General features: G+C 32.9%; 2 protein-coding genes across 2 annotated transcripts; one reads left to right on the forward strand and one right to left on the reverse strand.

Annotated features, from left to right (window-relative positions):
* Nucleotides 1–19925: 19925 nt before the first annotated feature.
* Nucleotides 19926–47689, reverse strand: LOC129224883 (glutamyl-tRNA(Gln) amidotransferase subunit B, mitochondrial-like). The gene is made up of 12 exons (XM_054859430.1): nucleotides 47524–47689; nucleotides 44147–44327; nucleotides 43059–43172; nucleotides 41574–41770; nucleotides 39254–39375; nucleotides 39021–39134; nucleotides 38852–38936; nucleotides 34340–34562; nucleotides 32523–32653; nucleotides 22400–22523; nucleotides 22211–22300; nucleotides 19926–20136 (listed from the first exon to the last, which is right to left on the reverse strand). The coding sequence occupies exons 1-12, from the start codon at nucleotides 47562–47564 to the stop codon at nucleotides 19978–19980; spliced, it is 1581 nt and encodes a 526-aa protein (XP_054715405.1). The 5' UTR covers nucleotides 47565–47689; the 3' UTR covers nucleotides 19926–19977.
* A 215-nt stretch (nucleotides 47690–47904) lies between these two features.
* Nucleotides 47905–60713, forward strand: LOC129218734 (mitochondrial ribosome-associated GTPase 1-like). Its single transcript, XM_054853060.1, has 10 exons — nucleotides 47905–48138; nucleotides 49960–50024; nucleotides 51111–51305; nucleotides 51735–51791; nucleotides 53940–54030; nucleotides 54140–54201; nucleotides 55616–55712; nucleotides 58969–59050; nucleotides 60244–60350; nucleotides 60694–60713. Exons 1-10 carry the CDS (start codon nucleotides 48033–48035, stop codon nucleotides 60711–60713), a joined length of 882 nt encoding a protein of 293 aa, XP_054709035.1. The 5' UTR covers nucleotides 47905–48032.
* Nucleotides 60714–67002: the final 6289 nt, after the last annotated feature.

Below are 67002 nucleotides of genomic sequence, written 5' to 3' on the forward strand. Positions count from 1 at the left end.
CAAGCTCGAAAATCAACTTTTTTTGCAAAAACATGAGCAGACTAAAGGCACGTTTCGAAATATACACTCTGTCGCAAAAAAATATATGCACGTAGAAGAATTAGAGCCACAATCATGAAACGCGGCACAACTGCAGTTTGGTAGCCGATATGCAAATGATTAAAATTTCAGCACCAATGAAACAAGGTTAAGCGCGCTATGAGTATGTGAGTTGCACTGGTGGGAAAGTTTAAAAACATGAGTACTTGTGCCGTAGGGCTATTCAATCAAATCTGTTGACTTCGGTAGACTGTATTGTGACTGAGATGACTCTAAGACGTAACCGGCGGCAGTACGAACAGCTGACGGAGTTTGATAGGGGCCGTATAATAGGCCTCAGAGAAGCAGGTTGGTCAAGCAGGAGTATCGGCCAACACCTCGGTCGGAGTGATATGGTAGTTGCTCGATGTTGGCAACAGTGGATCACGGAAGGGAGAGCCTACCGTCGCGGAGGGTCAGGGCGTCCCAGGAACACAAATGAACGCGAGGATCGTGCAATCAGAAGAGTGGCCGCGTCGGCACCGACAACGCCACTTACCTCCTTCCAGGCATCCGGTGGTATCAACGGAAACCATTAGGAGACGACTGGCCGAAGTTGGCTTAAGGGGCCGACATCCATTAAGAAGCTTGCCACTGACCCCACATCACAGGCACTGTCGACTGAATTTTTGCCGACCTCGGGCAGCTTGGAGCGTGACAAACTGGAGGCGTGATCTTCAGAGATGAATCCCGATTCAGTCTCAGTGCTGGTGATCACCGTACACATGTGTGGAGGCGCACCGGTCAGCGCTCCGATCCGGCATTTGTTGTCGAGCGGCATACAGCCATTTCACAAGGAGTGATAGTATGGGGAGCAAGTTCTTGGGACACACGATCACCTCTAGTTGTTCTCCAAGGCACTTTGACAGCTCGTAGATACGTGGACAGCATTTTAACGCCGATTGTTCTGCCCATGCTATCCAGTCGCCCAGGTGACATTTATCAGCAGGACAATGCTAGTCCACATATTGCGCGACTCTCTTAACATTGTCTTCAGGGATCTGACGTACTCCCATGGCCTGCCATGTCACCAGATCTTTCGCCAATAGAGCATGTCTGGTAAGTGCTGGGAAGGCAACTGCAGTCATCCCGAGATACAGGGGAATTAACGACGCAGTTGCAAAGATTATGACATGATATTCCGCAGGGGATCATAAGTGACCTAATTGATTCGATGCCACGTCGTGCTTCGGCTTGTATAGCTGCCAAAGGTGGCTTTACTAATTACTGATTTGTAACCTTTTGCATGCTGTAACTGCTTAGTAAAATTATCTTTTATTCTGAATTTTCAATCATCTTCTAATCTCCTTATACACAACATGCCTGCCAAGTTTCGTGAGTGTAGCTGAGTTTCTTCTGGGTGCATATATTTTTTTGCGACAGAGTGTATTTGAGAAACCACAGCAAGCACTTCGCAAAAAATAAATCAACAAAAAAAATATCAGACACACCAATTTGAATCATTGGAGCTTACACTTATATAAAATGATTTTTTTTAAACTAACCAAAAAAAAAATAACTCTTTAGTGTCGGCAAACGTGAAATGGTCCGTTTACTTAATGAATTAAGATAAAAGACTAAAATTTAATTGTTTGAAATGTCCCATTTGTATAAGGATAAATATACACTTCATCCTAAAACACATCTTGGCAAATAACACGATACGTGGAGCGGAGAAACAACCTTTCAAGATTTAATGCCTCCTGTCAGAAAATAATTTTTGCATATCAAAACTTGTTCCGCTCATATACTTAAGTCATTATATTCCCAGCATTTTCGCATTAATACCCACTGGAACCCCTCAAAGTTCCAATAATAGAAGAGACAAATGCATGACTTTGGCTCTCTTCCTACATGACATCATGGCGGAACAATAGAAATTGTTCTTCAATATAATATAATAAAACGCCTGCAGTAATTTGGAGGCGCACTTCAGAATACATTAAAATCTGTCAGTGTATAAGACGGTTTCAAAATTGTCTATTAATATGCATAGAGTTGGCGGTGTAGAGTTATACAAGAATATTGTCATGTTCCACAAAGGATTTTTCTTGTGGTAGCTACATTGACAGTTTATATTGAAATGCTTTTCTTTTCCCTCGATCAAATCGTACAAAATGTATAAATGGATTCACTGAAATATTTGCATTTTTGCCAAGGCCAATGAAATTTAAATTTTTTTCTTCGAATAACCTCGTATGGGAAATAACTTCTTTTGAAAAAAAATGTTTAACCACCCGGTAAAAAAAAAAAAAAAAAAAAAAACTGAAATTTTACAGTAAAAGTTAGGGGAGACCGGGACAGGTTTTCGCGCTTTTATTAAATTATTATTTTTATTTTTTATTTATTTACCTAAGTTTGAAAAAACTGTACTACACCATTCAGAGAATCCTTGGCTACAACGTGGAATTACTTACATCAATTAATTAAGCTTTGTTTTACACAAAAATATTTTTAAGTGTCGTTATGTCACGTGCGAAAATGTGCCCCGTGACCGGGGCAAGTCTTCACATACCTTATTAATAGACAAGAGCAAGACTTATATCAGTATAAATTAGGAAATGAAACAAAATATTTTTAAGGTTGGTTATTTATTGATTTTCAATAAATATACATTGAAAAAAACTCATCACCAACTTGGCTACTTAATTATTTTAATACATGTAGGACTGTTAAAAACACTCAACGTCATTGTCACTGTTACAATTAATGCATACAAAGAACATGAGGTTTTCTTCGATGCAAGACTAGTGGGCTCATCTTTTGCAACAAGTGCACTTTACCCATATCTGTTTAGCCTTAGATTTACTGTACAATTCTAAGCAGTAAATGCAGCACAGTCTTCTTCCTCTTCATCACTTGATTCTTCATTTTCTTCGGGCTTGTTAGATTTTCCAATTTGTCTCTTAAATAAACTCTTTTTTATATTTTTCTTATCTTTCTTTTCATTCTCATTTTTCATTTGTTTTGTCTGCTTAGCTTGTTGCTGCTCTAGTCTAAACTGCTCTTTGACCGGAGTGTCGGTCAAAATGGCCGACTTTCTCTTCTTTCTTCCTTTGCCGGTCTGTTTTCTTGGACCCGCTTTTTCCAGAGGTCTCACTTCTTCTACACTGCTACACTTTTCATACTTCTTCCTTCTTTTACTTTGTTGACAGCTTCTACCATAGTCTCTATGGTGTACTTGCCTCTTTCACACTTCTTTTTGTAATGTCGTACCATGACAAATCTGAAAACCCAACACACAGATCAATATCAAGTCATAATAATCAAGTCATTCTGTGAACATATCAGTTTAATGCTATTTTTATTAACACTTAGGCCTATTTTATTTTAACATGTATCTATCATGAATGATTGAGATTGTGATTTATTTTTTGTCTGTTTTTTGTTTAAAAATATAAGTTGTCAAATAAGAAGCTTACCTTTTCATGTCTATTTACTATTTATGCTTCATTTAAGAGTAAATAATATAATAAACATCGATAAATAGTAGCGGTCGAATGGGGCGGGCATATCTTCGATGCGATGGGGCACGTTTTCGATGCGAAAATTTGCCCCGCTTGGTGTTCGAAAACGTGCCCCGTCGCCATTTTTTTCCTTAAACTTCACGCAGACGGTCAAAAAAAGAATTTTATGGACAAACTATCACATCACAGGTAGCTCCTAAATGTGCTCTTTCGAAACATTACAACAGACAAAAACTTAAGAAGTATATGTTTGTTTTTAGTTTAAATGAGGTCATCAAAATTTACTTACCTGTATAAAAACAAGTAAAACTGACGTTACGCAGCGATGTGAACAGCCATCCAACTGAAACTCTCGTAGTTGTCGTCTAGTGGCGCTGCCTTTCAAATAGTCTGTTCGGTGCTTTGCTCTACCGGCTCGCTAACCGGCTAAAGTCAAATCGAAAACGTGCCGAGCGCGAAAATCTGCCCCGGTCTCCCCTACTGGCATCCATGTTGCCAGTAACTTTTACCGTAAAATCCTATTTTATTGTGAAATTTTACGGTTGAATAAACGAGAGTAAAAAATCACAAAAACATGCAACAGCAGATTCGATCTCAAGATCTTCGTATTGGCAGGCGGCTTTTCTGATCACCATACGAGCTGGGACACATCGCGTGAGGAGAAATACGGTTTTAAGTGCTTGCACTGTAAGTCACGTGGTGAATCAATTGACGCTGCAATTGTTTATTTTTTTCAGTACAATTTACTGTAATTTTTATCTGCATTGTAAACACTCCATTTTACAGTAGCTTAGAACAGTATCTACAGAAATGAGGTTTTGAGATATTCGAAGAAACTCGTTTTGCATTTCATACTAAGACAAGGGAAATGATCAAATTGGACTCTTTTTTTCGCGCTTTTTCAGGGGAAACTAAGCAAGTAATAAAGCTAAAGTACAATAAATGACAAAAATGCTAAAAAAAATGCAGATACTGTCCTTTACCTTCGCACAGCAGTGTAGTAGTGTGTGCATGCCAGTTTCACACTTTCAAATAAGTGGGTGGCTTTATATTTCTGTGCAATGAAAAATGGCGGCCTTAGGTACTACTGTCTCCAAGGCGAAGTTAAGTTATATCCAAAATCCAGGCACGTCACAAAACATTTAAAATAGCCACTTTTCAGCGACCACTATTCTGTCTCCGCGGGTTCATTATGACTGAGTTTTGCCCCTTTTTATTTTCTACTCAACAAGCGCTTTTAAAAAATCTTGCTTGATGAATACAGATTATTTAAACTAAAAAGGAATTAAATTTAGACTCGTTCCATGAATTTTATAAAGAAAATTAATTTTTTTGAGGATTTGTTGCAACATGGCTGTAAATCCTGATTGGACAATTTTAAAGTGCTTTCAAAGTAAAATGCTTTCGAAGTGATCAATTTTAAAATACTCAACTTTAAAGTGGCACTACAACTGTTTCATGAAGGTTTGAAAAACCATTAAGAAACAGGATTTTATCTACCTGAACGTTTATAGAGTATTTTTAAAACTAATTCAATATTTTATAGCTCAATATTTTTAAATCGTGAAAAATTATTTTTATACAATCGAGATCCTAAGAATATCTGGTTCTATAGAGACGTCAAAGAAAAAAGAGAAGTAAACACCATAAGAAAAAGATGAAAAAAAGAAAATAAGGAAAGAAAAGAAAAGCAACGTTAAGCATGCAATTACGGTTTTATGAAATTTTAGTTAATTCAGTAATTATGAAAACAGATGTATGATGCGTAGCGGCTGTGGAGTGAAAATGTTTTCTTTCCTATGAACGCCACACTGATTTTTCAATTAAAGCATGCTTGCGGTAAAGTAATTTCATTCTAAAAATTCAAAGGAAATAAGGAAATCGCTGATAGAAAAACCCAAATTTCAATGGAGTCGTTTCCAAAATTTTAAAAGTATTTTTTTTTTTTTTTTTTTTTTGAAAGAACATGCTTAAAGACATAGGATCTAACTATTTTTCAAATAATTTGTTTAAGTTTCATATTTTTTTAAAATTACTTAAATCGGTGCGCTTTCAATGTTTACATTTCTTGCCGATAACATCACAAATGATGAAATGCCATTCTGTGTTGCCATTCACAGAGCAAAATAATTGATTCGCATCTTTACTCACGAGTATTGGCAACAATATGGTTGAAAGCAAGCATAGAGTGCAATTTTAATTCGCTTCTTGATTATCATAGCAAAGCCGTGGTAGCCTGATCGGTAAGGCATTGGACTCGGGGCCGGAGGGTCTCGGGTTCGATCCTCGCTGGTCGAAGACCCACCGTCTTCATTAAAGGGGACTGGGCGACGTTAAATATGCTCGTGGTCTCAATGTCCTCCAAGTGAAACGATACCTCTGGGGGTGCTAGTACCAGGTAGCTATTAGCTCTTGGACTAGTTCTAAATTCTCATTAACTGTTCGATCCGGTGATGGTGCTGCCATCTATCGGTATATAAAATAATGGAGGCAAGGCACTTAGTATGCAGTCCTCGACATAAATACAGTTGTAGTCAGTTGTGACTCTGAATAGGAATAGGAATAGGATTATCATAGCGGGGAAACGCGACGAGGCGCCAAAGATTATAATTTGTGACTTCATCAAGACCACACCTTGTTTGAAAAATCGGAGAGTTTAAAAAATTAATTAAAAAATAACTGTTGGGAAAATGAAAGAATTTTCTGGATCTGTGTTTTTTTTCCCCCTTATTCCATCATTTTCAGTGACTAAAAGTACTACTTTTGACTGAAGGTAACAAGCCCCATTCTAGATGCAATTATAAATAACCGAAATTCATGCAGATATTTTTTAATAACATGAAATTTAAAACTTTGAAACTCCTATTAAAATTTAAAAATTTCTTAATCTTGCAATTAAAGACATAGCTTGCATTTAAGGATTTACTATCATCATATCAACAAAAACAAACGAAGTTAGGACAATGCTTTCGTCTTTTTATGTGTCGCTCTTTCGTGTAAATCATTATTTTATTTCATAAGATAAGGTTACGGTACTGCACTATAAAAACTTTCGGGATGTTGGTATTCCTTACTTTTAGAGAGCTTTAAAAACGATTTTTATACCTCTCTAATCATCATTCGACTTTCAAATAAGTTTTATGTCGGGCAGTTTTTTTTTTTTTTTTTTTTTTTTTCGCGCGTTAAATTAGCTCTAAAATGGAAGCGAAGCAAGAGTTAATTAGAATCCATATTAGTGCATTTTATAAGAATAGTATCAAGCGTAAATCAATTCCAGAGAAGATATTGAAAAATTCTTAAACGTTTACCGTAGGAAATGATTCAAATGAAAATAAAATTTCTAGTCTTGTATCACAGATTTTATACAAAAGTTCTGCAAAGGTACGTGATGAGAAAAAGTTGAAATATTTGTTTCGAAGTATTTAAAGGAAAACTAATAGCAGAGGTCATTTTGAAATTTGACTCGAGTGAGCAAAAAGTCATCTAGAAACAAAGCGAATTCAAAGTTTTAACTACAATAACTACACATATGAACCAATTTCATCACTTTCATTTCGAGTAAAATAAAAATTTCAACTGTAAAATCAACTTGCTGCGTATCTATAAAATCCTCCAATTTTTCAAACAGCAAATTTGGACATTTATAGTGGTACCCGCAAGGCTTTGCCCGTAATAGAAAATTAAAAGGTATTTTGGTTCGCCTGTATATTTACAAATAATGTATGGTGAATTTTCTCGCCAATTAGCTTGTGCCCGTGTTACGGTTCCACGTCATGATAATTTCGTCTTATGATAATTTTGCTCGGGAAAATGTTCTTAAAATTGGAATAGAAAAAGAACCACATCGAATTTTCGAAAAGTCGCTTCGAGGTGCACACCCCATGCTACAAACTAACTTAGTGCCAAATTTCATGAAAATCGGCCGAACGGTCTAAGCGCTATGCGCGTCACAAAGATCCTGACAGACAGAGAGAGATCCGGACAGAGAGACTTTCTGCTTTATTATTAGTAAAGTTAAATATGAAAGATGAATGGGCATTAAAATTACAAATAATGAGTGTCTTTTTTTTTTTTTTTTTTTTGAAATTCTAATTACATCAATTATTTACTTTGATCTCCTGGGTCGTCTGTAACAAAAGTTATTATTATCTTCCCTAAAACGTCTTGTTTGACCATTTCCATCTTATCATCTATACTTCCCATCCTTTTAAGAATTGATGTAAACCTCGTTGTTAGAGTGGATCTAATTCCACAATGAATCACTCTTGCAACTCGCCTGCCCTTTACCAGGAAGAAAGCATTACATCCATTAAACTTAGGTTAAGTGGCATAGTCAAGTGACATTAGCCTCGACTAAGTTCAAAATAGGTTTCGGGTCTTTGAATCCCAGCACATGATGGAGTAACCGAAGACGAATGAGTAAAATTCGCAAATAATTGAATTAATAAAAGTTTCGAATCACAACACATTGAAACTTTTCCACACGATGTATTATAGTTTATACAAGATCTGATGTAAGTGAAAGTAATTATTTTGGGATTTCACTGAGGAATTTTTAAAATGAATTCCTGTAAAACTCAAAATTTTGAAACTTCAGCTGGTTGATCACAAAATCTCTCACGCGAACAAACAGAAATTTTTCCTTCCGAAAAAAGAAACGCATATTCTATTTTGTACACGTTCTACTGATAATCCTCTTCTGTCTTAAAGGATGAAGCTCAATTTCCGAAACATTAAAAATGATGGAAAATATTTCTTTCGATGTTATTACAGCAAAAAAAAAGAATCTGCTTGTTTATTCTTTGTGGATGGCTCTGGTTCGTTCGAAAAAAGTTCGAAATAAATCGAAGACTCGGAAAGTCATCTTTTCACTTGAACTCTTTTAAACTTCCCGATCAAGATATCTTAAACCATTTCCCATTTGGATAGAAATATTTTATTTTCGAAACTTTTATTAAGGATAAAGTTTATTCACTCTTGAAATTTGTTTTCCGAGAAGTTTTTTTCACAGAAAGAAAAAGTAGCCAAAAAATTTTCAAAAATAAAAATTCTTTTTAAAAAAATGCTACAAATAAACTTTGCTTTTAAAGAGAAGTTGGTTGTAAAAATAACGCTCAAATGTTTTTTTCTTTTTTTTCAAAAGTTTCTTCTTAAAGAATCTAAAATTCTATTGGATAAAAAATTAGGGGCTTTTGTTTTTTATAAGAGAAAATAAATAGCTCATACTATATTTGAAATTAAGATTAGAAAAATATTCATTAGTAAATTATCAAATTCTTGGTGTCGCAATTGAGTTACTTTGAAAGCACATTGAGATTCCATTTTATTGTTTTAATGTCAAACATTTGAAATCACTTTCCAATTGAAAGCCATCCCTAGTATGGTCAGTAAACTAAGACACTGAAACTCGAATATATAACAAAGAATTCGAAACAAATGTGGTAGTATGGTAAGAAATTAAGAAAAGATAGTGAACATCTCCTGAAGGCATTGTCTGATGAATTTACAGATATTATAGAACAAAAGAAATGACAATTATATCAATAAAATTTACTTATCAGTTAGGTAAACAAATTAAATCTCACTTCAGTTACAATTTATCTCTACATAGTATAAAATGAAGTCTCCAAAAAGCGTCTGTGTGTGTTTGAACTCGTAAAACTCGAGAACTACCCGGCCGATTTCACTGAAATTTTCACAGTATCTTTCTTTTAGCACCGGAAGGATTTGCAGACCAGATCGAAAAAAATCCAATAAATAGTTTACTTTTTTATTCCAATTTAGGCCCATTTTTCACATAAGTTCCCAAATATAGAGGTGAAAAAATACTTACACATACCAATGTTATGTATCCGTGGAAAGGGTGGAATCAGCGATGTAGGATGTTGCGCGTTCTACGCAATTTGTTTCAATGCTCTAACTTAGTTATGGCGGGAGTTATTCGTGTTTTTAACACGAATTTTCTGAGGCTTGGCTGAAATTTAGGCACTAATTTCTTCATTAAATTTATCAATTAAAAGTGAAGGAATTATCCCAGTTTTTTTTTAACACCATTGGAAAGAGCTGCTTTTTTTACTCCAGATCTAACTCGACCTCCTGTCGAAAGTTTAACCCTCTCTCTCCATTAGAAAAAAAGTTACAAGCGAATTAAATGAAGTTCCAAAATCTGTTCTCTATTCAAGTTTTTAACCATTTTATTTTGAGTTTCCACGGTAACGCTTTTTGAATCCATCGTTTATTTCCGTCTTTCTCATTTTCAATTCTTAAACTTATTTTATTTTATGTTTCCATGGTTACGCTTTTTAAATCCATCTTTCTCATTTTATTTTAATTTCTTAAAAGTATTTTAATATCTGTCGTCATGGTTTGGAGGGGAAATTTTGCATGATATTTTTTTTTCTTTTATTTAAGCCTGAATGTTGAATATACGTCACTTGACACAATTTTTATTTTCAAAAAGATCGGGCAAAGCCGGGCAACGCAACTAGTTTAGTTTAATTTATTCGGAAATTTATTTACTTTTTATACATACTTCAATTGAATCAACTTAATATTATCACAATTTCTCCCGTGTAGATTTTATTTCTCTTGCTACTAAATAAGACAAATAAGTAATGCATAATTCATTTGAAATGTACATTACTATTCTGTCTAAAAATTGACCTTCACTGCAGTATAAATAGAGTTATTCTAACTTTTCTTCCTTTGCAGCAAAGTACAGAGGTATGCACTTGCTGTGAAGGAAGAAGGGTTACCGAAAATGTCTATTTTTCCACACACTCAGAGGAAAAATTTGGAGTCTCTAAGACGGAAATAATGAAATCAACACGGGGTAAGGATATATTTTGACTTTCAAATCAGAGAAAAGCTAACAAAGTTTCAGATCACAAGAGGGTAAATTATGATAACTAAATTTAGCTTGCTTCCAGGGGAATAAATTTTACTAACACTGAATACGAAAGTGCGGAAATGAATACAAAAAGAAAGAAGTGTAATAGTTTTCTTTATACAGCTCCTTTTTACTTCCTTTTACATAGTAAAAGAAGTATTGTATTCGCGAGAAAAATTTCCCTCAAATTTCGGCCAAAATTTCCATCTTACTCATCCCCAAATGAATGTTGAGGGGTATTTTAGCCCGATCGCACGTGCATATATGCCTAAGAACGTATGAACGCTCGAAGTATCCATTTTGACGATAGCAGAGTGAATTACCACGAGTTTTTTCGTGTTAATTTCTCGTGGTCTGTATGTGTGCAAGCATGTACGTATATATGTATGTATCCCGCACAACTCAAAAATGGTATGCCGTCAGTGGTGGCAATTCGGGAGGGGGGGGGGCACCCATACTTTTTATGGTTTATTTATTTATTTTGTTTTCCAATATTAGAACAAAAACTAGAAATTATAAAAATTCATTGTTTAGATACTAGGAAATCAATTGTTTTACTTAAACAAGCCATACTTGTTTAATGAAATTATTACCAATTGTTTGTGACATCTCAAAATATTTAGGGTAAATAGTGTAAGTGTAATTCATGTTTAAGTGTTTCTTCGGGGAAAGTTATTGTGTGCAGAATTCATCAAAATCTTAAGAAAAACATGTGTTAAGTGAGTGAGTTTTTAAGCCAAAGCCAGCCCTAGAAAATTTTGACCTGTTTTTTTTTTTTTTTTTTCATTTTTTTGCTTCCCCCACCCCGTTTTCTGTCCCAATCGCCACCCCTGTATGCCGTAGAAACTTGAAATTTGGTACGTAGACTCTTATTGGGCATTGGGGTCTAGTTGTGCAACTCCCTTTTAGGTTGCATTTGGATGTTCCAAAAGGAGTCTTTTACACCTTTTTGAGAAAAATCATTGTTAATTTCAATGCAAATTCAAGCGATTTTATAATTTGATGAACACTTGGCGATGTATCGCCAAGCTTTTGGACGTCAAGTTTTGTAGCCAACTTTGCGACTTTTATTTTTATTTTTTTTTCTTTATTTACTTATTTATTATCTTTTTAATCTGGTTTTAATTTGGTGATAGTTAGAGTGTTATCCATTGAATTACGTTAAAAATGCCCCCCCCCCCCCCGATATTGCAAAAAAAAAATCTCTTTAAAACACTTTTTTACATCGGTTCGCGACTAACTATAGTTGGTATACCTAACTTATCAGCATTGTGAAGGCTACGCAGATACTAATAAAAGCATTACGACGCTGCCAGGTTAGGTTTGCCTTAACAATAGTTTGCTACAGAAGTAGCAGTAAAAGCTATTTTAACCTTTGGCATTGCGAAAACATTGAGTGTAAAATTCGCAATATTAGAGCTAGAATACGCTACCTTGCTGTTAGTTAAGAAATTAACCAAAGAAATAAAACATTTTAATTTTAGGCGGACAGAGCAGTTGTCTCATTGGACAAGTTACGTCTTGCGTCAGTGGAATGGTCTTGGTTTTACCTCTTTGAGCCGCCATTAGCCAGACCCTCTTCGAGACGCCAGGAATTAAAGCGTCACATTTGGATCGCGAATAAGCCGCTGCCATTTTTTCAGAAATAAAGTCTTCAAAAAATGTACCGAAAACAATTCAAAACCTTCCGATTCTTACAATTAATACGAATCATATCTTGTCCTGCAATGGACTTGCCTGACAGAAGCTTTTAGAATAACAGAGACGTTATCAAATTGTATTGTGATTGATGCCTGGACTATCATGAACTCCAAGTAATAAAGCTTCTTTTTCTCTTTTTATGAATTGAAACATTGTTTTCTGTTTGTTCTGTTTTGCATTTGTTTCACTGTAAGAAAATTCCGAAATGTCAGATTACAGGCAACTTTCCGGGATTTCATGGGCTTCCGCCAGTTTCCTGTCAAAATCAATTATTTTTCTAAAAAGATCCCTGAATTGCTCCGACGTGAATGAATGCACTCTCGCTGTTGCTAAAAACTATTTTTAGCTACCAGTGTGAAGATATACTAGGCTATTTATGAGGTATTTTGCTTACTACTCTATTTCGGTCTTTCCAGATTGACTGCGCCCTAAATATGGATGAAATTCAGCCTCTCGATATTGTAGCTTTGCAAGAATTGCAGACAAATAAACTGTTCAGCACTTGCTAGCAGTTTTGCTTTAGCCAGGGTCTTTTAAAGAGCTGACGGCGCCCGGGGCGAAAGTTTCCTGGCGCCTCCCCCCCCCCCCACACACACACACAGAAAAAATCAAGTTAGTTAAAACATCAGTGCATAATACTGTCGTGGGCAAGTAAAGGGCAGTAACTGCACATTTTCAATTTTTCAATTTTTTGCATTTTTGTCATTAATGGTACGGTAGTTTTACTGCACAGGATTGCTTTTTTTTTTTTGGTTCACGCTGAAGAAAAATCGCGATAAAAACATTTAATTCCAACATTCCCCTATTGTTAGCATTGAAGTAGCCCGAAAACTCGTTTCTGCAAATACTGCGTTTAACTGCTCACGACAAAATACGCGTGAACACGTCATACTTGATTTTTTTTTTTACATATGAATGAACGGAACAATCAGAGGGCTATGCACAATACAAGTTAAAACACAACCAATGAATCTGTTTCTAATATTTGAAACATTAATACCCCAAAAAACTTTTCGATAAATGGACAGGTTAAAATTCCAAACATTTATCGAGTAAAATGTTATTTCACTAGATAAAAAACAAACAATTAAAACTAAATTAGTTATTCATATTGATCAAACTAAGAACATGAATAAATAATTTCTGCTGATTATAAATAGAAAAAGTATTTATCGAAGTAAATTACATCAAAATTAAATATCGATCTGGACTCATCCAATGATTCTTTTCCAGAGATTTTTGGTTTTACTTATACAACTTAATACCAGCTTTCATATATGTTAAAAACAAAAATAACATTCTTTCGCATCAAATATTTGTAAGTTTTAGGGGAAAGTACACAAATATTCAACAGCATCGAAAATCACTCAGAATTGCGTTTCTGGAGCTTTGAAAAATCACTGACCCGAATATTACAAAATATGGCCTTGCAATAGCGTTTTAAGACGAGTTTAAGAAAACATTCGTGTAAGGTCCTCATACCTCCTTCCTTTAATATCACAAGCAACGTGTTTTTTAAATGACACTTACACAAAATTTAAGTGAAATAGCCCTGAATGTAAAACATTGCTTAAGTTTTTTGGACCGTAATTTTGAACAATTTTCCGGGAAGATTCTCCAGATCCTCCTATTTATAAAATCGTCTAAGTTCGTCTAAAGTTGCGTTTTTGAAATTTCAATTTCGAAAACTTGCAGGGGGGGGAGAAGGAAATGATTTCAATCGATTTTTAAAAAAAACCTGTCGGAAACAGTCTTTGAACTCCCTCCTTTGCCCTAACGTCAATAAACATGGCCTGTAATCGCGTTTTTAAGGCTAAAATTACGTTTCTTCAACTAAAAGTTACAAAAATTTTACCGGACATCTTTTGACCTTTTTCCTATCCGATTTTTAAAAAAAAGTTCTTTGTTCTTTTAATGTGCACTCCTAAAACTTTCTTCTGGTTACGTCACTGCACGCAGTTGCAGAATTCAAGGAAATTTGGTGGGAACTAGACAAAGGAAAAGTGCCTTTTGTTTCATTTTAAACAGTTGTATTCTCACATTCTCAGAAATTGTATTGCTTCAATGATACAAAGGAAACGAATGTTTCGGAGACTTAGAGAGAGGAATATTTTCTTGCCCTAGGAAAAAAATAGAGAATCATTGCAATGATTCTCTATTTTGTGTGTCAATGGTTGTGTATCTATGATACACGAAATGAGGGGACGGGATGTTTATACGAGTTTATATGAGGGATGTTTATACGATTGGGGCATTTTATACGATGAGGGGCGTTTTATACGATGATGGGTGCCCAAGGCACCCCCTCATTGCGTGTGAATGTCGTCGTGTTCGTTCGAAACGAGGGGCACCTCGCAGCGCTCTCTCATTTCTTGGCGCGCGGGGCTTTTGCTCCGCTCACCCTCCCTCCCCCCCCCCCCCCCGGACGGCCCTGGCTTTAGCTTTGACTATATCTGTTAAAATGTTTTAAGAGCTCCTTCCTGGTAAATTAGGATGGTGCCAAGAATGCAGTACCACAAACACATCTAAGTTTCCTCTTAAGGTTCCTGATTTATTCTAGAAACAATATTGGTTTTTATTGGGAAGGTTTCCGGATTCTACCGATAGTTTCCAGGTTAATTTCAAGAACAGCCAGACTTGTTCCTTTGACGTGATGTGAACTGTCATACTTGTCTGGGTTGATTCCTGAAATAAAGCGAAAATGTGAAATACGCTAATTCTTCCCAATAGTGTTTCTATGTTGAAATGCCTATTTTATAAAGTATGTACTAGTTGCATCGCCCGGCGTTGCAAGACCTATTCGAAAATAAAAGTTATGCCAAGTGACGCGTGTACAACAATCAGTTTTAAATAAAAGAAAAAACATGGTGTAAAATTTCCTGTCGGAACTATGGCGACAGTTCCTAAAAATCCCGTTAAAATTTGAACCTTGATCCCTAAAAATTCCCATTCGAACAAAAAAAATTTCGTGAGTAAAATTTACACCCCTATATTCCCAAATCAGTAAGGATAAATATAAATAAAAGGATCGTTTGAATTTAGGCAGTAGTCCCACAATAGCATCAACAGACCATTTGAATCATCTTCATTAGAATTAGGACAAGAGCCTATAAAAATCCTTAGTACAATCTCGATATTAGTCCCTAAAAATCCTATATTGAGCGAGGACAATAATCCTTAAAAATCCCTATCAGAGTAAGGACAATACACCCCTAAACATTCCCGTTAGTCCCCCAAATTCTCCATTAAAAAAAAAGTTCCTTAAAGTTCTTTACATTATGATAAGGACATCTGTCTCGAAATATGCCTGTTAGAATAAGGGTTACAGATTTCAAATAACGTCACCAGTCCCTCTAAAGATAATCTGGAGAAGGAAAGCAGCTTAAAAACTCCTTTCAAAATAAGAAAAAATTTCAAAATAACATCAGCATTCCCTCTTTTGATCCCCATCAGAATTGGAACAATAGCTTCAAAAAATCACCCATTGAATAAGTTCCCTAAAGGTCTTCATTAGAATAACGACGTCAATCAAAATTCATATCAGCACCAACCATTCTTAAACAACGTTAACGGCAAATTTATAAGTCCCGATTAGATTAAAGTAAATAGTAAATTAATACTACTGAAATCTTTGATTATCTTCTGGCAGCAGTACAAAAAATAAAAATAAATAAATAAATAAATGCGGAAAAATAATCAAAAAGGAAAAAAAATATCTCTTGATCACAGGAAAGCCTCAAAGGAAAAGCAAGAAGTTTATTTGCTCACACTTAAAACAAGGGCAACAGGTTTTTCAACTCAATGATTTTATTTACGCTAATTAAAACTGAGCTCGCGACAGACGATAAATTTCCAATTTGAAACTGATTTTCCCCTGCTTAAAAATGCTAATAACTTTTCTCCTGGTAATCTCAGGGTCTTGGTGGTTTCAAATCCAAAGGTAAAAAATGTTCTGAAGTTTTTTTTTTTTTTTTTTTTTTTTTTTTTTTTTTTTTTTGTAGGCTTTCGAATAAGACTAAAATCTGATCGGATATGTATTTCGCGTAGAAAAAGTTATTTAATGCCATTCTCTTCAATGCTCCCCCCCCCCCCCCAAAAGTGTGCAAAAGTACCTCCCTGCCAAATTTGGCTGAGCTCCGACATAAATTGTGGATATAAGTCTTTAAAAACCAAGTTAAGATTCTTTTAGAATTGGAAAGCTTTTTAAAATGACAAATTAGGGGGTGTTCTAATTATTCCTCGAACTTTGGGTAAAGTTCGTCTTGTGCAGCTTTTTAAGGGTTTTGATATGCTGTAAAAATCGAACAACTATGACCTTTTTTCAATGAATTTCCTGGCACCTCCGACATTGCGTATACAAAATTTCATGGTGACTGTCTAAGAAGTTAAGGCAGAGCTGCCACTGTTTTATGATCCTAAAAACAGTAATTTTAGCATTTTCAGTAAGTTACTCCTAAGTAAGTTCAGTAAGTAAGCCCTATAGCCAGGGCTAAGGCAGAAGTACATGAAATACACCATCAGCTCAGTCATTCCAGCCGAGGACTGCAATTTCGTGCTTATTAGCACTCATCATTCCGGCTTAGGAAGTGACTGAGCTGGAGTTGGAAAACTTCCTAAGAAAGCCAAGAGTGCCAAACAAACTGGTAGCTAATATAGAATTAGCACTGACCAGACAAGTGACCGAATCAATGGTTCGGTTCAACTCAAGATTGAAGGCAAGGCATGGTATTCCTCCACCTTCAGTTCAATCACTTCCTAAGCCGGGCTGATGAGTGCAAATAAGCACGAAACTGCAGTCTTCGGCTGGAATGACTGAGCTAGCTGTGTACTTCAAGCATGGACACTCATATGCAAACTTGTAGGGGGGGGGGGGCTCAGATATTTTAACCATGGTTTAGCATGATATTTTCCCCATGAAAACAAATTTCAGGACAGATTAGAGTCATTAAAATTGGACATTATTAATCACTTATTCATTAATGCTGGAGAAGAAATATTTTTACATTTTTGCAAAGAAAAAAGGACTAAAAACTAGGAAATTCTAATTTCTAAGAAAAGTAATTGGTCCCAATGAGGTGCATAACGGTGGAGGGGGGGGGGTAGTATATGTCAGGATCGTTACATTATATACATTTCTATACATATCGGAACCCTTATGAACTTCATCTCCTAGAAGGTAAATTCTGGCTGCACTAGTAACCTCAGTATTTTTTCATTCTACTGCTTGTTTAGCTTTCAAACCTTATTTGTTTACTGTGCACTATATTGCAACAAGTACTAATAAAATTCTTTTATGACATATGTTTTCAGATTTTATATTCTAAGATAATGCTCAATAAACGAATTAGTAAGGGGCAAGGGCGCCCATGTGCAAAATTTTAAGATGGGGCTCAAAAATTTTCCCCATGGTTTAGTAGAATATTTTCCCCATGAAAACCGATTTCAGTAGAGATTAGCGATATTAAAATTTGACATTTTTAATAACTTATTCATTAATGGCAGGAAAAGAAATTTTTTTACATTTTTGCGAAGAAAAAGCATTAAAAGCAAGGAAGTTCTCATTTCTAGGGGGGCTTGAGCCCCTCCTTACCCCCCCCCATATGGGCGCCCTTTGTAAGGGGTTTGTTGCAGATGCAAATTACATTACCAAGCACAATTACTATGCATATTCATTCGTAGCAGCAACATTCTTCCCTTTTTGTAAACTGCCTAAATCATCATGAACTTTTTATAAAAAGTAATGTTAAAAATAATTTGTGTTGACAGCCCATTCAGCGGTTCCTCCATCACTGCTTTTAAGAAAATATGATTTTAGTCGAGAAAAAGAAGACAATCAAAAATTGCTGGGAATTTCCGAGAGATTTTTTTTTCCTCTCTAACTACTAAACACTAACTTCAACATTAAAAGTTAATTAAAAGTCAAATGTAAACTTTTCTTCATTACAGTAAACTCTCGATTATCCGTGGAATAGGGTGGCAAGGAAACCGCCAATGAGCGAAAACCGGGGATAATCCGAATAATAGGTAAAAAATGATACCTAGTGTATACGAATAATACTCACACATACATTTAAATTATAGCTAAAAACATTGCTACATTGCTTCTAGTAACATTGACTAAAAAATATACACAAAAGCTAAAAGCGAACAATATAACATAACCATTTGTTTAAAATACCTTTAATGACAGTTAAGAAAAACAAATTGTGAAAAGACCTGCGGATAATCCAAACCGCAGATAATTCGATCGCAGATAACCGGGAGTTTACTGTATTTGGCTTTCTATTATTTTTTCAACAATGGGAGAGGTTTAACCCCTAAAACCCTCCCCTTGGACACGGCCCTGCTTATTTCAATGCTAAGAATGAGAGTTATGCATATGTTGTTGTTGTCTTGTGCAGGATGGGCTGGCAACTTGGGCTGCACTGCTTCACTTTCCCAACTGTACCGTAATTTGGACTTCCACTTATGCATATATTAGAAATACTTGTAAAACAGTGAAAAAATTACAGCAGGTAAGGTAAAACCACCATTAGTTGACACTTTAAGGATTTTTTTTTCTGTTTGGTAACATAGCTTGGAGGAAATTCACAATAGGGGAAACTTTTAATAAGTGATAGATGCACCAATTAGTCCCCTATTATAATGCAACAAGACTATAAAAATTGAAGTGAATTTTCATGCCTTTTTAAATAAAAAAAGAGTTTGAATCAGTAGTTGACACCAAGCAAAAACAAGAATACCTAGTAGTTTTTTTTTTTTTTTTCCCAGTAGTTGATAACACTTTGAAATAAAAACAAGTATTTTAGCAATATTTTTTTAAGGCACAAAAAATTGGATAAAGATAGCATAGTCATTAAATTTCAGACATATTTCTAATGCTTAGACAGTTTTGAAGCTGGTGTTTTAGTGAAATTTGCTCTATGTGGGAAGTGTTGCAGTTTTGAAAGTTGCTGTTTTTGCTTAGTGCTTCTGAAAGGTTCTGTGTAACAGAGCCTCTGGAGGTAATTTCTGATTTGTGAAGAACATCCTTTTTTGCGAGATACTTGCGAGATAAAGTTGGAATTATAATATTTTTGGAAGTTATTGTTTTTGATCGATTCATTTTGGAAAGACCTATGACTAATTTCTGTGGAGATTTTCCGATTTGTGTAGAACTATCTGGGAGAAAATGTCGCTTTATCAAATTTATGCAGTATTACTTGATTTATTGAACCTGAAACTTGTAACAGCTCAAATTTGCAAAGCAATGACGCCTAGCAGTTTGAAGAATGAATTTCATATTATTTTCAATATTAACTAATAGCTTTGTTTTTAGATCAAAGAAATGTATTTCGTTTTTAGAAAATCATTATAATTCTGAAAAATATATACTTGAAATAATTTGCATCTTACGTTAACTGAGGGAAACATTTAGCTGATTACAGAAAATTGAGTTGATGCATAGGAAAATACGCTCTTCTAGTTCTGGATGAACTTGATTTCACCTTAAAGTAGTGAAAATCTCTTACCTTTCAGTCAGTAAAATTCGAAAAGTAAATAAATTGTGTTTATTCAAAAACACATAACACGTAACGTTCAAAAACATATATCGCAAGACTAAGAACTTTATTAACAGCCTTAAAGATCAAGCATTTATATATGCTTGAATTTTAAGGCTTTTGAAGGCGCTTTAAAACCAAAATATGAAACATTTCAGCAGATTATAAGGACTACACAAACATGGATAGCAAATTCTTTTGCCTTAGGGTATTTGTGTGTCCATCTTCCCTTTGCATAAAGAACTAATCTTAAAGATAAAAATTTATTTATTTACTATTTACATTCCTCTCAACAGAGTTGTCAAGAGTCCTTTTTCTCCAAAGAATCATCACAAAAAATAAGTTCTATAAATACTGCTTCAGCATGCCTAATGGATGCTCTGTTGTGTACTTTTTCATTCAGTCCTTGTAATAAAGATGTCATGTACCTTTTCTTTCTTGTATTTCGATACTTCTTTACCTAAAGAGTATGAATTAACAGTTTGAAATATAATACAATTTCGAAGTAAAACTATTTTTAGTGATTAATTGAGAGGGAGCAGAAAGCCATTACAATGCATTTTCTTCTTTCAGGAATTTCACAATTTAAAAGGTATGACCCTTTGGCAAACATCTTATTATAAGCACTTGTATGCGGACTAGAAGCTTTTGATATAAAAAAAAAGGAATCGGGATGGAAAGCAGTCGTAATTGTTATTAAATGTCTTACCATAAACAAATTAATTTTTCTATCTACTTTTATCATACAGCAAAAAATACTTCAGAATGTTTAAAAAAAAAAAAAAAAAAAACAAGAAAAATATGTGCAATGAAATTCATGGAAATAATTATAAAACAGTTTAACTCCATTTTGTAGACTAATGCAGGGATTTGTGGTATTTTTTTGCCTGTTCTCTTTACATCAGTAATTCCAACACTTGGAAAAATATCTTACTTGTCTGCTAATTGGACGCAATGCAAAGGAAATAAGGACTACAAAACAAAAAGTAGAAAGTACAAGGGACTCACAAATAACTTTTTCTTTCACAAGATGCAGAGAGATGCAAAAAAACTACAGCAAACTTCGTTGAAAAAATTTTAAACACTTTTATAGTTTTACACAATATTGAATCAATTAACAAAAGCACTTTTATACTTATGCTAAGATCAACAAAAAAGATTTAAAGTACTTCTGTATTTTACCACTTAAAAACACATTTCCTTAACACATTCCTTTTTAAATCTATTTCCTTAACTTTCAAACAACTTTCCTTTTCTTTAAAAGTTCTCACTTATAAAAAAATAAAAAATAAAATAAAAAGCTGTCAAAAACTTAGAACAGTCAAAACTGAATAGGATTGGTAATTGGCTTTTTACAGATAAGTTCTTTCAATTAACTTTAGTTTTATTAAAAATAAAAACTTACATCATCGAGATAGGACTAAATACATACCAAGTTAAAAAATTCTTTATCCTAAAGCATTTAGTAAACTTTTTTTTTTTTTTCCCCATAATATGGTTATGCAAAATTGTGTACTCCACTTGATACATCTTTGGAATGAAGATTTTTATTTATGCTTGTCAACAATAAAACATAAGTATCCCCCTACCCCACCATCAGCAAATATCTTAAATTATCAGACGCATACATTTCTTAAGGTGCAATAATTCAATCAGTTAATCTAGGCTGCTCAAAAACTAATCATTACAAAAGTTCCAAAAAAAAAATCAATTTGAAATTAACAAAATAGAGGTAAAACATAATGCACATAACTTCAAGACACAATGAATACTGAATACACACAATGTTTGTTTTGAATAAATATGTGCACATAAATGAAAAAGTTCAAAAATTAATGCGTCTTTGAAAGAGACAAATAAGTAATTCAAAATTTTCCTCATGAAAACCATGAAAGAAATTGCAAATAGTGTTACACGTTTGGTGAAACTTCAAACTTTCTTTAAATGACGACACAGTTCTTGAGAAAACACAGGAGATTTATTTACAAGTATGTACAAGAAATATCCTTACCAACTGCTAAATTAACCATAGCAATTAGGCAAATATCAATTAACCCCGTAAACTCAACAGTCTCACACATATTCATATCAAAATATGCAAAAACACAACGCAAAGGCTAATACACACTTCCAGCCGAACGCTGAAAATGAGACGCCACAGTTAGAAAACAAACAAAATGACTCCTCCATTCACAGACGGGCCCGGCGTTTTATACCCAGCAAAGAAATATTTAGAAAATCCTACAAAGTTCTACAAATTTCTCATATTTTCTTTTTATTCCATTCACAAATCTTATTGTTCAGAAATGGGGGGAACTGTATACTTCATTCGAATGTAAAGGGGTTGTATATTCATTACAAGAAACTATTTACAGGTTAAGTTACTACCAACAATAATTTTTAGATGAAGAATAATGGAATAAATGCAAAATTTAGCCAGATTACAAAAAAATAATCATAAAAATAATTACTATTTTCAGAATTTGTAACAATAGAAAAGGTCTAAATAAAAATGATAAACATGAGGAACATACCATTTTTGGGCGGGCAAGCATTATTTCTTTGCAGAATTTCTCTAATTCTTCTTTGTCACTAATTAGGTACCAGTTGTATTTTTCAACAATCTGAAACAGATTTTTAAAAATATAAATATTTTAATGAATAAACTTTTTAATATAAATAATTTAGTGCGTTGCATATCAAACAAATCTTTTAAGCCTTACTTCTGCTGCAGATCTTTGGTCACCATTAAATAACATGTCCAAAACATCAGAAGCAGTTGCATCAGATATAATGCTTTGTGTAGCAAGCTCTACAATACCTGCAATCTGCTTCCCACTAACGTGGCTGTAAAACAAAATACCATATGCTTACACAGAAGTAATTAAAATTTATGACTTTATAACAATTTCAACAGCAGAAATTCAAATTTAGTAACATTATAACAACCTTTTAAAGAGATTTATTAACTTGTGCAAATGTCAATAAAATTATTTTCTATTCTAAAATAAATATGCAAGGAAAAATTTCAAGGTTTCAAATTCAAAGTGATAGCATTAAAGAAACTCGATGAGAGATACAAAAATAATTATATAGCTACAATAATATAATAACTTCATGACTAATAAATGTATATATGAGGCAGTGAGAAGCAAAGGGATGTAAGTGGGCATTTTAAAGTTTAGAGTGAAACACGTTTAAAGATAACAGCCTAGGTAGGCTTTCATTGATTTTTTTTTCTAAATCATGCTGTACAGCAGCACCTACCAGGGCTACTAGTACAATCTCTTGCCCCAAGACAGAGGAGAGGTTCACCTACCATTTGTACTGGTTATCTCTAAATTTTTAATTTTGCCACGTGCATCCCTTTGCTTATCACTGCCTCATATGTGTGCTTGTGGCTACTGTAATTGCTGAACACAAATATGTACTTTTAGTCTTTTATTATCAATAGCTTCATAAGCTTTTAACCCATTCTTTGCCCCGGCCGATACAGGATCGGCCGCGCAGTTTGTGTTAATACTGCCCTGGTCAATTCAGGCTCGTCGCAAGAAAATGGTTCCTAACTGCCTTCGACGAACCTGTGTCGTCAAGGCGTTTCTAGCAGTTTTTGCTTCGGCTGAATATGTGTCGGCGATCCTTCCAGGGGCAGAACTCTGTTATTGCGCTTCTCTGTTGGGTTCTGGTGCTTTTAGGGGAGCGGTAATCAAGCTCTTTTTCTTAGACAAAAGGGATGTAACTTATAGTATTTCACGAAACTAGTTGTAATTTATTTTATTTTACTAAGATATTAATCTTTCAAGTACTCCTGGATGGGACACGTATAATGCTTCAAATAATCAGGCACTTTATTTTTATCTTTTCGTGGAAGCTTTGTTTCTTAGCATTCTGGCATTTGAACTCCTGATGAATAAGTGTGAAAATATTTCCTTACACATTTAACAATATTTCTATACCTGAATAAAGCAAATAAACAGAAATATTTTTTTCTTGTTATCAAAAATCCACCTTCTTACACAAGCATCCTTCACTAAATTGTTCATAATCCTCAAATTTTATAATTTATTTTACACAATATTTTTTTTAAATTATCTTACACATCTTAATTTTGTACGAGTATGTTTTTTTTTTTAAACTATAACGTGTTTACTACGCTTTTTATTTATTTGTATAATATTATTATTTTTTACTAGCAAAAATACCCGGCGTTGCCTGGATCAGTAATAATTATTAGAAAAAAATCGTTACTTGCTTTTGTTTTCTGTTTTAAGTGAATGAATTTAAAACACATCTTTTTGACGTGATTAAAAATCGAGTTTCTTCCTTACCCATAAAACTAAAATAGCAATAAGTATAAAGAACAAAGTAGTATTGATTTAGAAACGAAAGCACTATATTTAAGCATATACAAATTTAAAAAACATGAAATTAATCTTCTCATGTTTAAAAAGATTAATCTGTTGATACTTTTTTTAAACATGGAGTCTAAAACCTTCTCTGTATGGCTAATGAAGTACGAAGTGATTAAAAAAAGTAGCTGCGCTCGTAATCGCCTTATACTTGCTTTAGTTATTTCGGGAAATTTCAATCATTGTGGCTCTTGGTGCGATTTTACCGAATTTGCGAAAGTCGTTTCGGGGTACCTTCGATGATGCTCCCCCATTCTTTCCTTACTTTGTAAAACGATATGATATTAATTTTCGTTACAGGGATATCGTCGCCAGATGCTGAGATTTTTGGTCACCATAAAATGGCGCTAAACAGTTTCATCCGAAATGTTACCAAAATAAGTAATAAAATTTGGTGATTGTTTGAAATTGTGCAAAAAGGAAAATTAATGGAAGTTTTTGTGCTGTTTATGGATTTGCCTCAGGGTTGGCAAAAACCCGGGTTTTTTTAAAAAAGCCCATGGACCCAGGGTTTTTTGGGTTTTTTTAAATAAAACCCAAAAAAAAACCCAACTAAAGTTGGGTTTTTTATAAGAAATGTGGGTTTTTTTTGTCTTTTTTTAGGGAAAATGTGGGGTACTTGTAGAATATTGGAGTGTAAGTATATGGACAAAGTGCAAAAATTGTCTTCGGGTAAAAAAAGCTGGAAAACTAGTTGAAATTCAGCGTTTTCTGGAGAAAAATATAAAAGACGAAAAAACCCAAGAATGGTGAAGTTTCAGATTTTTTAATTTTCATCATTACCAACAGTTAAGGTAAAGTTACTTCTCGAGTGATAAAATCTATTGTACGTTTTTAATTACTACATTTTTTTTTTGCATCTTACTTAATACATTTTACTTAAATGTATTTTATTTTGTTATGTAAAACTACTGTAGAACCTCAAGTAGTTTGAATCCCTTTTTACTGAATTCCAGCTTAATCAAGATATTTCTTTGAACTTTATGTTGCATGTTTTTCTATTTCTATGTACAGAGTAAGAAATATTAAACTTTTTCGTAAGATAATGAAAATACTGTACCTGTTCTGTTTTCTGTCGACCATTTGAAAAATCTGTTTATTTCTAAAAAATATACCTTGTGTTTATTCGAGATTTGTGACGTGTTGGTTAGCAGAAAATAATTCACATGAAAGCCTTTTAACTAGATTAGTTTCCTCTGTACAATTTACAAATATTGAGAAAATCAGACTGACAGGACTTGGTCAATATAATTTGAGTTATTTATTGACCAGTTAAAGAAAAAAGTTAAATACATTTATTTAAAATCTGAAGTATTTTTTTAATGCCGTTAAGAGTTAAGAAGTACTATTCAAGTTCAAAATTCATTTTTTATGTTCATTGTCTGTGGTGAAGAACAAATAAAAAAGAAGTTTAAATTGTAAAAGTATTTAAATTAATTAATTTTTTTAAAAACTTCTCAGAAAATTTAAAAAAACCCAAAAGTGGATTAAATAATGGGTTTTTTTAAATGGGTTTTTTCAAAAAAACCCATTGGGTCCAACCCAATTGGGTCCAATTCGGCCAACCCTGATTTGCCTAATTTAGTTGCTGGATTATTTAACACAGTAAAAAAAGTATTTTGAAAATTCTTTGATTGGCGATATTTTGTTTACATGGTGAAAGCTGAGAAACATTATGACGTAGTCTTCGGCTTCAAAAACAGCAACGTTGAAAAAACTGCCAAATGCATCAGCTACGGAAATCTTTCTGCAAAAATTTTGGCGATCTGCTGGTTGATTGGATAATGAGTAAGTGTTCAATCAGCATAAATAATAATAAAAACCATTAATTACATTAAAGTTCCGTTTAAATGGAAAATCATCAGCCAAATCATGTATTAATTGCCAATCTTGTGCAAAAATCTTACTTCAAGATTTGACTTGAAAAAAGCCTTGAACAATCACAAAAAGCAAAGAAAATCAACAATACAACAATTGTCGCTATCGGCAGGGAGTTGAGATGATACACTAAATACTGTATTGAGTTGAGGAAAGCCTTCGAACATGGATCTAAAAAGCTCATAACTCGTTTTTTATTCTACTTAGAAATTTCGAACAGGTGCCATCTTCAGTAGAAAAATCAGAGCTTTCGATGGACATATAATGTAAATATGTGCAAGTATTTTTTCATCCCAATATTAGAGAATTTATACAAAAATTGTGTTTTATTGCCCCCTAAGGGGGTTTTGCCCCCCATAACGGGACAAAAACTACCCTATGTGTTATTCTGATGCATAAGCTATATTATTGTAAAGTTTCATCAAAATCCGTTCAGTATTTTTTGCGTGAAAGAGTAACAAACATCCATACATCCATACATCCATACAGACAAACCTTCGCATATATAATATTAGTAAGATTATTTATTTATTTTTAAATTGTGATATTTTCAAACTTAAATTTTAACTTTTTGCGGCATCCTTTGATGAATTTTTAGCGATACAGTTTTGAATATTTTTAATTTCACAAACAAAAATTATGACGACCGCATTGATTATACCTAATAGTTGACCATGCAAAACATAAAATATATACTACAGTACAAATGAAATGATAATATCTTGAGTTCTTTTTGCTTACTCATACAAAACGAAACATTCCTTTTCTCCCTTTCTTTTTCAAATTTTATTTATTGTTTTAAAATAGCTCCAATGTTTTAATTGCACCTTCTTTTATGAGATTTTAAAAATAGAAATAAAATATTTGGTTTCTTTTCAATAATCAAGTTGCCTTAATTAGTAAATAATCCTATGAAACTAACTAAAATTTATCCAAATATGTTTTAAAAAAAGAAAAACAATCCGACTCGATTTCAAGCAAGATTTTCTTTTTTTTTTTTTTTTCTTTCTCCTGAAGACATGTTCTCAAATACAAGCAGTAAAGCTTGCTTTGAAATTCCCTTCTGATTCAAACTGTTTTGTTGTAAGAAAATAATGTGGAAGGGTTGACCACAAGACACCAAGGGGGACACCTCCTTAGGGAATCCACCCAGGCAGTCTCTGTTATTCCTCTCTCAGCTGGGGGCTTTTAGTTGCATGCACAAAAGTATCCTTTAGGGAAATAGGGGATTAGCCGCAAGTTTTGATCTTTTGTAATCATTTATCTTTAAAATACTTCCCACGCTTGAGCAACTGATATCTGGACACTCAGAAGGGATTTAAAAGTCATCGCAATTACGATAAAAGAACCGAAAAGCAAAGAGATGTCTCTGTGTTTATTGGTCGTTTTGAAGAGTCACAATGTATCAAAAGGCACCGAAGAATATTTTTTATCCTTTTAGAAAATCGTTCCCACAGTTAAAGCGTTTTTGTCCATTCTCACCAGCGTTTTGTCCATTCGCCCTTGCTCACAGGTTGGATCGATCAGTCAATTGTTTGAAGAATGTTTTGTTGAGCCCTTTTGAGAGATAGATCATCTTACATTTAACAGTTTTGATTTCTTAAGTGTATAAAAAGAAAAAAAAATGATATACTGAGATAAAAGCAAAAAGAAAAATAAATCAATAAAATAATTAGTGTTATGAAAATAATTGCTTTTCATACTATCCTCTATTGTTTATTATTTTCCCGTTATGTACTGTGTAAATTTAATGAATATTTCAGCACATATTAACAACCTTGTATTTATTGCACTATTTAATTCAGTGCCAAAAAACTAATAAAGCGAAGCGATTTTCGAATGCAAGCTGAACAGCAAAAACAACATTAAAATCCCGATAGCAAAATGGGGAAAAAAGCGCTATTACAACGTAGCAAAAAGCAACTCCGTTGGTTATCTGCGGCATGCGCGTTAAGGGGTTTCCGGCTGATCATGGAATGGGTTAATACCATTTCTTTACATTTTTACTGTCACTCTCCTATGATTTTATTTTTATTCATTATAAAAGTCACCAAAGACAGGTATAAAGTCTCAAAACTTTTCTATTGTGACATATTACTACAAATCAAATTACAGCAACTTAAAAAGTAATTTAGATGTCTCCACCCAGTTTGCAAAATTTTTAAGCAAGAGTTCATAATTGGCAATTAACAGTTTCTGAAATTTTCAAGGTACTATTCTGAGCGGAAAGATGAGGAGCAGTAACAGGAAATTTTTCATTTTTCAGCATTTTTGTCATTTATTGTACTTTAGCTCTATAGTGCAAGCTTGCTTATTTGGCTTCTGCTTAAAATATAGCTAAAAAACGTCAAATTCCAACATTTCCCTGTTGTTAGTATGGACCCCAAAACATGTTTCTTCAAATCCTCACCTCAAAAACTCATTATTGCAGACACTCCCGTTTATTTTCTCACAACAGAATTTGCGCTTTTCTCCCAGCGTAAAATACCTAAGTACTTCAGCCAGATGAATGGGACTGCAAGAATAAAGTTTTTAAAAAGCAGAAACATGTGGCCTTGAATAACCAAATCAAGGTGAACATTTTCAACGATCTCTGAGTAACTTTCCGATCTCTGTGAGTAACTTAGCCCTTTGGAATCATTAACTTCTGTGTTAGAGTTTCTTTTTTTTTTTTTTGAAGGTTATCTTCAATGACAACCAACATGTATGTGTATATAATTGAATATTATTTTCATGCTTACCAGGGAAATACTTAATTGTTTCACTTTATAGGCATAACATAAGTATACTTTAATAGGTAATTTTTTTTACCAAGACAATTTACAATTCACACTGACATCCCATTCCATTCACTCAATAAATAATTCTACAAGGATACTGCTCCACTAAAATCAGATTTCAGAAGTTATGTCAGGCTTTTATTTATGTTATAATTCACATCGCTTGACATGCCAAGATAAAAACGTTGCTCAAAAAGCAACTATCCACACAAAGGAAATATGATGCAAGGTTCCATTTTAAAATACAAACCTATTTTATATTTATTTGCAAGACATACACAGAAGCACTATTTATACTTCAATTTCATAATGCAATGCTCATTACACTCATGCACAAGTGTGTTAAAATACAGGAATTTTCTGTCCAGAAAGAAGATTGCACAAAGAGAATTCATTAACTGTTGAAGTTATGTTCTGCTGATATAAATGACAGAAGAATTAAAATCTTAAGACATTTTCCGACTTTTAAACAAGGCTGGATTTTGACTTAAATTAAGTATTTTTTTGGGCATCATATCTCAAAGCTGACAATACAGTAGACCCTCGCTTTACGCGAGGTTATGTTCCGCGGAAATGCTGCGTAAATCGAAACCGCGTAAATTGAGACCAAATCGTAACGTTAAAAAGGGAATAGGTTCTGCAGATAAAAAAATACTTTATTCTAGTGATGGCTAATTGTTTAATAAGTTTAATGTGTACTTATATCGATTTTTATGCACAACATGCATAAAGAAAACATAAATTAATTTCTTGTTCTGTTTATAAAGAGGAACTGGCTATGAGTCTTTTGGCAGTCATTAAGAATTTTTCTAAATAATTCTTTGCAGAGCATTAACGCATCCATGATAATTTGCGTCATTTCCATGACAGAATTTTCCTTCAGTAACAAATCAGAAGATCATTTCTATTGTCTAGGAATGGCTTAAAATCTTCAGTGTGAACATTTTTGGTTGTGCGTCACCGATGTCGGTATCCTCGTTGGTTTTGTCCTCCTTTGTCACTCCTAAAAGCTCTTCTTCCAATGAGTTCTGAACTGTGTGAGTTTAATAACTTTACTTCTGGAAAGAGCTCTGGAACCAACTGCATAAAATGTCTCCAGTGGCTCAAGCTCAATTATTAGCCTGCCAAAATGCAGTTTATTACTTATAATCTGCAATATTTAGGAGTTTGGATTTTGGAAGAAGGGAAAATGTTATCTGTTTGCATTGCCGCATTCGCGTAAAACCGAAACTCATCCTCGTAAAATAAAATAAAGGTGTCAAATCTTAAACCACTTATAATCGAAACCGCGTAAAATAAACCCGCGTAAAACAAGGGTCTACTGTATTGAAAAAAGAAAATTAGAAAGACTTGTGTAAAATTAGGGATATTTTACATAAATAAATTTAGCAAGAAAAATTAGCTTCTAAAAAGAAATTTTAAAATTAAGTAAGGATTTCTCAAATCAAGCCTGTACAGGACCTGCAATTCAGCATTGGGAAATCCAACAGGAACCTGTATCCTACTAGATCCACCAATGAGCAAATACCTGGTAGTACATGCACCTTTCCCATTTCATGGGCACAGGATTCATTTCTATCATGTAGGAATAAACAATTGACATGTATATTTGAATTCTCCTCATTTTGTGTTGTTAACCCTGTGTGCTGTAGAACCGGCATTACACATTAGAATATGTAACCGAACCGAAATTCGAAAATTGAGTTAACTATTTTTTAATTTGAAGTGAAAAAAAGGCCTACAATTTTTAGGTTTGAAAAACAAATGTTTCAAAAAAGGCAAAAGTCTTTCCTCTTATAAGAGATAATAAATATTCTTTGCAGCAAGTAAAAATTTTAAATACGGAGAAACATCCGAAAAGTCTTAGCACATTTTTGTGGAAAATAAAAGTTTAAAAAGAAAAAAAAATGAAACAAACATGTTTCAAAAAAGAACAAACACATACAATCTTAATACTCGTGTATAAAAAGGTTTTGTTTTCTTGACAGCAGTCATGTTATCACAAGGGTTTCTTTCCAAAATTCTAATCACTGAAAACTCCCTTTGTTTTTCTTTTTGGCGGGGGGGGGGGGGGTGGAACTTAGGTGTTTTTATTCAAATTTGGGAGATACTTACTTCATTAAGGTATTCAAGAGAAAGCGTCACAAAGCGTCATGTCTTAAATATTTTCAGTAAATTTTGGTTTAATTACTTCAACTACAAGATGTCAGTGAAATTAAATTTAATTAATTTTAATTTTCCAGAAACAAACTGCATGAAAGTGATTATTTTATTGCATGATTAACTCAGTGCACATTTATTTTCAAAATGGCACAGCTGACATTATACTAGCAGTTTTTAAACAGTCAATAATATAAGAAAATCGGTCAACAGTCAATAATATAAGAAATAATTAAATAAGTAAAATTGGTTCCCAAAGATTTTTTGCTTTTTGTTTAGGTACTAAGCAAGAGATATTCTGTAAGTGACCACTCCATAGCCAAAGCTCAGGTAGAATTTCAAGAAAATACCAAACAAGGTTTCAGCATCCATAGGCTGCAGTTTCACCTTTATTTTAGGCTTGTCAGAGTAGAGTAGCCATAAGAGTTGAGGACAAAAGAATTGAGTACAGTTGAGTCCCGACTTACGCGAAGGATGCGTTCCAAGGCCCTTCGCGTAAGTTGAAATTTCGCGTTGTGGAAAGTGGTATGTGTAAAAACTTTTATAAGCATACCTATACGATTAAAAACACGTAAACACCACCTCAAACTGTTAAAAACCATTTCTTAACTATACATTACTGTTTCTTAAATAAAAAATTGAATTATATTTATTGTATTTTTTTATAAAAAAAAGTTTTATTTAACATAAAAAACTGCTACGATGCACAAAATCAATGATCAGTGGGAAAGGAAGAAGTAAAATAAACCACTACGATACGTACATGATGTAGTAAGAAAAACAAATGCACTATAGTTGTTGAAACTTTCTCCTTTTCCTTCTATCTTCAAACTTTAAACGAAACAGCGCTCTTAGGTGTCATTACATTTCATTAACTTTCCCATATAGAATAAGAAAAATAAATGTTAAATGAGGAGTATAGAGTTATTTGTATAAGCGATGTTCAGACTAGTATGGTGTGGGAATTTCCGCTCTCAGTGATGCCAAAAGGATGAAGGTCCATTCACGAAAAAACCGCGATTCCCCTCGGAAAATTTTTGTGTTGCAGGTGAAGAATTTGCATTAGGAATAAAAACATTTTACCAGGGAAAAAATCGCGTTATAGCCATTTCGCGTAAGTTGGATCGCGTTGTAGCGAGAGTTGACTGTATTGAGTACAAAGAAAATGAGTATATCTTCATAATCAAAAACTTTTCATCTCCACTAGTGAGCTGAAATATTTTTAGCTACCAGTGTAAATTTATACTCAGTTTTTTATAAGATTTTCTGCCTTCAGCTATGTTATGTCCAGTCTGAACAGACATATTTAAAATAAGAGTGAAACTGCAGTCTCTGCATACTATAACAAGCCGTTCAGTATTTGCTTGCAAAAAGTACATCATTTCATTTAGGGTAATGTAAATTTCTTACTTTGTTCTTAAACCTTCCATCACAAAAAAACATCTTTTTTTTAAGTAGTCTTTTATTAAATCTTCTGAAATAAAGTTTTCATAAAACACAATAATATATTGAAATACGCATTAAATATAGCCTTTAGTTGTTTAAATTTAAAGATTCCTCTTCCTGTGAAAAAAAATAACAATATATTATTCTATAAATGGAGTAATGTAATACATTACCAATTTTTAAATGTGAGTTTCCTGATGTTCAACTGATGCTGAACATTATTCAATAGAAAATTACTGATATACATAACATCAGGGACAGTACAGGCAATTGTTTCAAACATAGATCTTAAACCATCAGTGCTCTAAAATCAAAATAAATTAAAATTAGTTGTTTTCTGGGCATATATTTAAACTAATTCAAAAAACCTTCAAAAGAAAATAACATTTGAAACTTTCATAATCAATATATACTATACAGTCAGACCCCGATTTAATGAATCTATCAGGACCGAAACTTTTATACGTTAAATCAGGATTATTTGTAATATCGAGGTGAAAAAAAATAATTTAAAAATAGCACTTACCTTATATAAAAGCCCTAATAAGCAACTGCTCAAAAATATCCTTTTCTTCAAAAATAGACACTTTTTATTCAGCATGTTGGGATTTATTACACACTACTTAATTTGAAATTTTAAAGTACTGAGTATAGATGTTTCACAATGTCCTTGATACTTACTCGAAATAGTTCTCTTTCGACTTTATGGGGAGAAAAAAATACTGTCATTTGTTGCCTTCTGCATGACATAATTACGTTTTGGAAGTTTCCAGGCCAAGTAAAGCATTTGAAAAAGTAAGTTTTAATGGAAGTTTCACTATTGCTTTCTGAATCAGAATCCCGACTCATTGGTTGCCCCTTCGCCCATCAAAAATTGCCGATTCCAAGAAAATTCTTTATCTGCTTTGGACAATATGGATATATCATCTGGAAAGCAATCCAATATTTCCTATCTCAAATTAATTTTTAAAAATAATAATAATAACTTTTTTCAGCTAATGAAAAAATTTGTTAATTCGGGGTTTATTATTCCGTACATAGGGAGTTTTGCCTTCATTTTAGTTGGGGGAAAAGAAAAATTTGTTAAATTGCGAAATTCGTTAAATAGAGGTTCATTAAATCAGGGCCCCACTGTATAAAGTCAAACCTCATTACCGCGACATCCGGATTTCAAGACACTCCGGATGTCACGTCACTTTTTCAAACTCCCGAACTTATGCCGTATTATTTTAATGTTAAGTGGCTCCGGATTTTACAATGGTTTTTTTTTTTTGGTGCAACTCGGGTTACGACGACACTTTGACCTGCGCAGACTAGATCAAATTTTTCTTTGCAGCTGAAAAATTTTCAGTAAAAAAATGAAAACACCTGGAAATGTTTGTTGTAGGAACTTCAGACTCAGACAAGACTTCAGACCAGGCATGACACCTCAAGAATGGTGGGGGAGGGGGGGGGCAAGTAGATAAGTTCTGAAAGTACAGGTTTCAGATTTTGACAAGATGAGGGACAATAGAAAGGAACTCAAAGCAGGTGAATTGTAATACTCGATGAGGGAAACTACAGAAGAAGAGAAAGACCATAGCTATCTGAAGCTGTAGGTGGTCACTAAAAGTTCCCATGAGAGTAAAAGAGATAAGAACTCCTCACTAGATTGAAAAGGGACACACAGCTCTAAATTGGATAAGAGAATTACAAAGGGTTTTTTCACCTTTGAAAGGTGGGGCTTAGCGGTCAAAATCTAATCAAATTGCAAACAAAAGTGAAGAATCTTAAATTGGTTTCTTTCTTGCTGATAATTTCGTAAAAAGGAGAAGAGTTAAAAATGTTATTCAAAAGTTTAGCAAACACTTATCAGAAAGTATTTTAAAATTGGGGGAAAAAAGAGTGAAGGTTTTTTTCCTGTATATATATATATATATATATATATATACATGTGTGTGTGTGTGTGTGTGTGTGTGTGTGTGTGTAATAATGTATAAAAGTCACTTACCACAAATATGTCAGCAATATTATATGGCACCTTATATTTGCTCATCAGTTCTGCTCGCTCAACAGATGGAAGCTTTGGAAGCTTTTCACGCAATTTATTAACTGATATACAATAATCATCAGTTGCATCAACATCATCACTTAGTCGTATAGGAGGGAGATTTGGTTCAGGCATAAAGCGATAATCCTGAAGTGCTTCTTTGTCTCTCATATACACAGTTTCTCTAAAGAAAGAAATTAGTCAGGGTTGTTTTTTAGAAGAAGTTTACAGATGCACAATGTACATAAATTAAATAACAGGCAAGCTAACAAACTATTAATGGGAATTTTGGTGCACATCTTCTACATCCACTCAGAGCTGATATATCTTTTTAATAAATGAGCTTTTAGTGCAACAGCAGGGTTGGATTTTGTATGGAATAAATCAGTTTCTTCCAGCACAATGGAAGAAATTATAAGAAATGAAGAAAAACTGGAAGAGACGTGGAATGATCTGGACAAAACCAACGGAAAACAAAACAGTAGTTAAAATTTCAATTTATTGAATTAGCATAAATAAATTCTATGAGTATTTATATCAAATGTAAAAAGGTGACATCAGTAACCATAGCAAGTAATATAGAGGCATCCCTGCACGCCATGCATGGATACTTTATCTGCTGTGTATTTGCTGCAAATGTGTGTACCGTTCGATAAATCATTAATTAATATCAATACTATATAAACATTGATTATCTATCCTCAAACAACATCACTGGTCCGTTTTAAATTAAACACTAAATATGGTTGTACCAAAAATTATTTACACTTTATGATTACATTAATTAAGTTATTTTAAATATAACTGTTTCATTTTAGCTCAATGATTAAACATTAAATAAAACACTTAACTGTTCAAAATGGTAAATGTAATATTAAATAACAATGTGAACATTTAATATCAAATGACAATGCAAAACAGACAAGCACATTTTTCTACTGATGTGGATTTTTTAATATATTTGAATGTTTCAAAATTTAAACTTTTTGTTAGGCAGCATTTCAATTTGCCAAGTATACAGTCTGAAAACAAATTTCATTAAACAACCCTTTAAAAAAGGCAACAAAAAAATTGTGAATTTAATTTGATCAGTTTTACTTAGTTTCCGGAACTTTATTTTCCCCTCCAAGTGTGATAAATAGAGTAAAATGTAAATGTGTGATTAAAAATTATATAAAACTTTTGAAAAAGATATAATAACAATTGTAAAAGATGTTAACCAACGGTTTGACTAATAAATAGCTAAACAATAGCTAGGCAAATGCTTTTGATTTTTTTTTAGCACACTATGATCAAAAATAGACAATTGGTGGTTCCAGGGACCACCATTTTTTTTATGGTGGTCCGAGGCAGGTTTCACTGGTCTGGGACCAGTGGACCAGCAGTAATTTCTAATGCTCATCTTCAACATATGCAGATAAATTAATGAATAAGTTCACATTGCCTTACTTTCATGGATATATGACTGAAAGCAAAAGGCATTATCGACCTACTGAATTTTTGTTGGACATAAATGTCCCTGTTGGCCACAAATAGCAAAGTTTATCTCTTTAACTTACAACAATGTAAAAGAAAAAACTGGTATTATTTCTGGTAAAGTTTCAAATAATAAATTTACTTAATAAAAATATTGTCTTTAGGTGTCAACATTGCGCCTAACCATCAATGTAACTTGACAGTATTTTCGTTCTTGAAAGTAAAGTCATGTTTTTCAGTTAAATTCATTTATCTAATCCAGATATTTCAGCTGGCCACATGAATCAGTTTTGCAAGCCGTATGTTGGGCACCACTGTTTTAGAGTATTAGAATTCCCCTATTTCAATGTTCTGTCCCCTGACAAAAGTATTGATTTTCTAAAGCCTTCATTAAATTAAGATCCGATAGATTTAATAATGATTATTTTTTTACGAGTGGTTAAAATGACCTCCGAAGCAGTTGAATTACTTTTTGAGTGGGCAAAGACACCCATATGCAAAATTTTAAGGGGGGGGGGGGGCTCAGATATTTTCCCCATAGAAACCGATTTTAGTACAGCTTAGAGTTATTAAAGTTTGAAATTTTTAGTAACTTATTCATTAATTGCTGGAGAAGAAATGTTTTTACATTTTTGCAAAGAAAAAAGTACTAAAAGCAAGGAAGTTCTAATTTCAAAGGGGGGGGGGGGACCACTCTTACCCCTTTGTGAGTGGCCGAGGCAAAATCAAGAACATGGTAATTTCACCACTACAGAATCTTTACTGAATAAAGCTGAAAGTCTGACTGGATGCAAGGGTGCCCATATAGGGGGGCAAGGGGGCTTGAGCCTCCCCTTTGAAATTAGAATTTCCTTGCATTTGGTACTTTTTTCTTAGCAAAAATGTAAAAACATTTATTCTCCAGCCATTAATGAATAAATTATTAAAAATGAAATTTTAATGACTCTAATCTGTCCTGAAATTAGTTCCCATGGAGAAAATACCCTGCTAAACCATGGGGAAAATATCTGAGCCCCCCCCCCCCCCCCTCTTAGAATTTTGTATACGGGCGCCCTTGACTGGATGTCTCTCAGGATCTCTGTGACGCACCTAGTACCTAGACTGTTCTGCCGATTTTCATTGAAATTTGGTACAAAATTAGTTTGTAACATAGGGGTGTATACCTTGTAGCGATTTTTCGATAATTCGATTTTGTTCTTTTTCTATTCCAATTTTAAGAAAAAATTTCCGAGCAAATTATCACAACGTGGAAGAGTAAATTATCAAATTATCATAACGTGGAACCCTTACATGGGCAAGCAAATGAACATAGCAAATTGGCAAGAAATTCAGTCATCCATTATTTGTAAATATACAGGCGAACCAAATGACCTTTTAATTTTCTACTACAGGCGAAACCGTGCAGATATCACTAGTTTAAAATATAAGAAGTGCTGAAAATAATGGTGAATTCAAAATTAGTGATGTCCCAGTAGTAAAATCACATTACAAAAAAAGGCGGGCGGCTGTTACAGAAGTGGATGCAACAGGATTTATTTTTGGGATTGTTCAATTTTCCAGTATTAATATATTTTACAAGCAATACTTTTAAATCACTCAAGGTTTTTAATGCTCTTTTAGCTACTGTTACTTTCTTACTGCTCAACAATTTTTTTCACGACTTTAAATAAATTTCCATGACTTTTAACAAAAATATTATCTTTCCATGACTTTTCCATGTCTGAATTCTTTTTTTTCCATGAATTTCCAGGATTTCAATGACTTAATGAACCCGGAAAGTACTACTGTTCAAAAATTTTTACAAAATTTTTCGTTCTCAGTTTTGTATTACACAAATGAAGCATGTGTGACACAGTAAGTTTTAGCCAAAATAGTTCTTCAATTATTTTGATAGTGAAATCTTTTAAATGAGCCCTGAAAACTGAAATTTCATTTAGTTGTAGGAGAGACTTTTATTCTAATCACTTCATCTAGAACTTCCAATTTTATAAAGTTATAAAACTGAATAAATATTGTCAGCCATTGATTACTTTTAATTTGAAGTTAACAGCAGAATTAAATAGTTTTAATTATAATTCGATCATATGTAATTAGCTGTTTGCTCTTATTTTCCTTGAAAGTACATTTGCTTTATCATAAAAAATTGTAACAAATGCGGTAAATTCTTAAAATAAGTTTATTTTATTTCTCCCACTTACATGAAACCTATTTCATTTAACTGGTTTCTCCAATTGTTTCTCTGCTTCGGAGGAAACTGTCAACTCTGCCATAGTAATATTAGTTAGGCTGTACCAACTTATTAACAGGCGCACTGTAGACTTGAAGCATAGGAAATTGCCCTGGGAGTCAATAATACATAACTTGGAGGAAGCCTGCACTGAAAACATTTTAAAATACAAACTGTATTGGAGCAAAATGGACCAAAAAGTTGCTGAAGTAAAAAATTTTTCTTCAAACAGATATATAAATGTATTACTTTCGGTTCTTGTTAAAATGTTTCAATATTGTTGATTATGGCAGAGTAGCATCTTCAAAGCCACTACCTAGATTTGAATTGAATGCTTAAGCAAAATGAATAGTAAGCCACAGATGAGCGATGTATATGAAGAAAATAAACTTTTATAAGAACATTTTAGGACAAAGTCAAAAGTTTGTGGCCAAAATTAAATATAATGAACCTTTCTTGTGACCTTCAGTTAGTACTGGAATTTTCCAATTGCATCTTATAATGATTTTTCTGTTTTGCTTTAACAAAAGCAGAAATACATTTCTATTCATTAATCGTATTGTACATCATTAATTTTTAAAAAGAAGGTAGATACACAAGTTTCCATAATTTCTAAAGCAAGATTTTTTTTTTGCCTTGTATTTGTTTTGTTTTGAGTCATAAAGATTCATTCACATTGGATTACATCACAGATATGAAGTACTACTTGACATGAAACTATTTGAAAACCAAACCATCCCAAATTTTTAACAGAATGAGTAATTATTTACTTTGAGTGGTAGTCAAAAGCTCTTGTTTCATTTGAAACTATGCCTCCTTTTTCTAGGATATTTATCTGCCTGCTTATTTCAAAATCTAGAAGAATTTGAACAAATGTTAAGAGTAAAAACTCAATTACATGCACTAATGAACAAGCGTTAATAGTAAAACTTTCATTACCTATTGCTTGTGCAATGAAGCGTAAACTATTGATGTTTTTAACTTCAGTTCTGACACCAAGCGATTCTCCAACTTGGTTTACTGAAATATTGGCATCAACCCGTAATGCTCCCTCTAAAAGAGAGAATTAGCAGTGAAAATTTTAAATTCAACTTATTTACAATGAAATACCTCTTAGCAACAAAATATTGAGTAATTTATTTTTAATACCAAAGAAAAGCGTATCATATCACCTTCCATTTCACAAGAACAGGTGTTTATTTTCCTTAGTATAAGCATTAGCTCTTTTACCAAAGAGGAAGCTTCAATTCCATTCCTCAAATCAGGTTCAAAAACAAGTTCCATAAGTCCAATACCTAATGAAGAAAAAACACATTTTTTTTAAATGTGCATTTTTTTAAAGCAATAGCTCTAGAGAGTACACAAAATCAAACAAAAAAGAATTTGAATTGATTATAGAACCAAAAAAAGAAAGGAAATAGTACAGTAAAGAACAAATACAGTAAACTCCTGATTAACCAGGGGGTGTTCTCTGTGTCCTAGATTATTTGCAAGTCTAAATTTTTTCTTCTTTTCTTTTTTCCCATTATCTTCCTTAAGATATGTTGGAAGTAATCGTTCTGTATTGGTTCAAAAGCATGAACTGAGCCTTTTCTTTACTGGAAGCTACTTTTGCAGCTTTCTACAGAGAGAAAACTCTTCTTTAATACACCATCAAACTTAGGAGAAAGCTTATTAAGGTCATTGAATGCTGAAAATCCACTCTCTACTCTATTTAAAGACCCACAATCTTGTTTACTGAGTCTTTACTACTTTTCTTTACATCTTGCTGTATGTGTGTCCCCATGTTTCGTATAAAATGTGTTTATTTATGTTCCGTTGTCTGAATCTCTGCTTTACACAAGATTTCAACAAGATGAAACTTATTTTTGTAATGTCAGCTGAGTTTTTGACTAAACAAATTCCATTTGAACGAGGAAAATCTTGGTAGATTATGAGGAGAAATTGGAAGATTTCGTTCATGATTCCGTGCAACTTAGCAAAATTTGTTGTTGGTGGACAAAATGACAATGAAGATAATATTATCGAGAAGATTGAATGTGACACTAATGATCCAAACTAGCATCATGTAGCCTAAAAACAAATAGTAAATAAAAACTAGGAAAGAATTTAAAGAGAGCGATGAAAATATGGTGGTAAAGTACAAAGAAGATGTGCCACAACACAGCTTTAGTTAAGTTAAAGGTCATATTCAGCATTTAGAGGAGAGAGAGAATTAAAGAGAGAAATATTTGAATCCCAAACAAGGAGAGGCCTAAATGCATAAACATAGAAATGTTTGACTAATTTTGTAAAGAAATCAACAAATTTGAAAACAGTGAATATTTTTGTTTTTCTGCAAGGAGTATGTTTGTTTTATGTGCATAAAGTGCTCAAATGCATATTTGTGGTACATGTGTGGTGTTTCTTATTTTCATAGTCACCATTGGAAGTTTACTGTTTTAATTTTAATTGCTTAATTGATATTAGAATCCTTATTATGATGTTTTCTAAGAATAACATACTTAGTATTCTAAAATTGTAAATGAATAAGGAGGACAGATGTCAGAGAAGTCAACTAGATCAAAATCAGCTGATGTGTGCATCACATGACATCCTTTTACTCCAATTTAATGTCATTTCCCCATTACTGGCAATTTTAATGTGATTCAATAGTTTACTCTCTAAATATCACCAACAGTGGCCAAATTGAAACAGATTTTTTTAAAAAAAAATCGCCACATTTGTCACCAAGTTGGCGACAAAACTTGGCGACCAAAAGAGTGGTCTGCTAGTTCTTAGTTAATTTTAATAAAGGGGATTAAAAATAAATACAGGGAGAGATCGCACGCAAGTAAGTAATACATAAAATTATGGCCAGACTAAACCTTTTGAGGACACAAACTTTATTTTATGCCCTCTCTCTCCTCTTCTTTATAAAGCAACAAAATATATTTTTTAAAGACTTGTTTTATATTACAATATAGCTCATAAAGTCAAATACAAGAAGAAAAAATGTAACCAGAAGCTTTATGTGTGAAAAATATACATCATAATAGAAGGCATAATTAAATTTAGCCTTGTTGTAACAAGACATTTCTCAACATACTCACATATGAAACATAACTTTCAATTTCAATAAAAGTGAATATAGAGTACTTGAGATTTTTTCAAAAGATCAAAATTTTAGGGAAATTTCTTCATTTCAAGATTTAAAATTTTTTCTCATGGTATAAACTTTTCAATTTTTTAAAACAACAGCAACAGATTTGGTGCCCCAAAGTTTTGGCGCACTGCATCAGTATCCTATATGCCAATGCCTTAATTTAGCTCTGCATAAAACATTAATCCATACTTATAAATCACAATCCATGATTTATGAGAATTTTGTTTTGAAAAATAATGCATCCTACCAATATAGTCAAATATCATTCCAATAAATAAATAAATAATAAATATGAGAACTATTGACAGAAACACTTCATTATATATCTGATAGAAAAAATATACTTTCCAACTCTATTTAGATCAACAAAGCTTTTTTTGTCGGCTACGTGAAAACTCCGCCCACTGTCTTGCTCTAGTTGAATTTGTTTCAAATTACATCTACATTCATAAGGCTCATCACCCTGTGATTTACTACACACTACAAAAGTAATGTATCCATTATTTGCAAGAGGATTAAACTGTTGGGTTATTTGATAGCCAGCCTGTAAAAACAAAAGTTTACATTATTTCCAAACAATTTATTCTTGAAATGATGAAATTAAGGTTAAACTTTTATAAGGTAATGCTAAGTAAAAAGTTTAGCTTCTTAAAACTTATTCCAGTTGCATCCATAACTTCAAACATAAAACCAAAGTTTCAGCAGCTTATTTTAAACTACAGGGTGTACCAAAAAGAATCGTCCGATTTTAAAAAATCATAACTATTCTGTTTTTCGAGCTAAAGGCGCCAACAACGTACTGTTGGAAAGAGGAAACTCTCAAGTTTTACGTGATTTTTTCTTGTGGGGATTTATCAAGGACTCTGTATATGTGCCTCCTCTACCAGCAACAATGGATGATCTAAGGAAGCGCATAACAACAGCAGTGGAATCCGTAACTCAGGACATGCTCGCTGTAGTGTGGGACGAGTTTCAATACCGTTTAGACATATGCCGTATATCTAAAGGTGGACATATGGAACACCTTTGAAAATGGAAGGACATATGGAAACTTTTTCAGTTTCCCTTTCATCCAAAAAAATTTGTAATTGCATATGTTTATTACTGTTCAAAATATAGACATGCCAAATCAGATGATCCTTTTTGATACACCCTGTATAATGATATTGTTAAGTCCTAATTTTATGCAATCTTATGCTTCATTTGTAAATGTACGTTTTTACTGGAAATTAAAAATAAATGTCGAAAATTCCCCAACAAATCATAATGAATCAGAAATATTGAGACATGGAATTAAATTAAAAGCAAAACAGAATTATTTTCAAGGAAATTGAGAAAGAAAGTAGAGTAGAGAGAAAGTAGATCTGATCACATAAGACGAAAACTTAAGGTTACAATTTTAAGGTCATTTAATTAATTTTCTTTACATTAATTTTAATAACTTGTTTCTGGCACAATGTAGGGAAAAATTAATATTGAATTAAGAATAAAAACATCAATACAGATAATATAATTTAAAAGGTATAAGAAATATTACTGGTATTACATCAAGATGGTCTTGATGGCCCCATTACATTATCATTTTTTAGAGCTGGTAATACTGCACAAGACTTAGGTGGAAATTTAATTTCAAAGTTGATAGCAGTTGACAAATTGAGTTCAACCATTTGTCTCTTTGCACAAAATTTATTCATTAACTTTTATAATATAACATTTATTAAATATTTTTGACACTTTTTTTACGGAGATAAAACTTTGTGATAGATGCTTTTTTATGGATATTTTCCAAAAAAAAAGATAAGAATCTTACAAAAGTGCTTGCTCAAACATACTGGTAAATCTGGATAAAAGTAGTGCTTCCTGTCAAATGTGGATCTTTTATTCACAGTGCAATTTAATGCAAGTGCAGTCAAAATTCCAGCTTCCACACAATATTTGTTCAGCACCTGAAAGCATATATCTTATTTAATTTTCAAATATTGAATAAATCAAAATTTACAATTAAACGTTTAAAATAAGAATTCAAAAGGGCAAAGTGAGTATATTGCATTTCCATTCCCTAAAAAAAAAACAGATTATGAGAAAGTTAAGGAGTTGCAAAAACTTAAAATCAACAATAAAAATTATTTGCATCGATATTTTTATGTTGTTATCTCAAAAGAATGTTTTTTGTGTGTGTGTGTGTTTTTTTTTTTTTTTTTAATACTAAATGGCAGTGATCCCAAAGAGAGTTTGCCAGGCTTTTTTTGTCCCAAGAGACGTTATGTTTTAGAACAGTTTGGACCATATGGTCTTGTGACAAGCTATGTTTGGGACGAAATTTTGATTCAATTGCTGCCATAAAGATAAGTCATTGACATAAAGATAAGTCATTGACAAAGCTTTCAAACTTGTAAACTTCTCCATATGGTGCTTCCTCCATTTCCTGTTTTAACTAACTTCTGTAATTGATTCGGATAAAACATTTAACTCAAATATAAGCCATTATAATAGTTAAATAGGATAAAGGTATCATACTATCTTGCATTTGTTTCTATAGCTCATTTAATTTTATGATGAACAGTGCAGCCTCATAGGCATTGCTAATGCAAATTGTTGTCAGCCTGACCCATTTGACCAAGGCACTTCATCATGTACTTGACATGGAGTGCAAAAAAATAAATCACCCCTCCCCCCCCTGCCTCCCCCATCAAAGATTACACAGCTAAAAAGAAATATTTTTATAAAACCCTGAAAAGGATCCAAACCTCTCTGCAACTTCTATTATGTCAGGATATTGCAATCCACTATTTAACATTTTGTTGTCAAATTGCATGCTTTGTTCTTTAAATGAAACATTTAAAGTTCAAAGATTCAGAAATTTAAAGTTTCAAAAAACATAAAAAAAATAGCTTAAAATATTAACTAAAATTATATTTACAGGCAAAGTTCCAGGAATAGCTGCATCAAAATAGGAAACTTCGGTGTTTGTTGGAGCACCAAAATTTGTACCAGCACTAGAGAACAACTTTGATTTTGCATTAATTTGTGCATGAATCTCTAATCCAACTACTGTCTCCCATTTGGAATTCGAGGTTTTGTTAGAAGATAACCTTTTAGAACTGGAGAAAAAAATACATAAATTAAATAAACTTTCAAACATTTTTAAAATATACATTACACAAAACTTCTGAGAGGATTACAAAAAATTATGCAATTAACAATATATCTAACTTGATGCAAAGTTCTTGAAAACCATTTTTTACCTGCAGGTACAATACTACAAAATAAGATTCTTATACACAAACAAAGCTTAGCTATAATAAAATGAATTAATGGAAAATCAAAGCTTGTAAGAAAATCATCATTTTTAACAAGTTCACAAACAGAATGAATTGCTGAAGCAATCTCCCTGCATTTAAGTAGGAACCTTTCCCTTTAAAAATTCTGCCATCTTTCATTCTTACAGTAATTTTTGTTTCATAGTGAGAGGAACATAATGCTTTTAAACTTAAAATTAAGTATACGGCTACCCCAAACTTCATAGGAGGGAGGAAATTCTCAATTTACTCTAGGAAACTCCCAATTTTTCTGAATGATTAGAGTATGCATAGGCACACAACCTATTGCACACAAACATACAATCAAATGAATAAGAAGAGATATTCACAACAATGTCTCAAAATTTGCCTAATCCTCAGGCAAAATTTTCCAGTTGAGGGTGCCCTGGACCAGTGCTTCTCAACCTTTTTTACTTTGCGGCACACTTAAGAAATTTCTAGATCAACGGGGCACACTGAACTCAATTTCGCAATGGTAATACAGAAATGTTTTTATCATTCACTGGTAAAAAGACGGGGGGGGGGGACTTTTTTCATATGAATAAAACAATTATAAATAACGTAGTGTATATAAATTTATTTAGAAAGTAGAAATATTTCTAATGTATTGAGGTTGATAATAAACAACAAAACTACCTATATCAGACTTTAGAGAAAATTATGTTTCATATGTTTGAAAGCATTTCTGTCAAACATGTCATTAATGTGCACACTGAAGTTAAACAATTCATTAAATAATGTTTCAAGGAAGAAGCAAGCAAGAAATTATAACCAAGCACCTAACTTCCGTTTGATTTTAATGAGACACTTGAGCCTGCCTTGAGGAGCAAAGCCGTTTGATGTTCGGCTTTATGCTGGAAACGAAGTTCTTGATCAGGCTCGTTAGAGATGATCTCTTGCTGTTTTTTATAAGTGTGAGGGTTGAGAAGCTGAGTTCGCAAAGATATGTATACTCATTTTGAACCAGCAACCAAAATTCGTCCAGAGGCACTTCACTCAACTTAAGAATACGGTCGCTCTTAAGGTCCATAAATTCTTTTCGTGCCTTCAAAGAAAGGTATTTAACTGATGCATCCGCAGATGAAGAGAATGGATTGCGAATCCAGTCATACTGTTATATGTTAGTATTCTTGAAATAGTGCTTGGATTTGTCCTGAAGTAGGTCTAAATGCTCTGCCACCCCATTCAGCAGCTTTTCTTCATTGCCATTTCCTTCATACCATGTTGATGGTCTATTTGAACATGTCCAATGAGCCATGATCTACTTCGCTCCACAGCGGAATTTTGGATTTGAACCCGTCTAGCTTGACCATACATGTAACTCAAATTCTCTTCTTGTCCTTGCATTTTCCGATTCAACTTGCTAAGGTGTTCAAAAATGTCAGCCATGTACGCTAGTTTTGCCAGCCAATATTTGTCTTGCAACTAACTGGCGTACTACATTTCGTTTTTTAAAATCAAAAACTGTCGTAACTTGTCCCTCAATTCAAAAATTGTGTGAAGTACCTTACTACATGAAAGCCAGCGAATCTCTGTATGAAGAAGAAGGGAGTGGAGATCTGTCCCCCCCCCCCCCTTCCTTCACAAAGTACAGAGAAAAGGCGAGAACTAAACGGCCTCGATTTTATGAAATTCATGATTTTCACGACTTCAGCCAAATTTGACATCAGCTCATCTGGTAAATTCTTTGCCATGACAGCTTCACAATGGAGGAAACAGTGTATGGTTTTAATTTCTATTTTGCTAAGTCTCAGAACCGAGCTTTGAGAAGCTAAGATAAAATGAAATTAGTATCGAAACTGGAACAGAGGAAAACAAAAGCTAAAGCTGGGGCTGAAATTCTGGGAGAGAGGGCATGATCCCTGCCTGGGGGAGGGGGAAATACTCCCTTTTGCAAAAGATTTAAAAAAAATTCTGCATAATTGATTTCATGGAAATTAGAAACCATTTTTAAAAACTGAAAGTAATATATTAACAAGAAGTTTTAAAGAGGTGGGGCAGCAAATCCCGCCTCTCCCCTTGTTGGGTATGTCTAATTGCACATGATCGACAGGATGAATTGAGAAGTTGCAGAACGATAGAAACACTGTTCGGTCGTAACTTTAAAACAAAATACATCAAAGCTCTTTCCTTTAATAAAACTACGAAAATACTGCGGCACACTGGGTTCCTTGTCGCGGCACACCGGTTGCGAAGCCCTGCCCAGTTTTTTTTTTTCAATTTTATAGGTCATTGCATTAATTTTACATTTTTAAGTGTTCCAGCTCTTTTATAATACCAAAAGTCGAGGAGATTATATCTAATCATGCCACATCTGTAGAGACGTAGCTTCAGAATATCTCAGACAGTTAAAAACTTCAGTTTGGCCAAACACCAACAACATATCCTGAATAATTTATAAGCACTTCTGTTGAAAATTAAAAGTGTTCTCAATATTTTCTTTTCATGTTAAAACTGAGTGCAAATTAGTATTGCTTTCCTTCAGGCATCATACTAAATATTTTACCACAATTAAAGCACAGAAACAAAGGGATGCAAGTGCTAAAATAATTTGGAGATAACTAGTATAAATGGTAGGGCAAACTTATATCTCTTCTGGGAAAAGAGTTTGTAGCCCAGTATATGTTGTACCAAAAGTTGTCTATAAGTAGTCTTAGTATTATAGGTAATAGTAGCCCAGGTAAGTACTTATTTAGAAAAACCTTTCAATGGAAGCTAAGTTATGGTTTGAACCTTGCATACATTAAACTCAAAACTCTAAAAAGATCACTAACATGCCTCTGCTTCTCCCTGCCAGTCTCAGTTAACAAATCAACATTTCATTGAAAAAAATTTCTACCTTACATGGAATAAATTACATGAAAGAACGCATAATGCTACTGAATATAATAATTGCTAGCAAGGACTCCATTTGAGCCTCCCCCCCCCCTCCCGAAACATTAACGGATCTTAAAGAATTACAAATGATTTAACAAACCTATAAAAAATTTGTTTTGGAAGTCTTTTCAAAAGTGTCATGTTTTCCAGAAATCAGCTGCACATTCTATTTTTAAATTGTAAAGTAGAACTTGAATAAAATAGGAAACAAATTTTAGCAGTCATATGTAATTTAAGCAAAAAACCACATTCATGGTTTGTTTACAAACCGGTGTTCAGCAGGAATTGAAAAAAAGCCGAAGATATTTTGGCGAATTTGTCCACTGCTGGCGCTTTTTTAACCAATAAAAATTGTCCTTACGGTAGCATAATATGTTGTCATGGTAACGATCAACTTTTAGCGCCAATGGACACCAATCAGAATTTAGAGAGCCTACAACGATTGGTTGAAACAGCTATCTGGACGGATAACTACGCGTAAAATAATTGTTTATTTTCCCATGATGGGATATTGCAGAAAAATGCGTTTAAAATTAAAACAATGATTTCAACAATGAATTACTGCTGATTGTGATAAATTTTTCCAGATCTTTAGTTCATACTGCAACAATGACAAGATTATCGCTGTGCCAGTTTGCTCAATTCCGAGAGAAATTTGTATCTGACAGAGTAAAAACAAATTTTGCCTCATGGTTCCCAGGTCACATGTATAAAGGTATCTTAATGTATAAAAATCTTGTGTGCGGACGTTTGTCACCATAAGGCTTTTAAACGGCTGGACCGATTTCGATCAAATTTTTTGTGTATAATTAAGTTGTGGCAAGCATGGTTTCGAAGCGCGATGGATCGAATCGGAAACGTTTTTGTTAATTAATTAATTAATTTAAACATTGGATGGTTATATCTCCCAAATGATTAATATTTATTTTAACCTATTGTTGAGCGAGAACTGAAATAAATATTTAACTCGTTGCCAAAGGACAGTAAGAAAGCCAGCTCTGCTTTTGTAATGAAATTTCCTACTGTGATTTGTCAATTGATAATAGATAAAACGTAGAGAGAGAGAGAAGCCTATATTTCTTTAAAGCAACGATTTTAGGTCTCGAGATATATTTCAAAGTAAAGTACTGGAAGGTTCACGAAAAAACGTGTTCTGTCGTCGTAGTTGAACCATGTGACGGGATCGGTGCTTCAGGTTTTCCTAACCAAATGATCAGAAAGTACCGCACCTAGCAACATTTGTTTCTCGGCTCAAATCCATCTGAGTTTTGACACCAATGTCAAGAATACTTTAAGGATTATCAAACTAATAAGTACATTATTGAGTAAAAGATGATGGAATTTAAAGACTAAAGAAATTTTATTTTTGTCCAGATAAATTACAACAGGGTAGTTCTGTACACAAAAGATTAGTGCAGTGGAAGATCAAGTATATTTCGAGAATTGGGAATCTGGCGTGGTCGTCTCATTTTTGGCGTTAATAACTTTATTTTGGTAATCCTGCTGATTTATAGTAGCCCTATGTAAATAGATGTTTCAGTTCTCTTTGTTTAGCTTTGCAACGAAAAATACCTCTCGCGCAGGCGCTAGAGCCAAAAATGGAAGCCAATAAAACAAGATCGCTAGATTCCCACTTATCGAAATATCCCCGGAAGATCTCTATCTTTGGTGGAAAGAACAAATTAGGCAATATATGAAGTTTTAAAAGTTCTCGTTCAAAAGATCGGACAGCTAATCAGTCGGAGTTGGCTTCTCTCACTGATTGGCTGGATTACAGTAACGTGGTGGTTTGGCGACTTTGACTTTAAACAATAGAGTTGTGTGATCATTTGTTTACATTTTAAAGCTACTGTTAATGTAATTTGTTGTATTTTTTGTTTATTTGGCGAAATGTTTCAAATTGCAAAGAATTGCTTTTCGTTTTTAAAGGGTTTTTAGTCATTTTAGTTGAAGAATATGTTTATTTTACAATGGGAGGGGGGAGGGATGAGTGAGTTTCGCTTATTCAGAGAACTCTTTTTTCCTTTATCATTTTTTTAAACGATATCCTTTCGATTGTTTTATTCTTTTTCATATGGGGGATGTTGCAGCGGGATTTCCCGTTTGTTTTAGATGGGTAGATAGTTTTTTACACTTAATATTTGTGGATGCTTTTTATCATTTGAGTATGGCTGAAGGAAGAAACCATCAAGTACGGGAAAAAGTAGATAATAAAACAACTGCTCAGTGGGCATTAGATAAATCAAGTTGTAATAAATACACGCATTCTGACACCAAGCAGCTTAAATCATTTTCTTTTTACTATTTTTTTCAAAGAAACGGTTCAAACAATTGATAGTTTATTGAAAATTTTTCACTTTTCAATTTACAAAGTTTGAACAGAACAACGTCTGTCAGGTCCTCTAGTTTAATATAAAAATCTTATAAAAACGGTTTCAAGGAAAGGATTTTTTTACTGACGTACTCATGAACTTTGTTTTTGTGTATCTTATATTTCATATGAAAATTCATTTTCATGTGTATTCGATTTTTTCAGGTATGCTACAAATGCAAGCCAAACTCGCCGTTGTTGATTGCATAGTGGAAATTCATGATGCTAGAGTATCCTTTCAATAATTAGCAAAATTTCATTTTATCTCAAAATTTTAATGCAATGCATGTGATTTTTCCCCTTCTATTAATGTGTATTAAGGAGCTATTTGTTTTTTATAGAAGGGGGTTTTCTCACTCCCGGAAATGATGAAGGTACTTTATGAAATGTTTTGTTATTTGCAAGGGTAACATGAGTTACTTTCAATGAAAGCCCCTTGAGCCGAGAAATCTCATTTGATCATCTGGTTAATTTGATCCCTATTTCAGTAGGGCAGGAAAGGGGGTGGACCTCGGGTCCAAACCCCTCCCTTGGAGCTCAAAATTAAGCTGCAATTATTAAAATTAAAGTTATTCCATTTCAATAAGAATACTTTTTCATCATCTATAATGTATAAAAAATCATTTCTGCTTCAGTTGACATTTCCAAGTATCAGCATTAACCAATTGTATGCAGGACACCCCCCTTGAGGAATTTCTAGCTACACCACTGGCCAATTTTTTATTGTTGCTCTTTTTACAGCAATACCTGCATGGCGATCCCTGTGCTAAGAATTTTAAGAACGTCTCATGAATAAACTAAAATCATTTCAGCGAAAATACATACTACATTTCTTTTAAAAAATTCCTTGCAATTGAAAGTAATTCTCTAAATAAGTAAGCAAGATATTAAATTATATTTACTGTTGCTTCAAAATATTAACTGATGGAACAACTCCATTTGTTATCGCCTACCTCACCAAGCAAAAATGTCAATTTTTAATAACTTGAATCTGTACTGAAATCAGATTCTATGGGGAAAATATCCTGCTAAACCATGGAGAAAATATTCTGCTAAACTATGGAGAAAATATCTGAGCCTCTACCCTCCCCCCCCCCCCCTTTTAAAATTTTGCATATGGGTGCCCATGAGTCCTAGTATACTATAAAATGTTGGATATTTTGTGCTCTGAAATAAAACTTTCTTGCTCTAAAAATGAATTGTCCACTTACAAATTATATTTTATTTGCTCAAAATGTGCTTCAAAACAAGTTTTGAAGATCTGAAACGCTGCACATTTCTATATAATTTAACTTTAAACCCTTAACATATTTCATATCCCTTTTAGTGGCCGAAATCCAAAGTTTTACTCTATGCTCTCTGCAATTAAGCCTCATATTCTCGTCTTAAATAAAACTGATCTTGCTGATCTGACTCAGAAAGAAAAAATAAAAAAGCACTTGTTGAAAGAAAGTGTTAAGGAGGTGCTATTTACTGATTGCAAATCAAGTTCAAAGACTGGTGTTGAGAAGGTAAATTGATAAAGTACTATTATTGTATTTAACAGATCGCTTCATAATAAAAGTTATTTGTTTTTGTATGAACTAAGGGTGGATTCAGAGGGTCATAGGGGTCATGACCCCTCCCTAAACCAACCAAAGATAGCTTTAAACTGCATTTTGTAAACTTATATTTGAAGTCTCAGATCCAGATATGTATCTTTCCGCAATCCCCAATTAAGCCAAAAAATGACACCTATGACCCCCTCCCATTCTGGAAATGACGCCATCTAAAACCAGAATCTGGATCCACTCTTGGCATGAACATTGAGCCTATGCTACTTTATACATTGTACTTTCAAATTAAAGCAACCAATATTTCATAACATTTGAGAAACAGAAGTATTTTGTATTTTCTTTATTTGTTGAATATTCTAACACTACTTTGTTTATTCTTTATAGATACTTCCAACAGCAATAGAATTAATGAAAGATGGTGATTTCCATAATCGACTTAATGTATGTTTTTTCAATATTTTTTTCATTTTTTCTGTAATTTTTAGTAAACTTGTATTCTTTTCTTCTTAATTTCTATAGCTTCTTAACAGAAGTAGCTACTAGTTTGCATGATCAAATTCAAGATTTATAATAATTTGTTAATTATGAACAATAAGCTGTTAAATTTCAAGTATTTTCAACAAGTTTATCTAAATAATTAGAACAAAAGGAATGAGTTTCTAGCCATAATTGACCGCTAGATATTTCACATTTTTTGCACAATTTGTTTTTTATGGAATTCCCTTTTTGACGCCAAGAGCTGCTCTTGGAAATCTCAAACACCCTTATCTGCTGCATTAACAAATTTAGTGAAGGTATAAAAGTTATTTCAATCTAGCAACATGATACAGTGACTCCCAAAAGTGTTTGTACACTTGCGATTTTCAATGAAATACGCCCCAATCTAATGGTTAAAATTAATATTTTGGAATGATTTAATTATAAGATCTATGATCTATTTGCTATACAAAACTGCATGAAATTTGTCAATAACATAATAAAACTTGATTTTTAAGAAATATAATCAAAAAGTGCCCGAAACTTTAACTATTTGTTTATTGTATGAATAACAAAAAGCTTCGTACACTTTGAAAAAATATCAAAAAATTAGTAAATAATCTAACTTTTTATCAAGTTATTATTTAGTAGAGTATCATGTGATATCAACAACTGCTTTTAAATGTCTGGAAATAGATTTCATTGTTTTTTCTTTGTCTTTTTGTGCAATTTCTGTCCAACCGCACTTTGAGTCTTACTGTTTCTAGTTTGCTTTTCATTCCAACACATAATTTTCATAATCTAGCCTCCAGATTTCTTTATGTGTGTTACATTAAATTTAAATCTGGCAATTGAGGAGATATTTCTAAGCTTAAGGACAATTTTTGAGGCACCAGAAGCAAACGTTGAATACCTTGTGCTTCTTATTGTTATCTTGATAAAAAGCAAAGTTGTTTCAAAAAAGCAAATTTGAGCTAATAGTTTAAAACTGTTTTTTTAAATATTTAAATGAACAGCATGATTCATTATTTCATCAAAAAATTCCAAACTATCAAGTCCTAATGCTGATATGCACCCTCACACAAGAACACCTTCACCTAACTTCATCATTTTTCTTCTATTTACAACTATGCAACAATTTAACCAGAAATGTTGAATTTATTTTCATCTCTTAAGTAAGACATTATTCCAAAACATTTTGAGCTTATTTATTGCTGATTTTGTGACAGAAAGCATAAGCTTTCTGTTTTTCGCATGAACAAGAAAATTTCTGCGGGAAGAGGTCCCATCTAATCCAGCTAATGAGAGAACTTTGGGAACAATTTTACGTGAAAATTAAATCTAAAATTTTTCATTAAATTCTACAGAAGTTTTTACAGCACTTAAATTTGTATTTTTCATATTTTTTTTAACTGTGATAACCAGATACATTAATTTGTATTTGAATACCTTGCTTACAGTTCTGAAATCTTGAAACAAATATCAGTGTCATAATCTTCCTTGATTAAAAAAAAAGGACTCTTACCTCTTCCAAAATTAAATTTTTCACTCTGAAACCTCCAACACCATCCTTGACAACACCTCTTGTACTCAGTTGCATGCCATTGTTAGCAACTTACTCTTGCTTGAAGAAAAAGTAGTTGAATTAGAAAAAATTTAAATTAGTTGAATGAAAAACTATTATCTTTAAACTTTCAAAATAGTATATGTATGTTTAATAGTGGTTTGATGGCCTTACTATAAAGCTCATGCCAGAAAATCTTAGGTCTCTAAGATAAATATTCTCTTTACACCAATTTAAGTTTAACTTCAAACTTTTCTTGGTCATTTACCAATAAAGTCGATTTTTTTTTCTTGTGCTGTCTAAGAAGAATACTGAAATTAAAAGTTCTAAGGGTTAAAAAATCAGCAAAAGGGTCCACTTTCCAATTTGTCTTCAGAGTATATAATATTTTTGGTAAAAATGCTGTACTATACACTGCTTTATAAGAGTTAAAAGAGAAGCTGATTAGTCTATAATTAAAAATTAACACCTAATGCTGATTAAATTTCTATTGAGAGAAACACTTGAATTTTAGAAAAACTCGTTGAAAATGTTTCCATTTTTTGCAGAGAAATTCGTTTTCATTGATGGTTATTGGAGTTCCTAACATTGGAAAATCATCCGTGATAAATAAATTAAGAAACATTCATCTAAAGCAAGGTAGTTTATTGTATTTACTTATCAATATATTTTGTTTCAATTATATGCTTTGCTGTAGTTCCTCATTGAAGTTGTCATTACATTTTGCTCTTCATTTGGACAATTCTAGGAAAGGCTACTTCAGTTGGTGCTGTTCCAGGTATCACAAAATCAGTACTTGAAAAAATTAAGGTAATATGTCTATTTTAATGCTAATTACATTTATGCTCACAACTGTGTTTTCGCTTCAAGCTTTTCCATTTTCTCTTATGCCTGTTTTCCCCAGTGTTCATTTCTGTGTTGGGGATACTCTTGACACTGATATGTTTAGTGCTCAAATATGAATATTATTTGAAGGTGATGACCAGTAATAAACTTAGGACCCAGCTACACTGGATTTATTCAATTTATCAATCTTTACTAATAATCAAGCTGAAAGTGTCTCCGACTGGATCTCTCTCTCTGTACGTCAGGATCTCTGTGACGCCCATAGCGCCTAGACCGTTCTGCCAATTTTCATGAAATTTGGCACAGAATTAGTTTGTAGCATGGGGGTGCACTCCTCAAAGCGATTTTTCGAAAATTCGATTTTGTTCTTTTTCTATTCCAAAACATTTTCCTGAGCAAAATTATCATAAGATGGACATGTAAATTACCAAGTTATCATAACGTAGAACCATAACATGGGCAAGCCACTTGGCAAGAAATTTATCATACATTATTTGTAAATATACAGGCAAACCAAAAGACTTCTTAATTTTCTACTACGGACAAAGCCATGCGGGTGCCACTAGTTCCAAATGAAAATCAAGAGTTCTTTTTAGAAAACTGTTCAACCCATTGCAAGTAACAGCTGTTTCGAACAAAATAATCCATTACTATTGCCCTACTGAATTCAGGGACACCCTAAACTTTAACTTTCAGGAAGGAGGGAATTCTCAATTGGGGCCAAATAGAAATCCAAATTTTGTTAAATGATAAAATACAGGGATGCACATGAACACATATGGGGCAGTGAGAAGCAAAGAGATGTAAGTGGACATTTTCACAATTTGAGTAAAATGTGTTTAAAGATAACTTCCTAGGTAGGCTTTCATTAATTTTTTTTTTTTTTTTTTCAAAATCTTACTTTACAGCTGCATTTATTAAGGCTACTAGTACTATCTCTTGCCCCAAGACAGAGGAGAGGTTCCCATACTATTTGTACTGGTTGTCTCCAGATTTTTAATTTTGCCACTTACACTCCTTTGCTTCTCACTGCCTCATATGTGCATCTAATGAAAAGGAACCTTCAGACATTTTAAAATTTCAGTCTTCAAATTTGCCAAATAAATAAATTTTTTGAAGGACACCTCCTTCACCTTTCAAGGTCCACCTTGAAAGACCTCCCACAACCTCTCATCAAGGTGCCATTAACTGTATCATCAGTTTTTTTTTTGTTTTTTTTTCAAACAGGCATCTTTTTGTAATTAGATTATTTTTTGGTCTAATACTAATTGTTTTTCGAATCTTGTTGTAAAAACAAAACTCTATTTAGTCATTGTGTAACAAACATTTTTTTGGCTTTTTGTAATTTGACATTAAGAGATGTGATTTTCTGTTTTAGATATCTGAAAATCCACTTGTTTATTTGTATGACACGCCTGGAATTATGACCCCATCCATTGATAGTTTTGAAGTTGGTTTAAAACTTGCTCTTTGTAGTGAGTATTTATTGCCTTCCCGTTAAAAACAATTTTAAGTTTTAGGATTATGTTTTACTTAGTCATTATTTCAAATAAGTAATAACTTTGAGTACCCATTTAATATGAAACTAAGAGACTACATATTTCTTTCTAATTTATAGTAAATTTTAAAAAGCAATAGATTATCTTGTTACAAATATAGGAAACGTCATATGAGGGCCACCCAAAATGTCAAGTTTCAATTATTTATTAATATTTAATTCACTTTTTTTCTTTGTAATAGATGTCTTAATATTAATAACAAGGGCATACACATGTAGTAAATGTTTAAATGTAGTTACAGTTGGCTCTCTATTTAATAACTTTCAAAGGGCCACAAAAAATTGTCCTTAAGTAGAATGCGTCCTTGAACAGAATGTTTCTAAAACTGCAGTGGAGCATCCGGGACCGTGAAGACTTGTCTTTAAATAGAGAAAGTCGTTAAACAGAGTCAGCTGTACTTATTTATCACTTTAGGTATATCATGCTACAGAATGAATAATTTAATGTATAACTGTTCTTTAAAAAAAAATTCAGAAATTGTTGTTCATATTTTTTTGAAGAAAGAAATGTTAACCTAGTATTAGGCTGGTGCACATTTCATACTTGATGAATCCACTTTATTTTGCAAGAGCTTCTCGCATGTTTATAATGTTTCCCCATCTTTCTCTTCAATATGATTTTCCTCTGCTTTTCAGAAAAAAAATTTTTTAATTTTTTTTTGTATATATATTTAGAAAAACTCACCAACCCTCCAAAAATTGAGCACAACAAAAATAATTTTAAAAAATTCCTCAAATCAAATATTTTTATATTTTAATTCACCCAAAAATAATAGCTAATGTGTCGATAATTATTAATATTGTTCACCATGGCCAGATTAAAATACATTTCTAAAATTATTTTATTCATTAACAAGTTCTATTTTCATATTTCATGTTTAAAAAAAAAAAATACTTTGCACCAATGTTTAGAATTATTTTCCATTTTCAAATACAGTCAACCCTCCTTTATTGTGGTTAATCTATTCCAGCCTCTTTTGCAATAAGTGAATTTCTGCAAAAAAAAATTTCTTTATTTAAAAGCAAATGTTTTCCTATTTATAGCATAGAAAAAGTATTAGTGACCATTTTTATTGCTTTTTTCTTTTTTTTCAAAATAATGAGATCCCCTTACACATAAAATTACATTCTTTAGCCACCTTTGCATTCATATTATCCAATATATTACACAAAATATGCAAAATAAGACTTCATTAGACGTTATTGTAAATATCACTTTTTCACTTTGTTAGTTTTGAGCATTGAACTACGCACACACATAGCGATCTTACACACTATCACTGATCTATAAAACAGCGTAACATGTTTGATGATGAAATAAGTGCAAATGAGTGACAAAATTTCATCCAGTCTCTGTATTATTTCCCTATTGGAGATTGTGCTTATTGTTTAAAAGACAAGAAGTTGAATGCTATATTTACCCTCTTTCAGTAAGTGTTTAACAGTTGACAGCAGATAGTGATACTTGATACTTTCTGCAGCATTTGAACAAATTTTCTCCCACTGTCTTATTTAAAGGACAGCTAAAGATTTAATCAATCTTAAAAAATAACATTCTTCTCAAATTTAAGAAAAATAAATAAATTAGGATAAAATGGGTCAATAAATATGCCCCCCCCCCTCCATCCGCTGACTCTACTATAGCCCCCTAAACTTGCCTTCTTTAAAATCAATATTTTGTTACTTTTTGGAAAAAAAAAGTTAATGCAAGACCATTATAAAAGTTGATAAATAAATTTGAAGGGGGGGGGGAGAGAATGGGATGAACATAGCCGCAACAGTCAAAGCCCAAAGTGGCGAGAGACGAATGTATTTTTAAGCTTTTCTATAGGGCTAGTTAATAAAACTTGGGTTTCTTTTCAATGAACTTGAATTCAGATACGTTTAAACAAAATTCACTAATCATTTTGGATGTTAGTTTTCAAATATTGTGATGTCGATCAGAGGCAGCAATTGGAGTTTATAAATGCAGGGGGTAAAAATTTTTGGAAGTTGAAGATTTCACTTTTGGTGACTTAAGGCTTCGGAAGTTCTCCCAGAAAATTTTTCGAAGCTGAAGTAGTTATTAAAAGAAACTATTAGGCTGTCTTTGGTGATGTAAATAAGGTATTTTCCTGAAAAAAATCCTGAAAGAGAGGTCCTTAAAAAGGCAAATATAGGACATTTTTAGCAAACTGAGGGTAAGTCTTGCGGGGGTTCTCTCCCAAAAGTTTTGCAAAGTTGAATTGTTTCAAAGTTCAAAACCGCTACTGCAGGACATATTTGAATTGCTTAATGAGGAAAGAATGAGTTTATAGGTTCTCCTTTGGAACTGATAAAGCCTTGAAAACTCAATTTTAGACTTTCTTTGGTGACTTCAAATGTAAATTCGGAGGTCTACCGCCGAATTTGTTCCATAATTGAAGTCTTAAAAATGCATTTTTATATATTTTTACAGATGTAAAAAGCGTGAAGCAAGTGGATTCTCTTCCTAGAAAAAATTCCGAAATTGGAGCCTAAATAACATAAATTTAGGCCATTTTTGAAGTTACAAGAAGGAGGGAGCATGTTTGCGAGTTCTCCCCTGGAAATTTTTCGAAACCAAAGTCTAAAAATTGTAATTTTAATCTGTCGTTGATTTTGCTCTGGTGATCTCCCCGGAAATGTTTTCAAATTAAAATCTTAAACTTTAGGCAATCTTTGATGATGAAAAAAGTGCGGTTGCGGTCGCTAAACCCCAAATCGCCGCCACTGATGTTAATTGCTAGAATAAAATATAATTTAAAAAGCTTATCTGAATATTTTCGATGTAAAATTTTACTATTTTTTCTCCTGTTTTTATATGAAAATCTACTGTTTTTCTCTTTTTTTGAAGTAAAATCTACAGTTAGGGTTTTCTTTTAAAAACGGTAGGTATGACATTTTTAGTAGCCTCTGTAATAAGGCAATGTATTGGCATTGTAGACTTGATAGAATTATTTTATCATACTTACAAAATGATTATACTGTTTTTTATTTTTATGCATTATGCTAATGAGTTTTTCTAAGATGTCTTTTCACCCAAAAACTTTTTTTTTTTTTAAATTCTTACTTTCAAAAGTTATCCTTTTTTGAAGTTAGCAATATGGAATTGTATGTGTGTAATGCTACTCCATTTATTTATTTTGTGTACTGGACAATTTTTCTTATTTTAGGGACTTTAAATGATTCGCTTGTTGGTTTAGATTTGATGGCAGATTATTTATTGTTTTGGTTAAATAAACACAAAAAATTTAAGTAAGTATGGTATGAATTAATCCTTATCAATGTTCTGAATTTTCTGTTTTGAAATTAATCAATGTTTAAAATAAAGTTCTTGTAAAATTTTAACCTTACTGTTTAATTAAAAAGATTAATCCAATTTGAAACTATAGCATCATAACAACGTGCTTATTTGATCAATTTTTAAAATGATTGAAACAAATTTTGTGTGACTTTCTTTTTTTTTCCTCTTTGTTCTTAATAAATTATTTCTTCATTGCTGCAACATTTCTGTCATCAGTGAAATAGTAATTAATTAACACGCCATTCAAGTGTAAAGCATCATCTTTCAAAATACCTGAAGAAAAGGTAAAAAGACGTCAAATGGCTGTACAGTACACATATTGATCACTTATTGATAATAACTTACTACAATTCAATTGCGGATTGTATAGAATTGGCAAACGTCCAGTTAAGACAAATCTATCTGAATGAGGGGGAAAAGTAAAAATTTGGTACGCTTGTTCCGCTCAATCCTGTAAACTAGATGTTTGCCTTTCCATACACTCTGTGGTCAGACATTATATGGATCATAATGCCGTATCTTTATAATCAGTAATCACAGGGAATGTCACAATACTATAAAATGCTGAACAAGTGCCCCACACCTTCCTTGCATTTCAGGATAGTTTCTTTTATGGTCTCATTTCCTACTAAAGTGCTCCTCCTTTGGCAATTATGTTTACCTTCCTTTTCTTTTTTTTTTTTTTTTTTTTGTTAACCTTCTTTCACATAAAAGTTCCTTTTTAAAACAAGACAGTGTAAAATAAGTCAAAAATAAATTAAATAACTATTAGCCGTTGAAAAATGTTTAAAATGATAGGTAGTACTTTAATATTTTATAAATGTGAAATGTGTGTCTGTTGGTTTGCTGGTTTGTCTCTCTGGTTATTTTTAACATGTATTTTTAGCATTTCAAAAAAAATGTATCATTAGCACCAATGAAAAGAATTTAAGCATTTGTAAATCCTGAAGTAAATGGAAGGTTTGGTTTGAACAAATGATATAGGAAATAACTGATTAAAGGCTCAAAACTATTTATGTTGTAAAAGAAATTCTTCCTTTAGTATATGTTTGTGTATATCACTTTCATGTGATTTAATGTTACAAACAAATGTCAGGATATCCAGCACTTTGAACTACTAATTAAAAAATTACTTTTCTTACAGATATGTAAACTACTTGGAATTAAATGAACCACTTGATGACATTCGTATGGTTTTGTTACACATTGCCAAACAATTCAATAAAGTTCAAAAAATAAAAACTGCTGAAGGTAAGCTAAATATTATTTTCTAACTTTCACCTTTTTTTTCATTTTAATGTTTGTTTCATTTCTACTCCTTATTTGTAAAAATAAAAAATTAAAATCCCTTCCCTCATTTCCATAATCCGACTCAAAAGGAGAAACTTTGAAATCATAGCAAGCCATGCTTTGCCCTTTTAGAAAAAAAGTATATGGAAAGACTGCAGATTGTTAATTAAAGTGTTCTTACTTAGCAAGTTCAATGAATTTTCAAAAAATACAATACCTTTCTCTACATAATTGGACCAGAAATCTTTAATGTAATTTTTTTTTTTTTTTTTTACAACTATCACCTTTGTAATCTTCTTTCAAGATTTTCAGGATGCAGGTTGAGTCAGGATCATGCAACTCTCAAAAGCAGATTTTTTATTCTCTTTTCCCCACACAAGCGTTGAGAGCCACGTAACTATCCAGCATGAAGATTATAATTTATTTTGTATGGACAAATTAGCACTTTGTTCTCTAATCTCTGGAAATAAATATCCTTCACACTTGTCCTTAAAAATTTCTCGTTTGCCTATTTCCTAGTTTTGTAAGCAAACTGTACCTTGATATGTTTTGGTTACTGCCAGTCCTGTAGTTAGGGAGATGCTGTCCCCGAAAATTTTGGAAATTGGTTTCAAACCACCTTTTCTTTTGGTGTCCCCCCAAAATCCCAAAGTGAGCTCAATATATTTTTTCCAACTGCAGCATTGGTTATTACGATTTTGTATTTATCCAGCCATAAGCAACTTCAATGTATAACTTTCATTTTGCACTGTTGCAAACCAGACTTGTTCGAGCATCCTTTAAAATCTTTATTAGCTGGATGTACATTAGGGTGGAGTAAAAAAATTTATTTTTCAAATTTTGAAATGCCTGGGGTCTCAAAAGTTGCTTTTTAGCATCAATAGATCACCCCATAAAATTCTAGCCTCCTAGGATAATATCTTAAGGTTCCAAAATCGCCCTAAAAACGTCCAAAAATGCAAAAAAAAATCGATTTTTTAAAAATATTTTTACAAAATTGAAAATATATGATTTTAAAATTTTTTGAGAGGGTAAATGCTAACTCTTGGTAACATTAATATCTCATAAAAGTTTTACTTCAATAGAGTAATTTCTTTAAATTTCCAAAAAGCAGCAAAATACAGCAAAAATGCAAAAACAAATCCATTTTTTAAGAAAAGTTTTATAAAATTAAAAATATATGATTTTAAAAATGTTTGGGGGGAGGTAAATGTTAACTCTTGGTAACATTAATATCTTAGACAAATTTTACTTCAATAGAGTAATTTCTTTAAATTTCAAAAAAAGCACCAAAATAAACCAAAAATTGACCTGTTTTTCTTCCCAATTTACACGATCTTCCAGAGCAAAAATAGATTAAATGCACAAAATATAAATAATTAAATACAAAATCAAAACTTTTTTACAAGTTATATATTTAATTTCTTATTTAGATAATTTATTATAACATTATAAATGGGAAAAAAATAGTATTTTGGAAGTAAAAACATAATATTGCATTATCTCACTTACCAAGAAATTGGGTATTTCATTATTCATTAGGGTGTCCCAAGATATAATGGCGAAAAAAAAATTGAAATCGAATACGCATACCCTCCGAATTTTTTACTTTTCACCTCAGAAACATGAGAAAAAAGTTTTATTGCAATAAAATAACGGGAACCCGTGCTGACTTGAGGTCAAAGTTGGACTTGAAATCCTGTACAGCGACTACAGTGGAAATATTGCTAACTGTATAATTTGTTACTACACGTGACATCAATTTATTTAAAGCAGATATTTATAACAATATTAGACTACAAGAAACATTACCGTACATATTTTTATTTCAATGTTTGCTTTTTGCAGTCAGGATAGAGCAACTGGTGCTCTTGAACGCAACGTAACACTAATTGTTTTTGTTCCTCCCTCATCAGCTGTAAGCAAACCATGAAAGTCCTGCATCATTTACCCCGCTTTTTCAGTTGTATCGTTTACTGCTTTAAACATTGAGACAGTCTTTTTCACATCAAAGAGTGAAATATTATTGACCATACCATAAAAGCTGGATGAATTTTTGTCTAGCAGCTTTTGAGATAACTGGGTTCACATTTTCGTACACTTTTTCAAAAAGCACAAATCTTTCTTGGGTGCTTTGATTGCCAAAATGCATTGGAACCATGGTTTCACGTATATTGTTACTACAAACAAGCACACATCAAACAATGTTTCATTTTCCTTCGTATCTAATTTTAGTTGTGAACTGAATAGTAATAGTTTTAAGGAGTAAATCGCTCGAGCCGTCCATCGAGCTTGTTTTATGACTCCCGGTGGTCTTATTTTAAATTCATTTTCTGTATCTCCTACTAAAAATATGATAGGCAGTTCTATCAACTCTTGATAGTCATCCTTGACCGTAATATTAGTGAGTTCAGCACGGTAAAAGTCAAGTTATTTTTCCAAGTTAGGGTACAGTTCGGAACAACTCCGCAGCTGCACTGTATTTTAGCGGGATAGATCAGTTCATATATATGATGGCGGCAAGCAAAGAAAAGCATTTCTCTATCATATATTTTCTCAAGAATAGCGCAAGAACCACTTAAAGGACCTGTTTTGGAAGCTTCAGTATCACAACAAAGAGTTTTGAACTTTGTCTTCGAGATTCCAATCTAAAACTGCCTTTCAAACAGCCTGTTTTTGTTCTTTTCCTGTAGAATTATCCAGTTTAGACTCAGCAATGAGTTGTTGGTCACATCCTTATGAAATAACTATAGATAAGCGATATTCTTTTGATTTTTGAGCACTCAAAGCAGGCAACACTTTTATATCCCAAGGTAAATTCACTACATGTGGTACCTCGTATACTTAAAACCAATTTTTATTCTTTCCTCATGCTCCTTCCGCTTTTCGGTTCAAATCTTTGAATTGAAGATACCTATGGGAAATCCATCAATGTTACACCCAAGTGCGTCAATAGTAGCTTCAAGAATAAACACATAATCTCGTATACTTAGACACCTGTCCAATGCAGCAACTGACTTTGGAGTGATAAAATGGCTCCTCATTACATATTTACTTGTTCCAGGTTCTGATAATTCTTGTTCCAGGTTCTGGAATACTTGTTCCAGGTTCTAATATACTTGTTCCAGGTTCTGATAAACTTGTTCCAGGTACTGCTTTATATGTTTCAGGGAAATCTTCTGAATTAATATTTTCACTAGAGCTCGAAGAGGAAATTTCTTGTACAGGTTCATACAATTCCGAGGATGTTGAAGCGGAATCGTATTTCATGCGCCTGTTTTCTTCTTTGACAGCTCAAAGTCGAGCCCTTTCCTCTTTATCGGCCAGTTTTTTATCTACCTTACCTAAAGTGACCACGTCGGTCGGGCTTTCTTTGGAGTCTCAAGGAAATCCCATCTTCCTCTATTTTGATTAGCCGAAGTGCATCAGCATGTGCAATATTGAATAAATTGTTTAAATTACTCTCACATTCTTGTTGGCGCTGCCTGAATACTTCCTGCAGTTTTTTTTTTTTTTTTTTTTTGCATTTTTTTGTAAGTCTCTCCAAATTTGATACAGGTTTTTAAGTTTATTCACACAATTTGGCAACGATTTGGTGGGAATGCGTGCCTTTTCCCAAAAGATGATGCATTTCCGAATGTCAAGATTTGCACTTTCATTGATGGTTAAATTTACTTCTCAAATGTTATAAAACAAAACAGACAAAACTTGTCCGTTAGAGGGAAGTTTCAAACCTGTAATTTGTTGTTTTACGACTCCTATTAAAAATACAGTCGAGCCCGCTTAATGGAATAGGCAATTTGCCAGGAAAAATTATTTTAATAAGCGGAATATTCCATTATCCGGGATAAAAATAACACTCATCAACGGTGTAGTACATTGGAATTTTATTACATTAAGCGGGATATTCTATTATCCGATATTCCATTAAGCGGGCTCGACTGTATCTCTTTTTTCAAACTTCGCAATTCCAGTGCCATGTTTCGTTCCCTATGGAACGACTTTACTGCGCTCGCTGACCGAAATGTATTCGTACTGACACGTTTGACGGTTTGCAAATTGCCACGGATAAGCCCTCCCCCCTCCCCAACATATGTTTTTTCTGTTTTCATTTGTTTTCTGTGCACAATTTACAGCTGTTTTGAGCTTCTAAAAGTATCGCGTTGCCAGCGTTCGCTTGCTTATGAATATACGTGCTATTTGCACGTTTAGGCCTTTAGGCGCAAGTCGGCACGGGTTACCGTGCTTCAAATTGCATGAAACTTTTTTTACAATGGTTTTGATGTAAAAGGAAAAAAATAAGAGGGTATGCGTTTTAAAAAAACGACTTTCATTTTTTTGGGACACCCTAATGTATATATATTCATAAAAAACCTCAAAACTACTTAACAAACACCCAACATGAACAACAATAAACTGAAATTCTGATTTAGTGTTGAACTTGGCATTTTGAATCTATACTCTAGTTCGCTCAAGATGAAACCATCACACTTCTTCTCCACAAACAGCTTCTGAAGCCTCTGTTACCAATCTGGTACAGCATTCCGTCGCTTGGCTGTGACATGGGTATTTATGAATGTCCAAAGTACAAATTGGCTCCTCCAAATTATTTTCACCTTAAAGTAATTGTTTTAAGCAAGACTTAATGGCAGATGTGGGTACTTCTTTTGTTAGTGGAGGCTCGTATGTTTCAATTTGCCAGTTTATGAGATCCTGCGGTAGGCCAGAACTTGAATTTGTCTTCTTTTATCAGTCAGCATTGATAATAATATGTTCTCTGAGTGAGCAAAAAAGGAATCATGTCGAATTACATTGTCCATTCTTAAGCTGTTTGGCAAGTATCTGAAAAATGCGATCATTCTATAGATATAATGTGCACCTTCTAAACAAGAAGAGTGTGTCTTTATGAAGAACCAGACAGGAGCGTAAACCTTCATGACATATGATCACAACACGATCATATTTTCAGTTGAATTCTCAGTGGGAACATATAATTTAAAAGTCGAGCGGCAGTCGTTACTCAGCTAGAATGCACTACAGGACCAGGTTTTGTATTGGCAAGATTGGTTGAACAATATCCAGATGAAATGACTTGGCAAATTTCATACAAATATTGTTGATCTGAGCTAATATCTGTTTCAGTCAAAATTGAAGGAAAATGCTCTAAGGATTTTCGCAGGTTTTGATAGCTTTTCTGATAATTCGTAAAAATTTGCTGGTGCATGTGTTATTTCATCCAACTATTTCTTTAAATGCCTAAATGGAAGTTCATTTGCATGCAGCAGACAAATCAACCATTGTACGGGTTTATTTAGTTTTAACTGTAGTCCAGGATCAACTCCATTTGTCACACCAGTATTGATGTTAGTTCTGTCGCAACCAATAACAAGTAAGTTGTCAAGTGTCCGCTCTTTGTATGTGAAGAAATTACTAATGTTATGCTCGAGAATTTAAGCTGCTTCACGCTGAACTGTTATGTGACCAATATATTTTGATCCAGGTTCTTGTATCATAGTTTTTATATCTACAACAAAAGAACAAAAAAAATTTTGCATTTCAACTTTTGTTGAAGATCATTATACTCTGATTCTGGCATATTCAAGTTCTGGCCTACAGTAGGATTTTGTCAATAAGAGACCAGCTAAGCGAACAGTCAGCTACACCTGTACACCTGTTCATGTTGGGTGTTTGTTAAGTAGTTTTGAGGTTTTTTACAAACATATATTCATGAATTATGAAGTACCCAATTTCTTGGAAAGTGAGATAATGCAATTTCCAAAATACTATTTTTTTTTTCATTTATAAAGTTACAATAAATTAAATAAATAAGAAATTAATCATATAACTTGTAAAAAAGTTTAGATTTTGTGTTAGAATATTGTTTAAATATTTATGTTTTGTGCATTTCACCTATTTTTGCTTTGGAAGATCGTGTAAATTAGGAAGAAAAACAGGTCGATTTTTGGTTTATTTTGCTGCTTTTTGGAAATTTAAAGAAATTACTCAATTGAAGTCAAACTTTTCTGAGATATTAATGTTACCAAGAGTCCATTAATGTGTCCAAGACCACTTACCTCCTCAAACATTTTTAAAATCATATAGGGGAAAAGGGGGCACATGGGAACATGGTAAGTTTTGCTGGATAACGTCAAGCAAAAAAATCTGAAAAAATTCTCAAGTAATAGCAGTATTAGCCCTACTTCTTTAACCCCTTGAGGACCAGCGCAGCTACGGGACCGAACGTTCCGAAATGGAACGCCGCCATCGGCCCGAGCATTTACAGCAGTTAAGCCTAACTGAACAAAAATATTCATATAAAATCAGCATTTCAAAATAATGACTTGAAATTTTAAATTTGCTTAAACAATGTACTACTGATTACTAATTATTAATATAAAGACTATTACATTATTAGAAGGGAGTGAAATAAGTGGAATACTGAAACTTTAACTATGTGCACAAAGTTAAATAATATGTGCACAAAAACAAAGTTAGAGTTAGACATCTTGAGTGTGCAATCAAAGAAAAAGAAATGTCGCAAAAAAATATGTTCCTTATGTAATTTTAATTAAAACAACTTAGGTCAACGAATTTAAAATAGTTAAATTCCCAC

Source organism: Uloborus diversus, chromosome 1 (genome assembly GCF_026930045.1).
Source record: "Uloborus diversus isolate 005 chromosome 1, Udiv.v.3.1, whole genome shotgun sequence".
In the NCBI taxonomy this organism is placed as follows: Eukaryota; Metazoa; Arthropoda; class Arachnida; order Araneae; family Uloboridae; genus Uloborus; species Uloborus diversus.

What these genes read in the sequence shown, in the direction of transcription:
- LOC129224883 (XM_054859430.1), bottom strand. Translation starts at nt 47,564, where the DNA reads ATGACACTTTTGAAAAGACTTCCAAAACAAATTTTTTATAG. An exon ending in CTGTTCTTGTGAAATGGAAG is followed by an intron (nt 39,135 to 39,253) that starts GTGATATGATAC and finishes TCTCTCTTTTAG; the next exon opens with AGGGAGCATTACGGGTTGAT. An exon ending in CTTCATTGCACAAGCAATAG is followed by an intron (nt 38,937 to 39,020) that starts GTAATGAAAGTT and finishes AAATTCTTCTAG; the next exon opens with ATTTTGAAATAAGCAGGCAG.
- LOC129218734 (XM_054853060.1), top strand. Translation starts at nt 48,033, where the DNA reads ATGACAAGATTATCGCTGTGCCAGTTTGCTCAATTCCGAGAGAAATTT. An exon ending in ATTTCCATAATCGACTTAAT is followed by an intron (nt 51,792 to 53,939) that starts GTATGTTTTTTC and finishes CATTTTTTGCAG; the next exon opens with AGAAATTCGTTTTCATTGAT. An exon ending in AAACATTCATCTAAAGCAAG is followed by an intron (nt 54,031 to 54,139) that starts GTAGTTTATTGT and finishes GGACAATTCTAG; the next exon opens with GAAAGGCTACTTCAGTTGGT.